The sequence below is a fragment of the Nicotiana tomentosiformis genome, chromosome 7 (assembly GCF_000390325.3).
Source record: "Nicotiana tomentosiformis chromosome 7, ASM39032v3, whole genome shotgun sequence".
Taxonomy (NCBI): Eukaryota; Viridiplantae; Streptophyta; class Magnoliopsida; order Solanales; family Solanaceae; genus Nicotiana; species Nicotiana tomentosiformis.
In genome coordinates, this window is record NC_090818.1 from 115,471,471 (window position 1) to 115,543,559 (window position 72,089).

The 72,089-nt window shown below is 35.5% G+C and overlaps 3 protein-coding genes across 4 annotated transcripts; 2 read left to right on the top strand and 1 right to left on the bottom strand.

Annotated features, from left to right (window-relative positions):
- Positions 1-14,946: 14,946 nt before the first annotated feature.
- Positions 14,947-21,520, bottom strand: LOC104089239 (uncharacterized). Its single transcript, XM_009594086.4, has 2 exons — positions 21,257-21,520; positions 14,947-15,374 (listed from the first exon to the last, which is right to left on the bottom strand). The coding sequence occupies exons 1-2, from the start codon at positions 21,396-21,398 to the stop codon at positions 15,106-15,108; spliced, it is 411 nt and encodes a 136-aa protein (XP_009592381.1). The 5' UTR covers positions 21,399-21,520; the 3' UTR covers positions 14,947-15,105.
- A 1,569-nt stretch (positions 21,521-23,089) lies between these two features.
- Positions 23,090-25,916, top strand: LOC104089237 (large ribosomal subunit protein uL4). The gene is made up of 2 exons (XM_009594085.4): positions 23,090-24,268; positions 25,474-25,916. The coding sequence occupies exons 1-2, from the start codon at positions 23,165-23,167 to the stop codon at positions 25,585-25,587; spliced, it is 1,218 nt and encodes a 405-aa protein (XP_009592380.1). The 5' UTR covers positions 23,090-23,164; the 3' UTR covers positions 25,588-25,916.
- A 36,502-nt stretch (positions 25,917-62,418) lies between these two features.
- LOC104100481 (ethylene-responsive transcription factor RAP2-7-like) lies at positions 62,419-66,049 on the top strand. Of its 2 annotated transcripts, XM_009607719.4 has the most exons (10): positions 62,420-63,164; positions 63,521-63,546; positions 63,673-63,703; positions 63,813-63,900; positions 64,005-64,150; positions 64,298-64,342; positions 64,437-64,537; positions 64,645-64,784; positions 64,895-65,005; positions 65,457-66,049. In XM_009607719.4, the coding sequence occupies exons 1-10, from the start codon at positions 62,668-62,670 to the stop codon at positions 65,694-65,696; spliced, it is 1,425 nt and encodes a 474-aa protein (XP_009606014.1). In that variant the 5' UTR covers positions 62,420-62,667; the 3' UTR covers positions 65,697-66,049. The 2 variants fall into 2 exon arrangements, with proteins under 2 accessions (XP_018627724.1, XP_009606014.1); XM_018772208.3 differs by lacking the exon at positions 64,298-64,342 and having other exon boundaries at positions 62,419-63,164.
- The last annotated feature ends 6,040 nt before the right edge of the window (positions 66,050-72,089 follow it).

Genomic DNA, 72,089 nt, shown 5'->3' on the forward strand with positions numbered 1-72,089 from the left:
ATATATAGTGTCATGCCGTTTTATAAAATTTCATTTTAAACCTTGTTGGCAAAATGACATTCAAGGTAAATGTTATAAGTTTTTATTAAAACTTACGTATTGACAAGAGTATACATATTTGAGTGCTAAAGATAAGTTTTTATGGAAAGTATTTCTTTTGTAAATTGACTAACAGAATAGCACTTGTGGTATCTTTTAAAGATTTATGTTAAATTGCTAAAGGCTTTAGCATGCAAAAGGTTATTTATTTAATTTTTGTTCAAATGATTTAGATTTTCTATAAATGCTATGAGTTGATAAAAATAGATCCTTTGAAGCTACTATGCTATGAATCTATTTTTGAAGTGTCAAATATTTTGGGAGTTACTTGTGTTCACCGATATTGACTTCGGATATATTGTGTCCGTTGTCATGAAACTACACGTGCCGGTGTAGGCATAGATGGCCACTTTGTAGTATGGACTACGACAGAGTGCTCTCCCCTGAGAGAGAACTATTTTGTGCTATTATTAGCATGGCTGAGTCTATTCGTATGGCACTACGATGAGACGACCTGAGCAAGTAGGATATATGATACTTGCCGCTAGGTACATAACCTAGTTGACCTTTAAGGATGATTTCCTTATGTTTAGGCCTAAGGAGCCGAAAGTGATTTTGATGACTTAAAGAAAATGGAATGATTTTGTATGATTTTATCCAAAATCTTGGATTTATGTAAATATTTTAAAATTTTATATTGTGAGTTATATATCACTTGGTTGTTATTTAAAATAATAAGGGTCGTGAATTGATAAAATTTCTTATCGTTTTATATCAAATATTGGTGCATTATTTTTTATAAAGTTTGTCCCAAGAACTAAAGTTCGAGAGAGTCTATGACACTTATTGAGTACCGTTGTGGTGTACTCAGCCCTTAGGGGCCCCCTTCCAGGGCCCTGCTTACTTTACATGTTTCAGGATGATGTATGATATGTGGAATGTGGTCAGGCCAGGATGACTCTCTTTCCGAGTTAGTATGAAGCACCACTTTTATTTTGTGGTAGCTATCAAGTTCTTCCTTATTTTATTTTGTTGGAACTACTCCAACCGTTGGTTCTATTCTTTGGTATATAGGCTCCATAGGTAGTTGTGAAATATTGTAATAATGGGGTTGTACACGACATACATGAAAGTATATTAATTTTACTTAGTCTCATTGTTATGATCATGAAAGACATCATGTATGATTTTGAATTGGAAAATATTTTATCATTTAACTTGAAAATGTATATGATTTTCAAGGAGCTTGCGCAGTTAAATTGCTTTTCATGCATATGATTTGGGTGCATCACATGGTTTGGTTCGCTAGGGTCGGGTAGTGTGCCGGCTACCGATCACGTGGATTTTGGGTCGTGACACTCCAAATCCGTACCATAACTGTTTTCAATCATTGTTTTGAGCCTTACGTCGTACACCTTATATGTGTAACTTTCCAACAACTTTAACTTAGCCCATGAGCTATTTCTATGTTTATTCTTCTTGAATCATAAGGATCCGTTCACTCACAAGTTAACTGCTTTTTCAATATCGGGCACATATAGAGTTTCTTTGAGATCATTCTTGGAAATTCTCAAAAAAAAATTTATCATTTCAACATAACAAAATAAGACATACCTCGACTAGAAAAACTCAAGAGTATCATTCCACGTCACTTTGTTTTTCTTCTCTAACAACCTATATTGTTTCTTATACCTTCCAAGATTATGCCTTTTGCGCGTCTCATGCCTTAATATTTTTACGCTTACCTATTTAAGTTCACATACTTTATCCTCGTATACCTTGGTATGCATAATTAGAGATTGAATTGTATTTGTATCACATTCATCATTTGGTGGAACTCAAGGTTGTCATGCACATCTTTTACAAATGGCATGCTTTATCTATCCTCAACTCGTACTTACACGTGGCACTTTATTTCTTATGTGTCACTTATATTACGCATGACACAATCATGATGATAACCTATCATGCTCAGAGGAAACCCGATGTCTAGTATAATTAAGGTTCATGTCCCTCATCCTGTAACATTCCCTTTTCGAATTATCAAGAAAGTCTTTTTCTTTTTTCTTTTGGAAATGTGTCTTTGGTCATTATTGACATTGTCTTAACTATTCCAAACTTCTTATGAGGCATACATGTTTACCACAAACTTGAATGATTCACATTCACTTATCAATTAGATCCATATCACCTCTCTATATCTTGTCATGATAATTTAAGATGCAATATCTTCATTTGCAATATTCTCTTTTTGTTTTGTACCTTTGCTAAACTCGATAATGATGATTGCCATAGTAAACAGTCCCTCCAACATCTTGACCAACGATCTTGAATTGAATTCTTGGACCTAACATATGTGTCCTTATTCACATCCTTTAGTAAAAAAATTTATAAGTCAGGACATCATCCTGACAATACTAGCTTACATCATCATCATATTTTCTTCCATGATTTCTCAGTATTCAACTGAAAATTCTTATTTACCAAAGTCATGTGTGTTGACTGTATCAGTCCAATCTATTCTCAACTTATCCTTCCATTTTGAACAAACCTGACACTTTCTGGCCATTAGCTCAAACATCTTGTACTATAACTTGAACATTGAGCTTTATTGTCGTCACTTCGATATCTTCCTCAACAGGAAATCAATATGATCGAGAATCCGTACTCTCACTTTAGGAACAAACACACGATATAGAGTATGAAAAAAGTGAAACTCCCTAGATGGCTTTGTAGCCTCCCCGATATAAGTGTAGTCGGCAACACACCCATAAGAGGGACTCTACTTGACACGACTCCATAAACTTCCTAGGACTCGACTTAGAACCTAGTGCTTTGATACCAAGTTTGTCACGACCCAAAAATCACATGAACGGCACCCGACACACTACCCAACCCAAGCGAACCAAACCATGTGATGCACCCAAATCATATGCATGAAAACCAATTTAACCGCGGAAGCTCCTTGAAAATCATATACATTTTCAAGTTAAATGATAAAATATTTTCCAATTCAAAATCACACATGAAGCCTTTCATGATAATAACAATGAGACTAAGTAAAATAAATATATTTTCATGTATGTCGTGTACAACCCCGTTACTACAACCTTTCACAACTATCTATGGAGCCTATATACCAAAGAATGGAACCAACAGTTAGAGTAGTTCCAACAAAATAAAATAAGGAAGAACATTTTAGCTACCACGAAATAAAAGTGGTGCTTTATAATACATTGGAAAGAGAGTCATCCTGTCCTGACCACATGCCACGTATCATACATCATCCTGAAACATGTAAAGTAAGCAGAGCCTTGGAGGGGGCACCCTAAGGGCCGAGTACACCACAATGGCACTTAATAAGTATCATAGACTCTCTCTAACTTAAGTTCTTGGGAAAAACTTTATAAAAAATAATGCACCAATATTTGATATAAAACGATAAGAAATTTTATCAATTTACGACCATCGTTATTTTAAATAACACCCAAGTGAGATATAACCCACAATATAAACTTTTAAAATATTTACATCAATCCAAGATTTTGGATAAAATCATACAAAATTATTCCATTTTCTTTAAGTCATCGAAATCACTTTCGGCTCCTTAGACCTAAACATAAGAAAATCATCCTTACCTTTCACCGGGAGTAATATACCATCACCGATACAAGAAGGTCAACTAGGTTATATACCTAGCGGCAAGTATCATATATCCTACTTGCTCAGGTCGCCTCATCATGGTGCCGTACGAATCGACTCAGCCATGCTAATAATAGCACAAAATAGTACTCTCTCGGGGGAGAGTACTCTGCCGTAGTCTATACCACAAAGTGGCTATCTATGCCTACACCGACACGTGTAGTTTCATGACAACGAACACGATATATCCAAAGTCAATCTCGATGAACACAAGTAACTCCCAAAATATTTGATACTTCAAAATAGATTCATAGCACAGTAGCCTCAAATGATCTATTTTTATCAAATCATAGCATTTATAGAAAATCTAAATCCTTTGAACAAAATTTAAATAAATAACCTTTTACATGTTAAAGCCTTTAGCAATTTAACATCAATCTTTAAAAGATACCACAAGTGCTATTCTGTTCGTCAATTTCCAAAAGAAATACTTTCCATGAAAACTTATCTTTAGCACTCAAATATGTATACTCTTGTTAATACGTAAGTTTTGATAAAAACTTATAACATTTACCTTGAGTGTTACTTTGCCAACGAGATTTAAAATAAAATTTTATAAAACGGCATGACACTACATATGCAACATAATATTCTAGTACATGGAGACATCCGTACTTGTTTGTCCCCACAAGCACGAAAGCACATTTGCAAACAACTTAAGTATTAACTCAAAACATGCTTTTAGAGAAAGTCCCTCAAGAAGAGTAAGTTTTAATCAACTTACCTCGCTTTCACTTTATTAACATTCACATGCTTTCAATCCTCCTCCATCATTCCAATGTTGGTTAAAATGCTCAACATCACCAACAAGTCGATATCTACAATTAGATATCCTAATTACATCAGAATATGACCTAGGATATTGATCAACATCCATATATGGCTCACAAGTTGGCTACAAGCCTCCAACAACTCAAATCGCCAAATAGTTTTACATGCTAGACCATTCAACTTCATTCTTATGTTTTAATACCCATTCGGAGCCATTAATGATACTACATCAATTATCCATTGCCACCAAGTTACTATCCATCGTCTTCCATAATCAACAGTTGCAAAATATACAATTCGGGTGATTACTTAGTTGATCACTTCCATCTTTTGCTAACAAATAATTCCATAGGTTCATTGTATTCATAAATTTCATCGTCAAGATTACCATTCATCTTCTCCCTTATTTTCTCAAAAGTACTATTCATGCCATGAACTAGAGTTTTATAATCCAATCTTTCAACCATTAAAACTTGTAACAAATGCTTCAAATACTTCTAACTACGCATAATAAACGAGTTTGAAGCATTGTAATTACCTCTAGTAGATCAATCTTGAAAAATCACAACTTTGGTGATTTTTGTGTTCTTGAGTATTTGATGAAGAAATCTAGTATTTGGATGTAAGAATGATCTTTCATTTGATAGGTTTTACATCACATAACCATTTATATATATGTAGATATACTCGTCCAAAGTTTGTTCTTGTGCGTACTCATTTGGAACTTTAGTCTATCATGTAATTTCCAATTTGACTTAGACTTAGGGCTCTCCTTAGACCTCACATCACTTATAATATACCTCGTACACTTATTATCATATCCAATTGATATCCATCATATTAATAGTCCTCGACACAAAATGATATAATTAGCGCACATCAACTTTCTTAATAGCGCTTAAGTATTTCGAAATTTTTTGGGGTGCTACAGTCAACCTCAAACGCTGGGGAGGGGGGGCAAGATCCCCGAATACAGAATTTAAAAAAGTCATTTCGACTTCGTGATTAAAGGGACTCGATCAATAAGATTTATTATAAGGGCCAAACGGTCAAATGAACCGGGCCCGCTTGAGTCAGTCGAGCCCTGACACTGAACTATACATGCGCGACTATTGTGCGCAAGAATAAAAGAGCCTTCTTTGCATATAGACATATCGTCCTCAAAAAATGTTTTTGCATTTCTCAAGAAATTCCCTACACTTAAAGATGTCGAGCCTAAGGGCAATCTAAATCCGAGTTCGAACATTCACTCGGGGACTAGGCATCGAGCCTAAAGGTAATCTTAAATCCGAGTTCGAATATTCACTCGGGGACTGCCAATTGAAAAATAATCTCGGACGTTCCAAACTATCATATTACAAGGACAAAAGACCTATTGGCAAACACTCGAACTGAAAAGACTACAACCATATTAACACGACTCGGAAACGTCCGAGGCTCGTAACAAATACAAGGCCTCTTATAACCTATTCTAAAGGCTGCCCTCGGCAAGGCTATAAACCTATGATATTTCGGGGGGAAATTTTAGGTAACACCGAACCCCTATAATGCCTTAACCCAGAAAGGCAGTACATGTAAGGTTTTTTCGGACCTTCAAACATAACCTTATTATTTCATGCTAAGGCATCTCGACCTTTGCGAAGACAAAGAAAAAATTTATTAAAGGCAAGGTTCGAACCTTCGGACACAGCCTTATTATTCCATGCTAAGGCATCTCGACCTTTGCGAATACAAATAAAGCAAAGAAAAAAATTGAAAGCTACGAAAGGGAAAAGCCTTATATATATGTATCAAAATTTTTTACAAAGGCTGAATAGCCCCGTTAAATATTATATACAAAGGCCAAATTGCCTCGACAAAAAAGACAATACAAGAAATTATTTTGAACGACCTAATCTTCACCGGGGGCTGCGTCATCGCCTTTGGAGTCATTCTTGCCACCGGACTCGCCCGACTCTTCAGACGCATCGGAATCCTCCTCGGGAAAATCTAGCCTCAGAGCATTGGCCTCGCATGTCTTGGCGTTCTTAATTTCGTTCAATATGTCGAAATTCTTGGCATGGACTCCCTCAATGGTCTTCCTTCGGGATTCCCACCATGCATGCTTCACCATATTTTTTGCTTGCTCTTGGATAGCCTCGGCATCAACTTTGAGCTGGGCCACCCTTTTATCAGCTTCGTTCCGGGCCGTAATGACTTCTAACTTAGCAGCCGCGAGCTCCTTGGCCAGGTTCTCTTGGCCAAAAACAGCTAAACTCTATTGAGATTTGAGTTCCTCAATCCTTTTGGCATGCGCCAAGTTCTTCTCCTTTGCAGCCCGAAGCTGAACCTCAGTAGAAGCTAATTGTGCCAGGGCAGTTTCTTTTTCTGAGGCTGGACGATCCATATTTTTCTTCCATTCTTCGGCCTCGGCCTCGGCCTTCACCACGTCCACCTCTACCTGAAGCTACCCGACCTGGTCGAGTCTCTTCTGAACCTGTAGTTTTCGTTAGCCAAAGTATCTGAATCATCATCGCTAAGATCGAATATTCGTATTACGTGCTCGAGCAAACCAGCATGCTCCTTCTGAGCGGCTTTTAACTCGGCCTGAAGCTTCTCACAAAGAAGCCTGTAAGTATCCTTCTGCTCGGCAAGCTCTGTCTCGGCCTCGTAATGCTTGAACTCCTCCCGGTATTGGAGAAAGGCCTCATGATGAAGCTCCGAGGCATGCAAGCACAAAGGGAGATGTTAGTATTATTCACTATTGAATCTAAGTATATAATGAAGGGTTATGCGAAATTACCCGATTCGGCACCTGTTGAGCTTCGTTGAAAAGGCATGGCACCTCTACCTTGTTCATTTTGATTTGATCCTCTTCGGTCACCAAGCACCGAAGGTAACTAGCAATTGTCACCGGTGCAGAAAGAACCCCGAGCGTCCTCCGGGATGGACATATAAATTGCCTGCCTCCGAGTAGGATCAACACTCGCAGCAAGGAAATGGTTCACTAATTTCGGGCTCGAAGAGGACCCGCCAACTCCTAGGGAGGGTATTTTCTTTGGTACCGGTAATTCACCCAAACCGGTAACATCCTCCGGAGCAGTGGAATCTAGGTCGTCGAAAAAGTTATGGAAAGAATCGGCTACTCCTTGGGCCCCTTCGCCGAGGTTACCTCTCAACGCCTGAGCCTCGTTTATCATGGAATTTGTAAACGAAGGCAACCCAGAAAGATCAATCACCCCAAGTGCCTCTTTGGGTACATTATCTTCTGACCGGGATGTACCGGTCACATTTTCTTTTTCGACCTCACTGGCTCAGGAAAAATTGGTCTCGACCCTCTCGGAGACTTCATCCACCGCTTCTTCTACGGCCTCCATGGCTCGAGACATTTCGGAGCCGCTTCTCACGAGGGCCACCAACTCAGAATTTTCTTCTTCCTCGGACTCAACCCTCAAACGATTGAGTGAGTCTGATGAGAGTTCTTGGGCTCCAACTTTCTTAGGCTTATGCGTCGGCCGCTTCCTCTGTCTTTTCTTTTCAAGGTCCGAGGGACTCTGGGCTTTCCTTTTATTCTTCTCTTTGACCTGTTTTGAAGCAGGGGGATCAGTGTGTATATCATCATCAGTTGATGGAGGCCTCATCTCGACGTCCTTTCCTAAACCTGCAAAATGAGAATATAACGGATCAGAGGCTGATGATGAAAATATCAGATCGGATATATTGTTAGGGAAAAACCCTCACCATGATTACGGGCCTCCCATTGGCCCTTCGAAAGCTCACGCCATAAACGCTCGGAGTAAGGTCTCTGTGTCGCAATGTCCTCGACCCACTCTTTAAGTTTGGGAATTAGGTTCGGCATATAGGCAACAACTGCATCACATAACCTTAATGAGAAATCAAATAGAATGAAAAGCAATAACAAGAATACCGAAGGCAAAGCTAAACTTACGTTTCATGTTCCATTTCTCGGGAAATGGCATGTCCGCAAACGGGATTAAGTCTGAGGTCCTCACTCGAACAAATCTACCAAACCAGCCCCGATCTCGATCCTCGTCGATACTCGAGAACAAGGTCTTGGTGGCTCGGCGTGCAAGCTTTATTAACCCTCCTCGGTAAAGTCGAGGGTTGTACGGGCGCATGAGATGGTCGATGGTGAATGGACATCCCTTGACCTTGATCGCGAAAAATCAAAGCAGAATAACGATCCTCCAAAATGAAGGATGTATCTGTCCGAGCGTCATATCATACCTTTTGCAAAAGGCTATGATAACCGAGTCTAGAGGACCCAACGTGAAAGGGTAAGTGTAAACACATAAGAAACCATCCACGTAGGTGGTAATTGATTCTTCAGGGGTAGGAACCACTACGTGTTTTCCTACCTGGTTGCAATCCTCTTTAACCTTATCGAGGATGCTGTATGTAATCATACATATGTACCTCGAGACCATTTCACATCGACCTTGTACCATGGGTGTATTCTCAACCTTGAAGTTAGCCACAGTTGGGCACCCAGAAGGGATGTATGATCTCAGAGAGGGTTCCTCAGTAGCAACTTAGAAGGTTTTGAAGAAAAAGGTGCTTCATTTTGAGGAAGAGACTTTGAAGTCTTAGCCATTTTTATAAAAGACGAAGGAAAAAGATTGTTGGTAAGAAGGAAGCTTTGAGGTTGGCAATGAGAAAACCAGAAGATGAAGAAGATGAAGTTCTTAGAACACAAGAAGGATTTGACCGTAAAGGTTATAACAAACGGATTAAAGGGTATTTATAGGTTCCTCAAGAGGCAGTTCATCTCCCGAGGTAGCCAACCATCAACTGACACATATTTATTGCCTCGAAGAGCGGACTGGCGGGACATTTCCACTATTCTTATCACCTACGTCATGTACCCATCGTCATGATTTATCGAAGTAAGGACCGAGGGTTCATATCGTTTTTTATCGCTTACTCTCCTAAAAACGAGGGGACTATTTGTATACGAGTAGAACCGAGTTTTATGCTTGATCGAGCATCTGGAATAATGGCTCGGCACCTACGTAAGAGATCGAAGTTACAAATGTAACTGAGCTCGATATCGAGGATCGGAGTTCGAACAAGACTATCAGATTTGCCCTCGAGTTTATCGAGGGCACGACCGACCCCGCTTCTAACAACCTCGAAGAAAAGATTTTCCAACTCATACGATAAGGATCCGTGATTCTTGCCATTAACCAATCATTATGGCAAAAATCACGGGATTACGTCAAAAAAGGTGCCAACGGTCTACATAATTTCTTATAAAATAATGTCTTAAAGGTTTCATCTCCCTGTATATATAAAGGGAATTGAGTAATTCATGGGACACAGTGTAGCATACTTCAAAGAACAACATACTATCTTTTTCAGCTTTGTTCATATTATTTTGGCTTCAAGAATATTCAGGTCCCAATAATATCATTCCTAAATTCGAAGAAAGTTAATTTCGCAAGGTTTAAGTTGTTCAATCTGGTGGTTTGCATTTATGTTTCTATTTATTTTTTCATATTAAATTTGATTTCTCACTTTGTATTAAATTATATCACGTATTCTTAAAACAACGTATAAATTCAATTATTATCCGATTTTGAGGGTAAACAGAGTTAGACTTCTTTATAACAACGTTCATATATAACAATCATTCACTATAAAAGCCAAGTTTTTATCGGAATTAATTTTTATATTATGTTATAATATATGTCTTTTATAACATCACTTCACTATAATAGTCAAAAAATATAAGAACAAATAAGATTGTTATAGAAAGATGTGACTGTATTTGATAAGCTGGAAACAAAGGTATGTTTAATTAGATCTAAGGCCAAATACATATACATCCCATTCAACTTGGTCCCATTTTTTTATTTTGGCACTATATCTCAACCTTGTTCCATTTTGGTCATCCAACTCTATTTCTTATGTTTCATTTTAACATAAAAGCTGAAACCAGTGCAAAAAAATATAGCGCGTTTGTATACACAAATCTGAAGTGTAATAAATATCTAATTAAATGTTGCTCATCCTTGTCAAACGGGTCAATACTAAAATACCTGACCCGAATTTCTTAGTGTCCATGATACTTTCAGTTCAACTTGAAATCCACAAGAACAAATATCCATTCCATTATGAAAAAATAATTTTCTTTGAGACATGGATTCACTTCAAACTTCAAGCTTATATGAAATAAAGGATGAAAAAATCAGGTGGTAACATTTAATTGAATATTTATTACACCTCATATTTGTGTATACACACACGCTATAATTTTTTGCACTAGTTTCAGCTTTTGTGTTAAAATAAAATATAAAAAATAGAGTTGGAGGGCCAAAATGAAATAAGGTTGAGATTGAGTGCCAAAATGAAAAACGGAGTCAAGTTGATTGGGGTGTATATGTATTTGTCTAACAATAGAACCATTAAAGATTCAAAGAAATGTTTGTTCTTTGAGGAATTTTGCCACTACTATTTATACCATCGAAGAATATTAATAGTAACATTTATATCAGACACAAGTTTAATCAATGAAATTTTAAAATGAAATATCTTACTATTATGTTTTTATTGGTTGTTATGATTTACAAGTGGCATATTATAAGCTTTTGAAATAGTGGTCCCAGCATAGTGGAGACATAACATACACTATTCTTGTTTTCTCTTTCTCATAATTTTGTCGTCAAATGGAAAGCTGAAATTCCCTAAAAGCTATCTCGAATTGGTCATTTCACTCGACTTAAAAAAGGTCCTTACTTGCTCTTATACATGAGTTGCTCTTATATGAGTTGGTTATATTATTTAATATGGTATTAGAGCATATACATGTTCTGATTTCTATTATACTTTTTTTTCGTTTCAATTTATATGAATTTATTTGATTAGATATAAAATTTAAAAAAAAAAAAGAGAAGACTTTTGAACTTGTGATGTAAAATTTGGCACATATATTTTGTGTGGCTATAAATCATTGCATAAAGGTAAATTATTTTCAAATAAAGAAAGTGGTCATTCTTTTTGGTACGGATTAAAAATGAAATAAATTGAAACGAAGGGAGTATATATATTTGACTTATAAAAGAAATCAAACCCGCACGTAAACTGATGTTAAATAAGAGGTTATAAGTAGGAGTGACAAACGGGCGGGTCGAGTCGGATATAGATCGGGTCGAAAACGGATAATGCAAAATCGGATAAATTATCCGAACCAACTTATATTTAATACGGATAAACGGGTTAACCGGCGGATAACATGAATATTCATATTATGAAACTAATGTGCTAAACTTAAATTAAAGTAAAAAGAAAAAGTTTTATGATAAGCTAAATGTTCGCTTTAAAATAGAAAATGGATTTGATACAATTATGACAGAATCTAAGAAATGATCAAAATAGAAATGATTTTAGAATTTGATTCTATAAAAATTCAAGTTTAATTTTTGAATGAAGTTCCATGACTTTTTGAATATGATCACTTTTGGGAGAACCCCCAATTTGAAGTTTTACAAATGTAAAAGTTAAACTCATTAGTTATCTATTTTTCTAAATGGATAATATGGTTCTTATTCATATGTGACATGTTTTTAAAAAGTTCATCATCCAACCCATTTTTTAGTGAATAATATGAGTAAATAATTATTTTCTTTTAACCATTTTGCCAGCACTAATTATAAGTAATAGGGGAAGGAGTATATTTTTGTGAAGAGCTAACATGTTTTTTTTTGGTCATATGAATGGGCATGTTCATTCTTTAACATGGAGGGATGTGATGAAGCACAACCTCCCTTTTGTTTTAACATTCTGTTTCTTACTGCTACCACACGAGCATAATTAATTATAAAAAAGATAATTTAAACTTTCAAATGAAATGATCACACTTCAACAATACTAAACTCAGACATATAACCAACAATGTACTATTGAGATGATTTAAGGGACGAGCGAATAACTACCTGTAATAAAACACAGACTAATATAAGCCTACCAGAAGAAACAAGATTTAAATTATCTTAGCGACGACGTATTCTCCGTATAAACTTCACCAGACACTTAGCTATTTGAACTTTAATTTGCCCTCTCTTTGGAGGAAGTTGTACTTCCTTTTTCTTTTCTTGTTCAGCAGCTGATCCAATGGGCACTCTTACCAAACTGTCCTTCATCTCGTAAAATTAATGTTGATAACTAATGTGCAAGCAAATGAGAAGATCTCAGGCCACAATATAGGCTAACACAAAAAGTTCAGTACTTTCTTGTGTAACAAGGTTTTGATAGGACTAGTGATTGCTCGGATCGGTGTGTGATCACCAAAGATGAAGTAACCCTTCAGATGCTTTCTCTGCCCATGTTGAATATTCCTGGCCGGTTCCGCCGGGTAAGGCTAGCTGGAGCTGGTTTGGGGAGTCACGGGGCCTTACTTATTCGGGAGACTTGATTCTGAAATGGAATGATTAATAGAATCGATATTTCATAGAAAAATGCCCGAGACCATAAAATCCTAAATGAGCGGTTTGAGATGAACTTGGGCTGGTTAAAATGGGCTGAATCAACAAATGTCGTAAAAGTTTTACACCAGGTTACAACTGAAGAATGTTGGTTGAAAACATGGAAAATAATGATTTCTATGATGTTTTTTCAGGTTTAGTATGAATGATTGGTTGAACAAGGAAAAGATATATTTTAAAGCTATATCTTGTTCTCTAAATTTGAGGTCTGCTTATTTTCACAGCTTTAGAACCAGAAGATATATATAGAAATAAACCATAGCATAAAATTAACTTAATTTATAACGAAAGAAACGATGATTTTTTTTTTCAGATCAATAATTGACACGACATATGCACACGGGGAGGACTTTGAACTTGACCCTCTTGACTTCAATAATTTCAAGATGCTGGGAAATTAAATGCAACTGTTAAACAGACAAATAAAGATAGAAAGTACAATGATAAATACTTTTATTAAACCTAGAGTAGAAAAACCATAAGCTCACTTATCAGACCTAATTGTAATTACATTATAAGTGATTTATAGGTTACGAGTTCGAGTCGTGGAATCAATTATTGATGTTTGCATCAGGGTAGACTGCCTACATCACACCTCTTGGGATGCGGCACTTCCCTGAACCATACATGAATGCGGGATACTTCGTGCACCGCACTGACATTTTTTACCTTATAAGTGAACTAATTGGATAAATTTAATCTACGTCAACTAGTGTATAGAACTAAAACAAGTCAATTAGTCCAAAGAGGAAAATATGATTTTCCAAATTCCTTGTCTTCCATTAAAAAACTATATGTTTCCCTTTGTGAGAACAATGAAAGCTCTGCTTGAGGTGAGAAGCAGACATGCCAAATTACTGTCTTCTATTCTTCTATGGGATATGAAAAAAGTAGTACAAGATTGTAAAGGACATCTTAAAGTACCTAATAAGGCAAGGCTGACAAAGAGGTACATTTCATGCATCTAATTTTATGTAATTATGGGAAGTTTCTCTTTTAGATTAATGACAGATTAAAATCTCTACAGTGCTACCACTATTGCCTTATTGCACCAACCAAAGGGCCAGGGTTGATATTGTTTTAGTGGTGGAGTAGCTTGAATCAAATCATTTGTTAAAAGAGGGTGTTACGATAGTCAAATAGCTCAAGATTAGACTCGAAACTAGTCGGATGGAGTAGATAAGTTCCTTGTTAAAATAAAATAAATGTTTGCGTATAACTCAAAGTATCCTTTGATTTTTCTTTCCCAGTTCTCGAATGAAAGATGATGTGGACCTCCTTGTGACGTAAATGATCTTAAACATCTCAACCTATTTATTTATTTTATTATCACGAGGATCAACTAATCCTGCTGTTTTGGGATTCCCGCGTTTGAAAAAGGACCTGAAACACAATTTCCAAAATTTAGAGGTAGAGAAGGGTGGAAAGTTCTTTTCAGCAAACAACATCAAGGAAGCAAGAGAGGAAGACCAGAATCTATGATAATGAGTAACAATTTAATAATACCAATCAAATAAATCAGAAACACTAATGTTAATATGTTTACATATATGACATTCTGTCTAAGAGTGAGATTTTGAATGCTTAGAAGGCCTCGGGAGTATAATCCATGTATAATATGCATATAATCGTATATAATCAAAGTTTAATCTATGTATACTAGCTAGGAAAAGTAAACAAAGAATTTGGCGGCAGGTATTCCTATATATTTTTCTCTTTTAGCAACCAGCATGTGTTCCTGTTAAACCAGATATTATTCACAGCCTTGAGGCAAGGGTAAAGTTATCTCCGTGTGATCTATAGATCACTTGAGCAAATCAACCACTAATGTTTGTATCAGGATAGACTGCCTACATCACATCCCTTATTGTGCAGCCCTTCCCCGGACCCTGAGTGAAAGCGGGATGTGTCATGCGTCGGGCTGCCCTTTGGTATAACAGGCAGACTAACATTTTCTTCATGATACAACTTTACATACTTTATACAATTAGAAAGGATTAGACTAAAATACATTTCAATCTTTTCATCTACAGATGTAGATCTGCATTGGTCTAAACTTTAACAATGAGCAATCTTTACAAGAGGGCATGAACAGACACATTCTGAAAGCTCATTTTGTTATAGCAAGAATGGAATAGACCAAAAGAAATGTAACTATAATAATTGCTCCAACAAGAGTGAACTGTGGACTTGTCCATAGCATAAGGTTTGACTTCTCTGCTCTTTTAATAGGGTCAACTTCTTCGGACAGAGGATATTCGGAACGCTTAGGATTCCATGTTACGTACTTGTTTGGAGAGAATTGCGAGAAGAAGTTCTTTTTGCTTTGCTTCCTGAAGCTTGACCAGGCCTTGTCCCAATCAGTTGAGAACTTATCACCTACAAAAGAAAATTAATTTCCTGTCATAACTTTCTGCTAAAAGAATTACCAAATGTGTCCAAGTAACCATTTACTAAGATCTAAGTTCACAAATGGAAAGAATAATTTCCTACGAGATTGCTCTGGTAAGGTTTGCAAAACAACGATGAACATCACTAAAAGAAAAGTAAAAACAAAGAGCAAGAGTTTTCTATGTTGGCTGACCAGTTGAGTATTCATTGCTAGTGATCCGAGTACATATCGGAAAAGAAAAAGGTAAGATTCATGACCTAAATTCTTAAGAACACAAGGTATCCTAAGTTCAACTGTGTAACATTACTTAACAAACAGTTTTTATAACTTATGGAGTACAGGAGCTGCTATTATGATTAAAAAAAACTAATAGATGCAGAAGGCCATATTTGAAGTACACTGGACCTTGCAAATGAATATCCGAAAGATATTATTCTCTTTATCTTGTTCTGGCATTCTGCTCACTCATATCGTGTTATGAAGCAAGTACTTAATGCCCAACCAAAGGTGCAGATGGATGTCGGGAAAATACCTCCACCCTATATAATTCTGAATAATTCTGAAGTGCATAAACCTAACTATAGTATACTTTTGCCAAAATATAAAAGATAGTCAGAATCAGGGGCAACTAAATGGGGAGAGAGCTCTCTCCCTCCCTCTCTCCCTCCTTCCCTCTCTATGCAGTCAGATTTAAATGATTTTGAGCATCATTTATTGGATAAATTGCACACAAAAAAATAACATTCAAGGTAAACAGAAGGAATAACGACGGACACCAAGATACGGAAATTAACACGAATAAAAAAGGGAAACAAGGATACCAGAACTTTTAACATGCAAAAGCCTTCTCAATAAAGGAAGAACCGTGGCTTGGAATGAGCAACACAATATCACTATAGTTACGAATATTAAACTTGGTAGTCTTGAGTAAACTACTCAAAAGACCACTATACGCTCAAAGAAAGAACCCGCTTCTCTTTACCACGAATATTATTTATGTGTGCTGTTTTCTCCCGATAACACACTCTAATTGCAATTTTGGTTCTTTTTTCCATCACACGAGCTCTTTCGATCCAGCTCTCGTGCTACTGCTGCTTAGTGTCTTCTTATCTGGACCAGCTAATCAGTTGAACCAACTCATTCAAAAATCGGCGGAGCTCCAGCCAGATTTGGCACAAAAGCCAAACTGCAGTGAGAACTGTTCAAAACAAGTAAAACTGGGAATCATACGTCTCGCTATGAGAAGGAAAGACTGGTATCTCAATCTACTGCTTTGGGCTGATGTGTGTGTATGTGTGCATCTCTACAGGCTTTTGCTAGAGTCTCCTCACCCAGAATCTCTTCAGCAGTAAGAGAACCTCTCAAACTCTTTCAAGTTTACGTGCCTCCGACATTTAGGGCTAATGTTTCATGAGCTAATACTGAGTTTTACTACGGCTAATCGACATATAAGTGCCTTGTCTTACTAACATCTTTATATAGAAAATATATGATAGGCAGCAACATAGTAGATGACTGTGTCAACGGGTTAGTCAGTATGCATGTTTAGCTAATATTAAGCCACCAAGAAGTTATTAAATATGCCTACTAAAGAAAGATTCTGAGGTACCCTGAACTCATGTCTACGATTGATCAGGACATCCTTAAATCGTTACTAGTAATCAGATTAAAATAGGCAATGAGGATACCCAAAACAGAGGATGCATCAACAGAATAGTGAAGACATAATATATATTTTTCCAATTTGGAACTTTTAGAGTAGTTTTGAAACTATGGACAGATACGAACTTAATAGACCAAAGTTCTAGAAATATCTAGCCAGCAGTATAATGGTGCCAGGCTGATAAGAACCACATAAGTTATGGTGGAAAAAAGCAGATATTGCTTAAAATATGGATGCTTAGACTCGCTTAAATCATGGTATTTTATGAAAGATGTATATGATTTTGATTGTATTCTGGAGCTGCTGGATTCTATGCAAATATAACAGGCAGTATTCAGAGCTTTGTACAGTTGTTTGAGCACCCACTTGGTGCTTTAACATTAGGGAGGTTACTTACCTTATAAAAAAACGGTGCCAAAGTTGATATTGTCACAGACATTGATGCATGACATGTATACATGTTACTGGAAAAAAAACTATGCAAATGGATCGTGTTTATAGGAATTATTAGGAAAGAAACACTCTTTTTAGTCCATTGCCACCTTACCTATCCCTGATAATGTTATCCCTTTAGCAAACACCAAATTGTTAATCAGTGTTTCTTACTACAGATTTAGAGGCAATTATTGTAATGGGTAATTCTAAAATCTAGAGGCTAGCTCTATGCCGAGGTCATACCTATTTACGTTGAATACTCCAGCCCTTTGAAAACCATTGTCAGAGAAATTTCACGATTATAGAAGGCATTTTTGTGAGAACATAGGAGGTTTACTTCATTCATCAATCTGACGAAAGATAAGCAGTGACTTCAATGGAGTATTATCAATCTGAACAAACTCAAGCAGTTACTCCCATGGTGTCTTAAAAGCAATTCACACTTTTGGGAATGTGTTAAAAAACGATCCATTGGAAAAGAGATTTGTCCCCTGATAATCAATAATACTGATATGATTCATCAGAATAAATGCTAATTGAGGTGATAGACTGGACAGGACCACCATGCATCAAGAGCTTTGGATCCGATGGAGAACACGTTATACGAACTTATCATAACTGTAAGAGTTCGGGTGTTTTGGTTTCCTGTCTCCATAAGTGGACTTGAAGCTCAATATCTAAGTTGGCAGTATTGCTGAGAATTGTGCTGGCATGCCATAGACATAAATTAGTGCCTTTTTCAGATGATAATTTTTCTTTAGGAGAGAGGGCAATAACTAGCAAACTGTGGGCTTGCTGCAAAGTATTCATCTGAATCAACATGATATAAAGTATGATCTTGAATCTGATAACGTTGAATAGTTTATCAAAGGGGTTGAATTATTCAATTGAAAAGACTTGCTGTCTTCACATTTTCTTTTATGAGCCAACATTCAGACTCAAGCAAAATAAGGAAGTCGACCTCCTTTTTTGGCATTTTGAGGTTACTGGTCTCAAAACATTATACCACAGAAGCCTTTAATCCAACCCCTTAGAATGTACTTGAGCACTTGTACAATTTCAGCTTGCAGCTGTTCTTACACAGGGAGTGAAGCTGTTAATTGAGGTGCTCAAGTAGTCTATTCAACTGATCCATAATTTGTGAGTATGCAACGGTGAAGTTTGTTAGTAATAGTTATCTCACCAAATGATAGTAGGTAGAAAACATGTCAAGCAATGTCACTTCTATATATTTGAGGAGGTGGATAGGAACTCACCACCACCTTGCTTGGAGGACGTGGAACGGAAGAGCTATAATAAGTGGAAATTACAACTTGGACTGCCGCTCGTGTAAAGACACATTGCAAGAATATAAGACAGTTAGTTATGTAAGGTTGGTATTTCTAAGCTTCAGTATACATGAAGCAGTTGCTTGAGCTTCCAATAATTTCTTGATGAAGTTCGTGGAGATATTTCTTCTTCTTTCTTATTCCCTTAATCCTCCTGTTTCTCTAATTGCTACCTCCTAAATCAAGTTTCAGGTCTAATTTCTTTATCATTCTCAACATAGGAGAACTTGCTTTGAAGCCTAAGCATACTACTTCTAACTATAATGCCTTAGCATCCCTAAAACCACCAAACTTCCATCATACGCAGCTCTATCGCAGAGCTGTCTATTTCTTCTTTCCTTTCTCGATCCTCAAACAGTCATCCTCAAGGAATGAGGGATGCTAGAAAAGCAAAAGCAATAATGGATTAAGAAGCTGACTCTTCCTAGGTGACGTGGCTATCCCATGTACATGTTGCTTGATAATGGTAACATGACTTCAACAGTTCAACCTGTCGCAAAAAATGGTGTCTGCTCCTCTTCCCCGTCTAATTTACAGGTGTAAAAAGTTGAGGTAGATTCAACAGAATGCCAAGTAGTTTTTCAGGAAGTACCTAATACTTGTTTCTTCTTATTTTTTCTTCCCCCCTCCCCCCCCCCCCTTTTTGGGGGTCTCTAAAACCAGTAAAGCGCTCCCTAAACAAAATTGTTGCTATCTCTCCCATATATATGTTGCCTGATAATGGGAACATGACTTCAATCCCGTCTTAGAAGATGGGGTCTGAAACTCTTTCAAAGCTAATTCACAAGAGTAGAAGTCAGAAATAGATTTATTCAACACAATGCCAAGTAGTTTTCGAAGAAGTACCTAAACAAAATTGGCACCTACTCCTTTTTCTTTCTTGTTCTTTTTTGGGTCCCTAAACCAGTAAAGATCTCCCTAAATAAATTTACACCTAGTGCTTGTAAAAAGCAAATATTTCTCTTTTAAAATTAGCCAGTGGTTAAATCGTTACGACCACAACAGCCTTATCCTGCATTCTAATTATGTAGCAGATAGTAATTCTAGTATTACACACTTCCCCTATAGCACAAAATTACAAACTCTCCTTCCTAATCAGAGGCGGATCCAGCATATCATGAACCTATTGTCTGTGAGATAACGCGGTGCACCCACTAAATAACTTTAAATATTGGATTTACCTCTATATATATGACCTGCAAGACTTGCACTATAATAACATGTAATTAATGGTAATTCTTGCATATTTTAATGCATCCTAAGCACTAGATAAGCTAACTTGCAGTTCATCACCACCATTCGTTGCTTAGACTAAAGGCTCAATTTAGCTTTTCAATTCTTTACTACAGCAATTACAAGACAATGATCTCGCAACAGTTTCCGTCACAGCAAGAAAAGGGTCGAGCCGCTTATCCTACATTCCAATTATGCAAAAGATAGTAATTCTAATATTACACACTTCCCCTATATACAAATTGGCAAATACTCCTTCCTGCATAATCAGAGGCGGATCCAGCATATGATGAGCCCATTTCGGATTCGCCTCTATTAATCATGCCCTGCAAAACTTGCACTATAATCCATGCAGGGGCGGAGGCACAAGCCGAACTACGGGTTCGGTCGAACCCTACTTTTGCTTAATCAATGTCTTTGGTGTTTAGAATGCATTAAATATGTACAAATATTAAATTTAGAACCCAGTTACTAACACTAGAAGTGGTCGTTCTAAAATTAAGAACCCATAAGGTTGAAATCTTGGCTCCGCCTCTGAATCCATGTAGTGGATGGTTAAGCTTTCATCTTTTAAGTGTATCTTAAACCATAGATAAGCTAACTAGCAGTGCATCGCCACCATTAGTTGCTTATAAATTTAGTTTTTCAGTTCATTACTACAACAACTAAAGGAAAATGATTTGGCAACACTTTCAACCATAGCAAGAAAAGGATCGAAAGCTACTGAAGAAAACAAAAAGGGCAGCCCGCTGCACAAGGTGGTCGGGGAAAGGGCTGCAACACAAGGGGTATGATGTAGACAGCATACCCTACATTAGTGGTTGCTTCCACGGCTCGAAACCATGACCTATAGGTCACACCGAGACAACTTTACTGTTGCTCCAAAGCTCCCCTTCTACTGAATTGCAACTAAAAAACTATAATTGTGCAACAATTTTAACTGTAATAAGAAAAGGGTCGGGCCAGATATAAGTGAATGGTCGAAAGGTAATGATATGCAACTAAGGTACCATAGTTTGGTGACAATTTCAACATCATCAAGAAAAAGGGTCAAGCCATATATCAATAAATTGAAGGGTACTCATGGCGTAACTGGTAAAGTTGGTGCCATGTGACAAGGTGTTCACGTCCCGCCCTTTCCCGGACCCGCGACCATATATCAATAAATGGTCAAATTAAAGATACATAACTCAAAAGCGCAATTCCAAACCTGGGTTTTTATTGTTGTTGGAATCACCATTTTGCTGAGAGTCTTTTCCTGAACAGCAAGGTTTGAGACCCTTTTGGGTTCTTGGACGACAAGACCATAAACCGTGAGAAGAAATGTTTCTGTACGATAGTCGAATATCCATTGGTATATTTGCTGCTTTGATCAAGAATTTGTCTATAACCACAACCACTACCACAAGTTTTTTCTCTTATTACTGGGACTGTAAGCAAGAAAATATACGTGGTGCATATAGAGAGAGGGTCAAATCTCAAATATTTGGACTTCTCACCTGCTCAGCTAACAACATGAACTCGTTTGATTCCGAAATTAAATTTATGATGGGTTTATTACAAGTTTAGTTAGAGTTGAGATGAAATGACCTCATGTTAACTAATTTCATGTTATTTTTATTTTTATGAAATGATAAAATAACTAATTTCGGAATAATTAATATAACTTGATTTCCGACACGATCCGTATAATGAAAATAATATTTCATACCATCATTAAATTTGACTGTGTATAGTAAGTTCTCATTTTACTTTTTGAATTATCATATCATAAGAAGAGTTATATGTTGAGTTATATGTTGTTGTACGTTAATTAATTTTTAATAATACTTTTAAAATAAGATTTAAATAATTAGGAACTAAGTGTATAAAAGTTACAAGAAATTATAAATTTTATAATTTAATATATTTACTAAAAAAAAGTTATTTCAAATAGTAATAATGTCGTGTAAAGTAAAGCAAGTAAAATAATCTATAGTAGAGAAATTAGCGATTTCGGTCATGTAATCATTGTTATATTAAGGTTTTAGTCCTTGTGTTATTTAACTAAGCATATTTGATATTTTAATTAAACTAATCATGTTATTTTAGATGTTATCCTATAGGCAATGCGAATTAGTTGTACTAAATATTAGTCATGTTAGTATATATAGTAGAGAATATAAAAAAACTTTTAGTACTAAAGAAACTAAAATTTTACTATAATATTGGTATTACACTAGGCTTAAATGGAGCAACATGGACAATAATAATTTATCTAGCAAACTCTAATTGCTTGGAACCAAGTATAATTATTGTCATATCGCCCATAAAACTAATTGTCTAATTAATTTTGTTCTGGTATGATGGATTAGGAATACCATAAAACTATGGTTTATGGGAAAATCTTAGGCCAAGAGCTTAAACAATTATTTTTAGGGTGTTATTTAGGGATTAGTCAATATTTATTTTGTCCTAAAATTTGAACTAAAAAAATTAACTTCAACATAATTCAGGATATTTGTATCCCAAAAAATTGAATTGAAAAACTAAAATTGAGGACATTGGCTAATTCCTAAAGAGTATCTTTTGGTGTCATTTCTACTAAAATTTTATGCTGGTGAATAAAGACATAAGAAGTTCTGGACCAGTTCCCTTATTCCGTAAACTATTTGACGAGGTTACATTTTTACAATCTGGTAATTTATACCCAATGAGTGAAAAGTACCTCTCTACTATAAGCTAAAAGCAAAATCTCATTGCCTTTTCCTTTATAATAAATTTTATTTCTCTAACGACATTTTCTAGACTTGAAGGTCGTTGAAAATTTAAGGGATTATGGCACAATATAGCCGTCCCTCAAAATAATAGCCATTATAAGTATATATTTTTGTATATTAATATATAATCAATGTGATATTTTTTATATTTGGCTAGCGACTGTAATTACTTTTTGGCCGACTGGACAAATGTGTTAAGTTTTAAAGGGAATTATGTGCTTAAGCCCAACAAATCTTTAGGCTTAGAATACACATCATTCAGGCTCGACCCATGCTATATATTCACATTTCAGAACGAAACCCTAGTTTTCACTCTACTCTTCTACCCAAAAACCCTAGCAGTAGCAGCTTCTCCTCCAATGGCTACCGCTGCAGCCATCCCCACCACCACCGTGCAAGCCCTAGAAAATGACATGGCTACTGACGGCGCCGTCCCTCTCCCCGCCGTCATGAAAGCACCGATCCGTCCCGACGTTGTCACCTATGTCCACTCGAACATTTCCAAAAACGCCCGTCAACCTTATGCCGTATCAAAAAAAGCCGGCCACCAGACCTCAGCCGAGTCATGGGGTACCGGACGTGCTGTGTCACGTATTCCCCGTGTTCCCGGTGGTGGTACCCACCGCGCCGGTCAAGCTGCTTTCGGTAACATGTGTCGTGGTGGTCGAATGTTTGCTCCGACGAAGATCTGGCGCCGATGGCACCGTAAGATCCCCGTGAACCAAAAACGATATGCCGTTGCTTCAGCTATCGCCGCTTCTTCAGTTCCATCCCTTGTCCTTGCACGTGGTCATCGTATCGAGACCGTCCCCGAGCTTCCTCTCGTTGTTTCTGATTCGATCGAAGGGATTGAAAAGACTAACAACGCTATCAAGGCGTTGAAGCAAGTCGGCGCTTATCCAGATGCTGAAAAGGCTAAGGACAGTCACGCTATTCGTCCAGGAAAGGGAAAAATGCGTAACCGTCGCTACATTTCCCGCAAGGGCCCGCTTATTGTGTACGGAACCGAAGGTGCTAAGCTCGTGAAGGCGTTTAGGAACATTCCCGGTATCGAAATTTGCCATGTGGATCGGTTGAACTTACTCAAGCTCGCTCCAGGTGGTCACTTAGGAAGGTTTGTTATCTGGACTAAATCGGCTTATGAGAAATTAGATTCGATTTATGGATCGTTCGATAAGCCTTCAGAGAAAAAGAAGGGGTATTTATTGCCAAGGCCCAAAATGGTGAATGCTGATTTGGCTAGGATTATTAACTCGGATGAGGTCCAGTCTGTTGTGAGACCCATTAAGAAGGATGCTAATAAGAGGGCTACCTTGAAGAAGAACCCACTGAAGAACCTGAATGTGTTACTGAAACTCAATCCTTATGCTAAGACTGCCAGGAGGATGTCACTTTTGGCTGAGGTCCAACGGGTTAAGGCCAAGAAGGAGAAGCTCGAGAAGAAGAGGCATCAAATTACAAAGGTATAATCTTTTGAATTTTGGGGTAGTCTTATATCTTGCAAATGCTTATATTTCAGTGGTGATTGACGATTTTTTTGGGAATATTTGCTCATAGAAGAATCATGGTACCAAGTTTAGTGTAGTTTCTTTTTGAAGGTTAAGTATAGTTTCAGTAATGGTAAAAGAAAGTCAATTCAAATATTTGCTCATAGAGTCATGTTAAACAAAATGGCGGTTGAATAATTTGGTGAATTGATGGAGTAATAGTTTAGTGGTGTATGATGAATTGATGATTAAAGATTTTGATGACAGATATTTGCTCATTGAATCTTGATTGAAGTAAATTCTAGATGAGTTCCCTAAATAATATGAAAAATTAGGTGAACTTGGTTTCTGCTTTGGTATAACTCTAATTCTGCTGTTTTGCTGTTTACTACTTGTGATTACATTTTCTGAATCTACTAGTACTGCACGAGTCTTTTTGGTGCATACCTTTTGTTACCAATGCACAGTTGTAGCAAATAAACCTTTAATATTGCACCCGCTATACCTTATTACAGATTTGATTGTTCGATTGATGTTTATATTCTTGGTCTTGTTGAGTTTACTCTGAAGCAACTACTTTTAGCACTGCTGTTGAAAATAAAGCAGATGTTTACTCACTGCTGTAGAAGTGATAAGTGTACTCTTTTGGCTAAAGATCAACTGGTAAGTGTAGGAAAAGTTTGAGGTCTGAAGTGTTAGGGAACTAGATCTTTGTAATATTTCTTTTTGAGCTTGGTTCAGTGTGTAGATGGTTGTTTGCTGTTTGTGATAAGAAAGGGATATTTTGGTAGGAAGGACGTGGGTTTAAGACTATATGTCTACCATTTTATTTTGAAGTTGTAGATGAAAGGGTCCTGTATTTCATTTTAAAAGTTCCTGATATCTTATTTACATTTCCGTAAAATAAGCAGAGTGATAAGATCAAGGACATGGCTTTAAGACTATCTACTTGTTTATTTTGCGATCATAGATGAAAGTCTCCTATTTCATTGGAAAAGTCTTTATCTTGTTAGTTTAATATAAGAGAGGAGGTGCCCCTTACTTTAATTGACAAATTCATTTGAATATAGTCCATTTTATTTCGTCTCAACAGAACATTTGTTAAGCTGTTCATAAAATTTGTGAGCTGCGTCATGCATGTGTCTTGCACTGTTTTTCAAAATTCCATTTTTCCATTGCAGGAGGAGGCATCCTCTATCAGGTCTGCAAGCCATTCATGGTACAAGACAATGATCTCAGATTCGGACTATGCAGAGTTCGACAACTTCTCAAAGTGGCTTGGAGTATCTCAGTGAAGAGACTTTCCTTTTATGAATTCATGTTAGAAAGTATTTTGTTTACTTCTTGGTTTAGTCTGCTCTTTTGTTCTACTTTGGAGGTCCAAGACACGAAAGGGATGAAGTGGGTGGAAAATTACAGGCTACATTCCTGGATTTTCCCTGCCCACATTTTGAGTTTACTTTTTAGCTGGAGTATAAATTTAAAAGGTACGAAGTTAAGGATTTTTATGGAGTAGTTTGTTTTTGTTGGATGGTTTTCGAATATTGCATGTGTGAGTTTGACTTGAAACTTCTATTCCTTTTGCTGCATAGATGCATATAAAATTGATAGTTTCATTTTACGATGGCTAATGTGTCCATAAGCTCTATTTATAAGAATTTCAATTAGTATTGACGATTTTTAGTTGCTTCAAGCTAAATAAAGAGTATTTAGAAACAAATATAGCATTATCCCTATGCTCTGCAATAATGTTAAAAGACAAAATATTGTTATAAAATAAAGACTAAAATAAATAAACTGAAGACAAGAACAGAGATTGGTATATTATTCAATTGAAATCTTCTCTCTCTATATATATATATATATATAAATAAGAGAGCAATAAAAAAGTGAGGTGTTATCTTTTTTGGGGCTTTTCCTCTAATTTTTTATTAAGTTTAAATGTCTTATTTTCTTTGTTCCAACAATTAAACTAACGGTTAGAACGATTGAATTGATATTAAAATGGGTCATTAAAGTTGCACAAGTGCCTCTCTATCTATATTCCAAGCTTAAGTTTTAACTTTCACAATTTATTTTTTATCCGATAGTTTGTTCATTATTATGTTGAGTTGATTGCATCTAAAAGTCAAAAGCACTTACTACACTTCTTGAGAAAAATCTACATCTGAAGAATTGAGAGAAGATAAGGCAACAGCTGAAGAAGAGAAGGCGCTTGCTTAGCAGAAAAAAAGAAAACTAACGAGGCTACTACATCTATTTTGAGTCCTTTTTCTTTATAAATCAAAATGTAAGACTCTCTTATGAGTCATTCTATATTTCACATGTTTTTCTTCCCTATTCTTATCAGTACTTCCTAATGAGCAGTTTATGGCACTGTAATAACGTCAGAGGTAATAATACATCGACAAATTGTATCATTTTATTAATTTAATGTTTTTTGACAAATAAATATATCTTTAATTTGATGATTTTTGGTTACTTAACTTTTTGATATCCTACTTTATGGCAAATATTGAAAATATGCGACATTGTCATCCAACATCAATAAACGACGCAAACCCGATAATTAGTAAATATGATATTGTGAGAGGTGGAGTAGAAAGGAACTTTACCAAGCCAATAGAGTGACTTATTCTTGCAACAACTTTATTCTGCCTACAATGTTTGGGTTATCTTTTTGTCAAGGGCTACTTGAAGTGTTTGCCTTTGTCATTGAAGAGGTTTTTATTGCTTTGATTATGACTGATGGTGAAGAAAAAGAAGAAAGAAAGGAAAAGAAACTTCATGTATTAAAGTTTTAAAAAGGAAGAAGGGATGGATGAATAAGTACTCAAGTAAGAGAAATACATTTAGTTGATTCTTTTTTTTCTTCAATTTTTTTTTTTAATTATTTCTTTTTTCTATCCTTCTCTTTTTTACTTCTTTGATTAATTTTTATTTGAGAGAATTGAAAAATTGTCTACTTTATGAAACATATATATGAACAATTACTACTTCGTAAAAAATAAAAAAAATTAAGGAAAAGAAGTCTTAGAGAAAGAAAAGAATGCAAACGATATCATAGATTCATATTCCCAGATTTTTGTCTTATCATTTTTTCTCTTTTTTCATTAGTTCTTTCTTTAAAAAATTGTGTTTTCCTAATTCAAGTAACATGTATTTATCTAAATGAATTGTTTCAAAACCAAGGGTATTCACAATTTGTCCCGTTAATCGTTTTATATATATAATATCTAAACAAAATCATGAAAATATTTTACTGTAAAAATTTTTATATAGTATTTTAAGAGAATCATATCATGAAAAGAGAAAAGATGATAAAATCATGTAAAAATGGTTGATTAGTAAACATTATTTGCTTATAAAAAAATTATAACATTACTCTTTTATGATTTTTTTTATTTTTTGATAACCGGGCAAATACACTAGTTTATAGAATAAAGGAAGTTGTTGTGTAAGCTGCTTGTAAGCTGTTACTGCAAGCTGTTGTGTAAACTATTATTGTACTAGATATAGATAAACTTCTATTGTACTAGATATAGATAATCTTTTATCGGGGGTAATATTTATTCATAACGGAGTACCGAAAGGATAAGCTTATGCTTATTTCCAATAGAGTACTAAATAGATAAACATATTTAAGGCGGAGTCTCATATGGATAAACTTCATGAGGAAGCTTATTTATAAGGGAATACTAAATGAACATCCATAATATAATATATTTATAACACTCCCCCTTGGATGTTCATTAAAAGATAATGTGTGTCTAATTAAAACCTTAATAGGAAAAACCCCGTGGGAAAAAAATTCTAATGAACGAAAAAGAGTACACATATCTAGTAATACACATTTCTAGATGCCTCATTAAAAACCTTATAAGAAAAACCCTGTGGAAAAAAATTTAGTAAGGAAAAAAGAGTACAACGCATATTTTACTCCCCCTGATGAAAACTTTGTTTCAAATATTTGAGTCTTTGCATTCCAATCTTGTATACTATCATCTCAAAAGTTGAAGGTTGAAAAGATTTAATGAATAAATCTGTTAGATTGTCTTGAACGGATTTGCTGTACATCGATATTACCATTCTTCTAGAGATCATATGTGAAGAATAACTTTGTTAAAAAGTGTTTCATTATATCTCCTTTTATGAATCCTTCATTTAATTGGCTTCGTATAATATTATGATTTTTTTATCACATTCTAACCCATATTTTTCTCGAATAAAACGAATCACTGATCTCAACCATACGCATTCCCTACTTGCTTCATGAATAACTATTATCTCAGCATGATTTGAAGAAGTAGCAACAATAGATTACTTTGTGGAGCACCATGATATGACAATACATCTACATGTAAATACATACCTGGTTTGAGATCAAGCTTTATGGGGATCAGATAAATAACTTACATCTGTATAACCAATACGATCTGCACCATCTTTGTTAGCATTAACAAGATACATAAGTACACTAATTGCACTGAGATAGAGTATTTCAGGACCAAGGAGTTTCTCATCCTCTTCTGGAGGTCGGAACGGATCCTTATTTACTTCAAGTGATAGAACACCCATTGGTGTATTAATCAGTGCGCTTTGTCCATGTAAAAGAGTTTAAAGACCCTTTCTATCTAGGCAGATTGATGAATAAAAATCTCGTCTGCTAAATATTCAATTTGCAGAGCAAGACAAAATTTTATTTTTTCAAGATCTTTCATCTCAAATTCTTTCTTAAGATATTCAATTGCCTTTTGGAGCTGTTCTACAGGTCCAACAAGATTTATGTCGTCAACATAAACAGCAAGTATAACAAATTCTGATGTCACTTTCTTTATAAAAATACATGGACAAATAATATCATTTATGTAACCTTCTTTCAGCAAATATGCACTAAGGCGATTATATCACATGCGCCCAGATTTATTTAAACCGTACAAAAATTTTTGTAATCTGATTGAGTACATTTCACGATACTTTGAACTATATGCTTCAGGTATTTTAACCTTCAGAGATCTTCATATAGACTTAATCAAGTGAGTCAAATAGGTTATGATTTGCTTTTAGACGGCATGACATCTTCAGGTGTCTGGACTACAGGTCCGATCTTCATAATCTTTTACAATATTATGAACAATTGTATCAAATATATCGTCGACGATCATTTTGTATCGGTTCTTAAACGACATAACTTGTTGATATCTCATCACTTTCTTTATTTTCAGGTACCTGAACTTTTTTTGGAGTTTCATGAAATTTTATGTCGTGGGCTCTTCTAGAGCTCATTTTCCCCTCATTATGATCATTTTGATCATTTGCTCCTATCATTTTTCAAGGATTGTTACCTTTGGAACCGATCGGTTTACTACGCTTCATGCGTGTAGTAAACTTTATCTTTCAGGGACTTTAATTTTAATAGGTGCATTTGCAGCTGAAATATGATATTTAATTTTGGATCAACAAATGCTTCTGGCATTTGACTTGAATTATCTTCTAAGTGAGGATCATATTAATGATAATTCGATTCATATAGCATATTTTCCAGCTGTTTATTCCATCCCCCAAATGTTAGAAAAACTAACACATATCCCCAATCTTTTTTGGAAAACCTATCTTTGTGCATTGTGGTAGAGAAATTAATCATATACCACACATCAAAAGTTATTATATAGTAAAAATATTTGGTTTCTGATCCTAAACCAATTGTGAGGAAAAGACTTATCATATTTTATTGGTTTGATGCATACAAGTGCTACTATATGCAATTTAGAAAATTTTAGACCAACACATGAGACTTTATTTTCATAATCAACAGTTTAGCCATTAATAGGATGTATTCAATGCTAAACTAGCTTGTATATAAACCAGCATCATCAAGATGAACTATCTTGATTTCATAATCTGAAAATTATGCTCTTAATTGAGAAAAATAATTTTAAATGCCAAACTGCGGGTTGATAATAAACACACATGTAACCATCTCATATATGCATGTATAAGTGGTTCACACGATAGGTGAATGTGCTCATATTCACCTTTTATATATTCCAGAATTCAGGGGTTTTAGTCCAAACTTTAGCTGGTATAATCAATTTATTATGAGAACAAGCAACACAAGAGAATTCTTGAAGAATCTTCTAGTTCATCAGTATATGCTTATCTGAATTCTCAAATAGCTCATTTAAAAATGACAAATAAAAAGTTCAAGTTTATCATAGCATGTGCTATCTCTAAGTAAACTTCTGATTTACTATGGCATAAACTTTTGCATCAGTAAACTTCTGATTTACTGTGGCTACTTTTGTATCAGTAAATTTCTGATTTACAGTAGCTACTTTTCCTCAGTAAAACTTCTGGTTTACTGTGACTGCTTTTGTATTAGTAAACTTTTGATTTACTGTGATACATGATGTAGTACAAACTGAAGAATAAGGCGGGTAACTTCTCACATTCATATTATTTTACCCCATATGATTGTGGAAACATGAAGATTTTCAATCTTCCAATTATTTGTAGTCTCAATATGATAGCTATTTGTATCAGTAAACTTCGGGTTTACTACAACATATATTTTGACCATAATCATATAATATGAATGACATATTTGTATATAAGCTCTTCGAGAGCCTTCATTTATTGTCCACAATCTAATATTATTCAGACACTACTGGTATCACATGTCTTCTAGACAAACAGTTAGTTCTTCAGGAGTTTTTGATATATTTTGTACTATCAAATATTGCTCAGACACTTCTAATATTATGAGAGAAAATCATAACCAAATAAACAATATAAAGACACTTCTAAATTTATAAATGTGAGAAATCAAGAATTTCAATATTTGTACCACCAACTTTGTGACAAATATCTCCTTCAAGTAGAAATGCTATTGACATCAGAATATTTTATATCAAAACGGCAACCACATAGTCATTACATCCTTCGGGGAAATATACATGAGTTGTTATTTTCTTCGGGGTAGTTAATAACAACTAACCATAATATATCAATGTGGTTGTAGTAGAAAGTATTCTATAAGAATGCTTTTACCTTAGAATGATACTTAATAGAATTATCCAAGATGTTTTACGTACAACAGGTACGTTTGGCAATGAACTTTATGCTATAAAAATAATATTTATATACTCTATATCCTCTAATAATATTTAAAATATGCTTGAAAAATAACTTTGAATAGCTCATTATTTTGTTTAAGCACAAAAAGACACTGCTTCAAAATATTTTCCTACTTCACGAGGAAATTTCAATTGTGCTACTACTCCAGGAGCAAATTTAAAATACGAAATATTGAGTATATATTCTCTCAATCGTATTAACTCTTCTGGAGATGAATTGTAATATATTTACATCAAGAGCGCGTTCATATTTACGGCTTTATTAATATTATTACATTCACTTCAGGGAATGGATTAATATTTATCAATAATTCTCATCCTTCAAAAAATGGAATATAATTATCTGAACGTGCATTAACCATATCAAATTGTGATGGATTCGAACCTCTTCTAATATACTTTCTACTTCAGGAGCAAATCGAGGTATGCATGTAATATAGAGAATTTTTTTTCCCTCTAAATTATCTTTATTGTAACCATAGCCAACCTAAATTATCACTTCTGGTGGTTATAGGCATCGACTACTTCTGGTGGTTAACAAAATTTAGTTATAATGAGATATATAAAACATAGCCGCTTCTGGTGGCCGTACTCTGCTGGAGTTCAAGTGAACCATGAAGTTAAGTCATAACGAGACTTAGAAAATATTACCACTGTTGGTAATTATATATTTCTCATAAACTATGCTGGAGTTTAGATGGACCTGGCATTATTATTCACCTTTTAATCCTTCACTAAATGATCAAGGAAGAAAATAAGTACAAAAATAGCAATTGTATAAGTATACATAGTCCCCAACTGTTTGCCACATAAACTACTGGTGTAGTCTCGCGACCATATAATAGCTTAAGTAAAATGACATATGCATCATTAGTTGGCTAGAAAGACGCAATGAACATGCGTGATAAACTTATATTTAGAAAAAGTAACTTCGTACCTGGAGTATTTGCTCGAGATGGCAGGGTCTCGTGCTGATAACGTGTTATAAAATAAAGACTATAAATAAACAAACTGAAGAAAATTATAGAGAGAGATTGATTTATTATTCAACTTCAAACTCATGTACATAATGAACTGAAATCTCCTCTATTTTTAGAAGAAAGGAAGTTGTTGTGTAAGCTGCTACTGCAAGCTGCTGTGTAAGCTGCTACTACAAGCTGCCACTGCAAGTTGTTGTATAAGTTGCTTGTAAGCTGCTACTGCAAGCTGCTGTGTAAGCTGCTATTGTACCAGATATAGATAATCTTCTACCGGGGGTAATATTTATCCTTAACGGAGTACTGAAAGGATAAGCTTCTTCAGGATACTTATTTTCAATAGAGTACTAAATAGATAAACATATTTACGGTGAAGTCCCATATGGATAAGCTTGTTCAGGAAGCTTATTACAAGGGAGTACTAAATGAACATCCATAATATAATATATTTATAACAAATATAACATTATCAAGGAATTCATTCCATAACCTGCTAAATTCTCTTTGAGTTATTTGCTTAGATTATCAACTAGGATATATTATGGTAATCTATTATGGAGATGGAATACTTGAATGATCTCTTCTTATTGAGCGAGGGAACATTATGATGTTAGCTTATGGTGAAACTGCTACCGCCTATTTCTTGTTAAATTTAATAATCCTCCCCTAGTGTTTAAGGTCATATATTTGTGCGAAGAAAAAATTTCAATCACATACCCCTCCCCTCCCCCCCTCCCTTCATTTTTCTTACATAATCAATATCAATCTATCAAAATTTCTCTCTAATTTTCTTCCATACTTGCTACAGTTGTTTATTTTATAAAAAAATTGTGAAAAAATTGTGAGGTTGCTATAATTTCTTACTTAACAAAAATAAATAGTGAAAAAAAATTGTGAGTTTGCTACTATTGCTTACTTTATTCAAAAAAATAGTCAGAAAATATTGAGATTGTTAAAATTTGTGAAAAAAATGTGAAATTGGTGAATTGGAGTCTTCAAGTCTTGAACGATAATCAATTTTCAACAAGTTGTTCATCAATTCGGTAAACTCGCTCAAACTCATAAGTCTTAATATTATAGTTTTGTTTGTTTTATTTAGTTGCTATTACTTGATTAATTAAGATGTCTTCTTTAAGAATTTTTTTTGGCACGGTAAAAGTAATGATAAGGCAAAATCTAAGACTGGCAAAATCAGTGGTGCTGCTCTTCCTCATCCCCTGCCCTGGCTCCCCGATCCAAACCCCGTAGCCATTCTGCACCTGCTATTCTTGATACCCATAATAGTTTATTATAATTTACCAACACTAAATTTTATCATACTATTGCACCCGGCAATTTTGTAGACCATGAACTAATGAATGATCGCTACACTAATGATTATACTACTATTAATGAAAATGATGATGAGGAAATTAATTTTGATGAAACTTAACCGGACGATGATACACCCACTAGTCATGCTCCTAATATTACTGTCCCTACTTTTTCCAGAGAACCTACCAAACGGACGGAAACATCTCTTGTTTGGCATTTTTTTACTCAACTAGTTGAAAAATGTAGGGCTAAGTGTAAAACTTGTGGTCAAAAGTTAGCTTTTAAATTTGCACCAACGCGGTCGGGGACGGAAACTTTGGCTAGACACATAGCTAAACACCCTAATGATAACGCCAAATATCTTTGTATGAAAGCTCTGGTCGAGGGAAAAAGTGAACCTAGTCCTAGTCAGACTGACCCTAGTGGTACTGGTTCAAATCAATTTCAATCGGAAATTAACACTGTTACCCTAGAATAATTGCTTCACGGCACACAAGGCAGTTTATTGCTAGCACAATTATGGATATTTTCAGATATTTTTGCATTAGCGATAAAATATTATCGGTTTCAATGGATAATGACTAATAACACAAATTCTATATACTTGCTTACCACTACGCTAAATCTTGTATGTAGTAACATTTTTCATGTTAGATGTATTTATCATATTTACCATTTAATTGTGGGTGATGGTATGAGAATTGTAAATATTCAAATTAAAACGGTTAAAATGGCTCTTAACTGGCTTTTTCATTCTAACCATAGAAGTAAACTTAGAGAATATTTTAAAAGGTATGATGATTGTGGTCTAAGAGAAATAAAGGTTCATCCAACTAGATAGAATTACATATATGAAAGTTTGGTTATTGCATATGACTATAGAAAACCCATAAATATTTAATGCACATGTAAGTGATGATGACGATTACCTTACGAATGAGGATTGTGCTAATGTTAAAATGCTTGTTGATTTTTTAGAAAACTTTTATATTGCTACAAAAGAATTTTCGGGGCAATACTATCATACTATTTCTAATTATTTGGTTTATATTGCAGAACTTACAAATTTGTTTGCTCATTTTTCAAAGGGTGGACAAATTTATCAACTTGCCATTGATTCTATGAGAAGAAAGTTTAAAAAATATTTTTTTTCTATTCCTGCTATTTATGGTATTGTTAATTTGGTAAATCCGTGTATGAAATTAGGAGGTCCTCAATTTTAGTATGAAACTGTTTATAAGGGTTTACCACTTGAAGATGATGGGGATCCTAAACATCCGGAAGCAATAGCCTCAATTAGAACAAACGCTGAAACTATTTATAATGCTTATCAAGTTGCATTAAATCAGGCTAGACCAAATGTTCCAACTCCTTCTTTTTCTGATTCTCAACCATCTAAAAGAACTGCAAGAGTAAGAAGACTTAGTATTTGGGCGAGGTTTAGGGGTTCTTTTAGTTCTAATAGTAATAATTTTTCACAACTAAATGAGCTTGAAGTTTATTTGTCGCAAAGGCTCGAGGAAGTGAATCCCGACGTCACCTTTGATATTTTGCAATGGTGGAAGGACATAGAAAAATATTTTCCGATTCTTTCAAGGATGGCCCGAGATATTTTAACTATTCAAGCTTCAACAGTGGAATTGGAGAGCGCTTTTAGTCAAGCAAGACTTCAAATCAGTGATCATAGACAGTCTATGAGGGATAACTTGGAAAAATCAGTACTTTTCAGAGATTGAATCCGTTCAGAAAGAAGAAATTTTGGACATGCTGAATCACAACCAGAGATAGACGAAACTTATGAAGAAATTCTAGCTGAACTTTGGTAAGGATGCTGCTTCGTCCGATAATGGAAGCTGCGATGAACATGCTACTCTTCCATCACCGCCAACAGAACTTCCTCCGAACCTTGAATGATTTATGAAATTTGTAAGAGATAGCTATGAAAATTAATTGCAAGTTTTTAGAATATATTAAATATTATATTTTGTAAGTTTATTTTCCATCACAATAACTTGCAAATTAGGAGTTTAAATTTGAATTCAAAAATTAATATGTAACTTATATTTTTGGCACTTCTTAATTAATTATTTTTTCTTCTCAATGGTGGTATTAGCACCTTGTTGTTCTCATTCCATAGGGGGGAGGGGTAAGACAAAGAAAGATGTTGCCATATTTTTTATTACTATAATAAAATTACAAGGTATTGCTTTGAATATTTATTTTACAATATTTTTGTCACTAAGTTGTATTTAATTCAAAAAAAATTCAATTCAAATTAGAAGTTTAAATTTCAATTCAAAAATTAGTATGTAACTTGTATAGAATTTTCCAGTCAAACGGTCCCAACAACTATTTTTGAAAATTATTTAAAAAAATAGCCAATTTTGTTTTATAGTCGTTGGGCCCATATAGCCCGTTTGGACCGTGTCCCGGCCCGTTTAGCCCGGGACCATGAGCTAGTGGGCCTGGTTACGGGCCGGTTCCTATAAAAAGCACGTTTAGCTCAGGACCGTTTGAACTGTTTGTTTAGGGGTCGGGACCATGGCCCGTGAGACCGACTCATTTGGCCTGTTTGCAGCTCGGCCCGCGAGATTGACTCGTTTGTCCTGTTTGCGTTCCGACCCGACCCACTTGCCGGCCTTAGTATAGACACACTAACTTTTCCCCCCTATTTTATATATAAGTTTAAATTTTGGAAAATTGAACGTAACATGTTGTAAACGTATGGACGGGGGGACTCAAAAAGTATGCCGCCATAGTTCTAACTTTCATCTATATCTATACTATATTAAAACTACGAAGGCACTTAGCGAAATATCGTTTGCCTTTTTTACCCTTTAAAAATAAATTTCACATTGGACATAATTATAATTTAAGTTGCTTTCCTAATATTTAGGGTATTTAAATCACCTAAAATTTTGGTTATTAAATATTTCCTTATTAAACTAAGTAAGAGTCCTATTTTTTAGCATTTGGCCATCATAACTGTAACGACCCGGCCGGTTATTTTGAATATTATAACCCTGTTCCCCTATTTAATTCCCAATTTATGCTTTACAGTTGATTTATGACTTACCGGATTAGTTGGTTTGGGTCCGGAAGGAATTCGAAGTAAAATGAGACACTTAATCTCATAATTAAAATTTTAAGTTAGAAAAGTCGACCAGATGGGGAATTATGGATAAACGACCTCGGATTCGAATTCTAATAATTCCAGGAGCGTGTCCGAAAAATTATTTGGAGGTCCATAGTGGAATTAGGCTTGAAATGGCGAAAGTCAAATTTTTGTGAAGTTTGACCGGGGGGTTGAGTTTTTGATATCGGGGTCGAAATCCGATTCTGAAAATTTGAATAGGTCCGTTATATCATTTATGACTTGTGTACAAAATTTGAGGTCCATCGGAAGTGATTTGATAGGTTTCGGAGTCGTTTGTAGAAATTGGAAATTTCAAAGTACATTAGGCTTGAATTGGGGGTGTAATTCATGATTTTAGCGTTGTTTGAGGTGATTTGAGGGTTCGACTAGGTTCGTATGATATTTTAGGACTTGTTGGTATATTTGGTTAAGGTCCCGAGGGGTTCGGGTGAGTTTAGGATGGTTAACGGATCAAACATTTGGACTAAAAGAGCTCCTAGAGATTTCTGATATCTATACCTGATTTCCTTATACGCGATCGCGTGAATGCGTATGCGATCGCGTAGGCTTAGTTGGTCAGTAGAGGGTTTGTGCTTTGCGATCGCTTAAGGTTAATTGAGGGCTGCTGAGTTTTGTGCTTCGCGATCGCGTGAAACCGGATGCGATCGTGTAGCTTTGAGATTTTGTGACTCTCGAACGCGTGAAGAAGTCACGTGTTTTGTTCTTCACGATCGTGTGGACGTGGACTCGTGGTTAAATGGGCGTTTATATTTTATAACTTTTGTCGGGTTCCGAGACGTGAGCCCCACGAGTGATTTTCGAGCTAATTTTTGAATTTTTATGGAAAATTAGTATTTTCTTATGGAATTAATTCCAATAAATTTTATTGACTGAATCGAATTATTTGTGGCTAGATTCGAGGCGTTTGGAGGCCAATTCATGAGGAAAAGACATTGCAGAATAAAGAATTTTACGGGTTGAGGTAAGTAATAGTTTTAAATTTGGTTCTGAGGGTATGAAATCCCGGATTATGTGTTATGTGATTGGTTTTGAGGTGACGCACATGCTAGGTGATGGGCGTGTGGGCGTGCACCGTAGGAATTGTGACTTGGTCAAATTCCATGGGACTGTATAGTTGAATAATATGTTGATATCTGTACATTCTCTACGTGTCAGAGAAAATTGAGCTGAGACTCGTATTAAAATCATGCTTAGGCATATGTTGTTATTGTTGGTACCAACTGGGGTCATTTTTGTGGTTGAATAATATGTTCAAATTATAATTTTTCACTCAGTCATGTTTATTCATTTTATATCATACCTTAGTCTCTCTTATTTATTATTGATGCATCATATCACTATTTTTGGGCTGCTTATCATGATTTCTGAGAGCCCGAGAGACTGGAGAGGTTGATGACTGAGTGAGGCCGAGGGCCTAATTGTGAGGATATTTATGGATTGGGCTTCACGCCGCAGCATGTTTATTGATTTATGCCATGATTGGCTTGATATAGCGCTTGGGCTGAAGGAGCCCCTTCGGAGTCTGTATACACCCCAGTGAGCGCAGGCACCTACTGAGTGAGAGTGCCAAGTGATGAGTGACTGTGAGGAAAGAGTAACTGTGAGGTTGGAGTGAATGGGAGGACTGAGTGACTGTTACTCTGAGAGGATGCATTGATTTCATTATTTGCTGTATTTCAGCTGTCATATATCACTATTTTGAAGATTTTGAAAAAAAAATATTATTTTTTATTTCGGTCAAACTTGATATGAAATTTCAGTGAAATCTTAAATGTTGAACTTGAGAGCATGCCTACTCTTTTATATTGAAAAGTATTGTATTTGGACTTAGCTGAGAAGCTCGTCACTACTTTTAGTTCTTTACTTATTATTATTACTTACTGAGTTGGTTGTACTCATACTATACCCTGCACTTCGTGTGCAGATCCAGGTAATCTCGGATACAGTGGGTGTTGATTCTTTCGCATAGTCAATTTTTTCGGAGATTCAGAGGTAGCTGCCATGTTTCGCAGACCTTGTCTCTCCTTCCCTATCCTTTTGTTATTGTATTTGCTCTCAGATTATTATTAAAGACCAGATCTTTCCCAAACTTGTAATATATAGATACTCATGTACTCAGTGATACCAGGTTTTAGGGAGTGTTCGTATGAGTATTTGTGGGATTTTGTATTATATTTAAACATTATGTTTTCAAACTTAAAGGAAATCGTGGGTTATTGATGTTGTCGGCTTGTACTGAAATAGGTGCCATCACGACAGGTTAGGAGTTTTGGGTCGTGACAATAACATATTAATTAACTAGTAAACATGAGTTTCTTAAACCCAAAAGAATACTATTTAGGAAATAATAATTACCTACAATAAAGGACTAAAATTTAAAATTAATGCCTTTTCTTTTCATTTAAAACTTGATCTTAATCACACAAATATATATATATATATATATATATATATATATATATATATATATATATATATATATATATATTTATATTCCGAAGTCCCTCAATTTATGTTAAATATTATAAGAAACACTTCATTTAATAGTTATTTAAATATTATTTTTAAAATTTTAGAGCTTAAAATTAATTAAAATTTACTTATTAATTTGTTTCTTATTTGAACCATGAAGAAAGTTAAAATTTATTTTTTTACTTTTCATTTCAAACTTTGTATAAGTCTTACACGTAAATTATATATAAATGATAAAACAAATAAAATGAAAGAAAAATTAAAATATTTAAGAAAGAAGAGGTACGAGTTCTTGAACAATAGCATAGATAATTCACTTTTTAAAAATATATAAGGCTATTGCACTAATAATATTATTCAATATTATACTTTTAACTTTCAAAAGTTTTAAATGCACTATTATAATTATCAGAAATGTTGAGCAGAAATCAATAAAGGGCACAAAATTAACAAGATAATTTATGAGATTCTTTGATTTTTAATCCATGATATATTTAGCTTATGAGTGGGTTTATTAGCGAGCTTTCAATTGTAGAATATCTTACTAGCTTACTTACTTTATTTATTTATTTTTAATATATTTTTTGTTTATTATTGCACTTTGATTTTGTATTTATTTAAAGTTCGTAGATTATTAGTTACATATTTATATGTTGTAAGTTGTATACTTCAAGATTATTTAGAATTCAAAGGTTCTTGCCCGCGAAACTGAAATTCTGAAATTATAACGTGGAACAAATTTTAAGTTGAATTATTGATGTTGAGGACTTCTGTAACGACCCGATCGGTTATTTTAAGTATTACAACCCCGTTCTCCTATTTACTACTCAATTTATGCCTTGCAGTTAATTTATAACTTATCGGGTTAGTTGGTTCGGGTCCGGAAGGATTTCGGAGTGAAATGAGACACTTAGTCTCATAATTGAAAACATAAGTTGAAAAAGTTGATCGGATATTCACTTATGAGTAAACGACCTCGGAATTGAATTCTGATGATTCCAATAGCTCCGTATGGTTATTTCGGACTTAGGAGCATGTCCGAAAAATTATTTAGAGGTCCGTAGTAGAATTAGGATTGAAAGGGCGAAAGTTGAATTTTTGGAAAATTTGACCGGGGGGTTGACTTTTGATATCAGGGTCGGAATCCGATTCCAGAAATTGGAATAGGTTCATTATGTCATTTATGACTTGTGTGCAAAGTTTGAGGTCGATCGGACTTGATTCGATAGGTTTCGGCATCGAATGTAAAAGTTGGAAATTTAATAATAGACTAAAGTTTCAAGTGAGTTCGCACAAAATCCAACTTCAAATTAGCATAAATCTCATGATACGAAGTGTTATATGGTGTATTACCTATCCAATGAAAGATCTTTGAGTCTAGTTTCTAAATCTTCAAATCGTTCATCGTTTGGAAATTTCTATAAAAGGTTATGACCAAATTACCAAAGGCTGGAAAAATATAATTTTGCGACCAGAAGAGCTCAGTTCTGGGTACCATTTTTGCGATCAATTTTGCAGCCCGCATACCCATTCTGCGGTCCATTATGCGACCGCAGACCTGCTTTCGGAGGGTTAATCTTTCTATTTTTATAACCCGATCCTATTTTGATAAATAGGCTTTGGAACTCATTTTGGAGCAGAAAATATGAAATTTTTAGAGAGAAGGGAGAGTGTTCTAGAGAGAGGAAGAATCTCAAGTGCTTTGTTCATCAAGATCTTGTTCAAGCTTTGAAATCCAACAAAGAAATATCACAAGATCTTCACCCAAAAGGTAAGGTTCTAACCCCTAGTCTTCAATTTCGAGTTTGGGTAAAGATGGGTGATTAAGAGTATGATTCTTGGGTGTAATAATATATTTATACATATCAATAAGGTTTATGAAAAGATTGTTGAGTTCAAATAGGTAAAGATTGGGTTGAAAATGGTAGAAATCTTCAAAGACTTTAATTGAAGATTTGAGGGTCGAGTTGATGTCAAAATTTGGTGAAATTTCTTTGGTTGGACTAGTGGTTGGATGGGCGTTCATATTTTACATCTTTTGTTGGGTTCCGAAATGTGGGCCCCACGGGCGATTTTTGAGTTAATTTTGGATTTTATTAGAAAATTAGTATTTTCTTATGGAATTAATTATAGTAATTAGTATTGACTGAATCGAATTAATTGTGGCTAGATACGAGGCTTTCGAAGAAAAATGCTCGTGGCAAGGGCATAGCGGAATAAAGAATTACACGGTTTGAGATAAGTAACAGTTCTAAATTTGGTCCTGAGGGTATGAAACCCCGAATTATATGCTATGTGATTGGATTTGAGGTGACGCACATGCTAGGTGACGGGCGTGTGGGCGTGCACCGTAGGAATTGTGACTTGGTCAAATTCTATGGGACTGTATAGTTGAATAATCTGTTGATATCAGTACATTCTCTACGTGTCAGAGAAAATTGAGCTGAGATTCGTATTAAAAACCATGCTTAGACATATGTTGTTATTATTGGTACCCACTGGGGTCATTTTTGTGGTTGAATAATATGTTCAAAATGTAATTTTTCACTCTGTCATGTTTATTCATTTTATATCATACCTCAGTCTCTCTTATTTATTATTGATGCATCATATCACTATTTTTGTACTGCTTATCATGATTTCTAAGATCCCGAGAGACTGGAGAGGTTGATAACTGAGTGAGGTCGAGGGCCTAATTGTGAGGATATTTATGGATCAGGCTGCACGCCCAGTGAGCGCAGGTACCTACTAAGTGCGAGTGCCGAGTGCGATTGCTGAGTACGAGTGCCGAATGATGAGTGACTGTGAGGAATGAGTGACTGTGTGGAAAGAGTGACTGTGAGGAAAGTGTGACTGTGAGGTTGGAGTGAATGGAAGGACTGCATGACTGTTACTCTGATAGGATGCATTGATTTCATTATTTGCTGCATTTCAACTGTCATATATCACTATTTTGGAAATTTCAGAAAATATTATTTTCTGTTCCGGTCAACCTTGATATGAAAAGTTCAGTGAAATCTTAAATGTTGAACTGAGAGCATGCCTACTCTTTTATATTGGAAAGTATTGTATTTGGACTTAGCTGAGAAGCTTGTCACTACTTTCAGTTCTTTATTTATTATTGTTACTTACTGAGTTAGTTGTACTCATACTACACCCTGCACTTCGTGTGCAGATCCAGGTGATCCCGGATACAATGGGTGTTGATTCTTTCGCACAGTCAATTTTTTGGAGATTCAGAGGTAGCTGCCATGGTTCTCAAACCTTGTCTCTCCTTCCTTATCATTTTTTTATTATATTTGGTCTCGGATTATTATTATAGACCAGATTATTTCCATACTTGTAATGTATAGATGCTCATGTACTTAGTGACACCAGGTTTTAGGTGTGTGTTTATTTCTAATATTTGTGGAATTTACTCTTAAACCTAATTATTATGTTTTCAATATTTAAAAGAATCTATGGGTTATTGATGTTGTCGGCTTGCCTAGTATCGAGATAGGTGCTATCACGACGGGTGAGATTTTGGGTCGTGACAAGTTGGTATTAGAGCCTAGGTTACCTAGGTATCACGAGTCATGAGCAGGTTTAGTAGAGTCTTGCGGATCGGTACGGAGACGTCTGTACTTATCTTTGAGAGGCTGCCAAACCCTTAGGAAAATTTACTTTCTTGTATTCTATCATGCAAAATTGATTCAGCTTGAAATATAACTCTTTAGATTCCTTCCACGCATTCGGAAGCGCACATGAGCGCTTGGTATCAGCTGTGCATCGCCGGCTTGTGATTCCATGAGCGATGTTTGAGATGTGTATTCAGTGTTCTGGTGATGGGCCAGCCTGGAGGACTTGAGGCCAGGTTTAGACCACAGCTTAGGCTCGGTAGCTTCAGTTGTAACCTGTACATTTGGACTCATATGTCCGGTAATGTCCCTACAAGTGGAATTTGTGGCTCGATGAGCGGTGGAATGTCTTTGTAATGAGTATGATGTAACTGCGGGAGGTGTTAAGACGATTTGAATGTGACGAGAAGTGTTTTCTTAAAATGTAAAGGAAGGCCATTAGGTGCTTTATTTTCATTTTGATGTGACGTACAATCTCGAGTGTGAATATTTTAAAAGAGATTTCACGTTGTTAAAATTTGGGGCAAATTGAATTCTCGTGTCTGGTTAATGAGTTTGGACTCAGAAAGATTAAGTGATTTCAAAGTAATTGTGGCTGGGAAAGGGTATAACAAGATGCCAATTTGAGACTAAGCAGGTGGGTTATCTCTTGTGTAGTAATCTATGTAGGTGTGTTCCTTATGATGTGAATAGAGAATTTTTTTCTGCCAGCAGGGCGTATGTGTTGAGACTTAAATTTGAATATGGTTGAGAAAGTTAACTTGAGTGTTAAGAGAATGAATACGAGATTAGCGGATGATTGAGGTATTTTATGGTTGGTGTGTCTTGAGCTTGAGAAGAATTTCTGTTGAACTGACAGCGGTATTAAGGCAGTAATAAAGTATGGGTATTGTGAGTTATCAAGTATTTTAATTTATGGCTTTGAGCCAAGTGGGGGAGCCTGCTATTGACAATTCAATTCATGGTTATGTGTCAATTATTTTGTTTTGGTCTGAAGTATACTTGGGAATCAGTGATGACTTGCAGAGGTGGAGTTCGAGAATGACTCGAGTAAGGAGATTTCTGGATATGGGTTATATTACGCTTTATGAGTATATGAAAATCGTGGAATGAGTGAGTTGTTATTTGTGAATGATGTAGTACGCACGGAGTATGAATTTAACAGGTGGTATTAAGACAGGGTTACTTATTTGATTGAGTGTTGATTGTGCTAAAGGAGCACATGTCTTTCGGCCCGTTTGGGATGGAGTAAATTAAATTTGAGCAGAGTGGATGACTATCGAGAGGGTTCTAATGGATTCAAAATGTATATGTGAAAATTAAAATTATTTTTTGAATTTGTATATCACTAGAATCAGTTACTTACATTGGATGGTATCAGGACATGCAATAATTCTATTTGACTATGGATTCTACATTTTAGTATAAGAAAGGAAAGAGGAATAATTTTAAATTCGCATAAGGTATTTTCAGGAGTGAGTGTTACGGTTGGGGTATCTATGAAGGTGCTTAAGATAGAATACAATAGCTTATGGGCCTTAGGGCGGTGTAGTTTTATGTTAGGATATCTTGTAGCGAGCTTTGGATAAAGTAGTAGAGTTCTGACAAGGAGAAATGGCAACTTGAGGATAATCCAGAAGAAACTCGGAGAAAATAGGACAAATGGGTAACATGCTGGATCAATATGATAATGGTATGCTCGATTCTTTTGGTTCTTATGATGAGGTGAGGCTTTACGGGTGTTTTGTGGCAATACTCTCGGATTTGGCAACCTGTGTGGCTTGGCCGAGTTAGAGGAATTAAGTTCTAATAGCTTGGTTATGTGCAGATGAATTTCAAAGTGTTCTTGATGGTTTCTACCATGGTTTGAACCGGATATTTCTACTGGTGTAAGAAATGTGTTGTGTATTGTGATTCCCTCCTGGAAGGAAGCAAGAGGAAGGTTTTTAACTAACCGGGTATGTAATTTACTGGTGACTCAGAGTTGATAGTGGGATTCTTGTGCTTGTCACATGATGGCATAATAGATGTGGTGTGTTGTGTGGGATTAGGATTTACATGTGCAAGGTGACAGCTCAGTCTTGAAGAGAAGGTAATGAATGCTGGACAGCATGGTCAGTTTCAGATATTTCGATGAATGTTATAACTGCTCGGTAATTCCTGAGAAGGGTGCGCATTTCAGAAGGCGCATTGTGTTTTGAGTTACAAATATTTTGTTAGTATTGCGGCACTCACCCGGTTGATAGACTGATGACATTCAAATTAATGTTATGTGGCACGTAAGAATTATGAAAGTATTCCTCGTGGAATAATCGTGCATGAAAAATATGTTAGTCATTCGAGTGCTGGAGTTGGGATCAGTTACGGTGATTCATGTGTTCGATGAATTTGGAGACTGGGAGTTCTCAGAAGTATATTGTTTCGGTGTTGCGACCTATTTGAGGTGACTATTTTATTTAAAACTCGGTGGAGGCACTAGTTACGTTGATTATTTGTGATAACTATGCGCTATGAGTGCGCATATATGTAAGGTTTGAGCCCATGTGTGGGCATTAGATCAAGTATTCATACTCGGAAGAATGCTTAGGCTATTATATGCCTAGAGTTGACTGTTAAGCGTAAATTTATAACGTTTTCCGTATTCGTACCTTTGTTGAGAACTATCTGGGTTATACTTGAGGTTACAAAGAAGACGATTCCCTAAATAAATGGGGTAGTTACTAATTCTACATTAAAATTGCCGATTTGAAGTGTGATATCATACTTTGCACATAATTACACTATGGCGTGTTGTTTATACCAGTCCAGGAGCATGAGAATCTTATTTCATTATCATATACAAGTGTACTTGTTTAATTGCTCCTGTATGATATGCTGGGACTGGAGGCCTGTGACCATGCCATGCGATTCATATTATTGGCACATGAGTTGTCCGTGCCGTGTGTGGGAATTTTATTTCTATGATAATTTATCTGATTCATTAATTTCCTTCCTCTATAATTATGCACACGCACCTACGGATATCCTTTTCACGAAATTTGAGGAGTTGGTTATAACATTGTGATTGTGGTTGTACTTGTTGAAATTGCAATATGGTTCTCTTCCTTGAGACATCTCCCATATTTGGGTACACGGATTGCGCAGTGGTGGTTGGAGTTATATTGATGCGGTGTGTCTGTGGGATAGTTGTGTTTAATAAAATAAGGTCATTGGACCTAGAATGAGTAATATCAGGTTTCAAATGGTATATTCGGGAGGATAATATTGAAATTCGGCTTAGAAAGTGATTATGGTTCTGGTTGGGGCGAGAGAGCTCCGTTACTTGTTTATCTGATAAGGGGTCTTGAGATTTCTGCATGTTTCTTTCATTATCAGCATTGTGCGAAAGTTTTAGAACGAGGTTTTGTTTGATATGGGATTTAATACTATTACCGGGTTACTTTAGAGTAGTTAATGTGATAGAAAATGGTGTTGCGAGCATGCGAGTTGTATAGTATGTTAAGTGATTATATCTGGGATTATGGTTATGGCTCAATACAGCTTTTTCAGACTCATACAGCGTGTTGATGTGAGATTCAGGTCTTGAAAAGAAATTTTGAATGTTGGAAAATAAATTCCAAGGTTTATGGGCTAAGGTTGAAGTAATGATTTTTAATTATGTTGTGTTGTCAGGCCTATACAATTTACACGGAATAGGGTGGCGTGGGATCACCCCAGGTATGTGCACGGTAAGGTGGAATAGAGATTTGAAGGTTAAGAACAACTCTTGACACATTCGAAGACGAACGCATGTTTAAGTGGGGGAGAATGTAACGACCCGAATGGCTATTTTGAGTATTACAACTCTGTTCCCTCATTTACTGCTCAATTTATACCTTGCAGTTGATTTATGACTTATTGGGTTAGTTGGTTTGGGTCCGGAAGAATTTCAGAATGAAATGAGACACTTAGTCTCATAATAAAAATATAAGTGGGAAAAGTTGACCGGATATTCACTTATGAATAAATGACCTCGAAATTGAATTATGATAATTCCAATAGCTCCGTATGATTATTTCGGACTTAGGAACGTGTTCGAAAAATTATTTGGAGGTCCGTAGTAGAATTAGGCTTGAAATGGCGAAAGTTAAATTTTTGAAAAATTTAACTGGGGGTTGACTTTTTGATATCGTGGTCGGAATCCGATTCCGAAAATTGAAAAAGGTTTGTTATGTCATTTATGACTTGTGTGCAAAATTTGAGGTCGATCGGAGTTGATTCGATAGGTTTCGACATCGAATGCAGAAGTTGGAAATTTCATAATAAACTAAAGTTTCAAGTGAGTTCGCACAAGACCCAACTTCAAATGAGCATAACTCTCATGATACGAAGCTTTATATGGTGTATTAGCTATCAAATGAAAGTTCTTTAAGTTTAGTTTCTAAAGCTTCAAACCGTTCTACATTTGGATATTCCTACAAGAAGTTATGACAAAATTACCAAAGTCTGAAAAAATGCAATTCTGCGACCAATTATGCGATCGCAAAATAGTTATGCGATCGCAAAACTGCTTCTCCGACCGCAAACTGGTCGCAAAATAGACTAGAAGAGCCCAATTCTGGGCACCATTTTTGCGATCAATTTTGCGGCCCGCATACCCATTCTGCGGTCCATTATGCGACCGCATACCTGCTTTCGGAGGGTTAATTTTTTTATTTTTATAACCCGATCCCATTTTGATAAATAGGCTTTGGGACTCATTTTGGAGCAAAAAATATGAAATTTTTAGAGAGAAGGGAGAGTGTTCTAGAGAGAGGAAGAATCTCAAGTTCTTTGTTCATCAAGATCTTGTTCAAGCTTTGAAATCTAACAAGGAAATATCATAAGATCTTCACCCAAGAGGTAAGGTTCTAACCCCTAGTCTTCAATTTCGAGTTTGGGTAAAGATGGGTGATTAAGTGTATGATTCTTGGGTGTAATAGTATTATTTATACATATCAATAAGGTTTATGGAAAGATTGTTGAGTTCAAATGGGTAAAGATTGGGTTGAAAATGGTAGAAATCTTCAAAGACTTTAATTGAAGATTTGAGGGTCGAGTTGATGTCGGAATTTGGTGAAATTTGTATGGTTGGACTCGTGGTTGGATGGGTGTTCATATTTTATATCTTTTGTCGGGTTCCGAGACGTGGGCCCCACGGGCGATTTTTGAGTTAATTTCGAATTTTATTAGAAAATTAGTATTTCCTTATAGAATTAATTATAATAATTGGTATTGATTGAATCGAATTAATTGTGGCTAGATACGAGGCTTTCGGAGAAAAATTCTCGTGGCAAGGGCATAGCGGAATAAAGAACTACACGGTTTGAGGTAAGTAACAGTTCTAAATTTGGTCCTGAGGGTATAAAACCCCTGATTATGTGTTATGTGATTGTATTTGAGGTGACGTACATGCTTGGTGACGGGCGTGTGGGTGTGCACCGTAGGAATTGTGACTTGGTCAAATTTCATGGGACTGTATAGTTGAATAATCTGTTGATATCCGTACATTCTCTACGTGTCAGAAAAAATTGAGCTGAGACTCGTATTAAAAATCATGCTTAGGCATATTTTGTTATTGTTGGTACCCACTGGGGTCATTTTTGTGGTTGAATAATATGTTCAAATTATAATTTTTCACTCAGTCATGTTTATTCATTTTATATCATACCTCAGTCTCTCTTATTTATTATTGATGCATCATATCACTATTTTTGGGCTGCTTATCATGATTTCTGAGAGCCCGAGAGACTGGAGAGGTTGATCACTAAGTGAGGCCGAGGGCCTAATTATGAGGATATTTATGGATCGGGCTGCACGCCGCAACATGTGTATTGATTTATGTCGTGATTGGCTTGATATAGCGCTTGGGCTGAAGGAGCCCCTCCGGAGTGTGTACACACCCCAGTGAGCGCAGGTACCTACTGAGTGCGAGTTTCGAGTGCGAGTGTGAGTGCTGAGTGCGAGTGCCGAGTGATGAGTGATATTGAGGAATGAGTGACTGTGAGGAAAGAGTGACTGTGAGGTTGGAGTGAATGGGAGGACTGAGTGACTGTTACTCTTAGAGGATGCATTGATTTCATTATTTGCTGCATTTCAACTGTCATATATCACTATTTTGGAAATTTCAGAAAATATTATTTTCTGTTCCGGTCAACCTTGATATGAAAATTTCAGTGAAATCTTAAATGTTAAACTGAGAGCATGCCTACTCTTTTATATTGGAAAGTATTGTATTTGGACTTAGCTGAGAAGCTCGTCACTACTTTCAGTTCTTTATTTATTATTGTTACTTACTAAGTTGGTTATAATCATACTACACCCTGCACTTCGTGTGCAAATTCAGGTAATCCCGGATACAGTGAGTGTTGATTCTTTCGCACAGTCGATTTTCCGGAGATTCAGAGGTAGCTGCCATGTTTTGCAGACCTTATCTCTCCTTCCCTATCCTTTTGTTATTGTATTTGGTCTCGGATTATTATTATAGACCAAATTTTTCCTAGACTTGTAATGTATAGATACTCATGTACTCAGTGACATCAGGTTTTGGGTGTGTGTTAATTTCTAATATTTGTGAAATTTACTCTTAAACCTAATTATTATGTTTTCAGTATTTAAAAGAATTTGTGGGTTATTGATGTTGTCGGCTTGCCTTGTATCGAGATAGGCACCATCACGACGGGTGAGATTTTGGGCAGTGGCAACTTCTAACATAGTTTCTTTAATTATTGAGTTAGTTATACACATCGATATTCACAGTCATCTTTAGGAACTTACACTTTTATTTTATAATTTAATATTATTTTTTTAAAAACAATTATACTCATTGAGACAGAATATTGGAGTTTCGATTAGCATTTTCTATCTGGATGTTTTTCATATCGAAGGTTTGAACTTAAGGCTTTTAATTAAAGATGAGGATTTAGCTATCCCATTACAACCCCTAATTATTACCTTCTCGTGATGATGCAGGTTAAATATCTCTTTTAAATTATGAACAGTGATGCAACTTTTGAGGCTATCGGTCCTCAAGGCCCATTTTTAAATGTAATGAGGTTAGCGAAGATCCAAAAGACAAATTTTCGAAAAATGATAATTTATAGCTGTTTTTAAAATAATAATTAAAAATATATAAAATTTTTGTATATATATACATATATGTGTGTTATATACAAAAAAGATATAAATGTTATATACTTTTGAGCCTACTAGATATAAATAGTTTTGCTAAAAGTGATTTTTGTCCATTTTCTAATTAAGGTTCATTGGTCCAATAAGTTGGCGATCCATGAAATTTATAATTAAAATAAATTGTTCAAACAAAAGAAATTTCTCCAATATTAGAGAGAAATGTTTTAATTTTTGGAAAATCTGAAAAACATCTTTCTCGGTGTTTTCCAATTTTTCAAGAAAATGAAATACCCCTCTCTAGAAAGTTTGCTTTGAAATTCTTTTGTGAACTTTTTACACACTTCCAATTCGAAAGCCACTACCCACTAAATGAGGGTCAGATTAAAATAGTCTTTTACAGAAATTCCTTAACTATGTCGTATTTTTACATAATTTCCAAAATATCTACTACCGTTATTCCACTTTATGCGACATAATTACTTTTAAGGAATTAAAAGAAACTTTACTTTGATTGCAATTTTTTCATATGTCTTTTATATTTTTTTAATATTTAATTATTGTGAGTTTATAGTATTTTTTATGTAGTTTCTAAATATTCAAATTTTATTTGAGATTTCTGGAAATTCTATGTCTTAATTCACACCAAAAAAATAAATAATTTGACCTTCATATTTCGAATCCTCTCACATAAAATAGGACAGAGGGAGTCGCTTATATTTTTACTAAGTAAATTAGTTCAGTACCTTTATTAGTTGTTAAATTTAATTAAACAAATAGTAAAGGAAGTTCTATTCTATTATTGAGTTGTCAACTTTTACTTATGCTTGTCTTGTTTCTTCTTTTTCATCTCTTTTCATGTCAAAAAAAGACAAGAAATGATGAGACACAATTATGAACAATATTCGAATCAGACAATAGTAAATTTCAAGGGAAGAATAGAACTTGATGAGAGGACATTCAGTATCATTTCCTACAAATTAAAATTGAAAATATTCCTACGTTACAAGAATGTTCAGACGATTTTATTCATAATAGCCTTTAGAGGAATCACTTCTTTTTTTTTTCTTCCCATTTTTGGTTCAAAGAGTGACCTCTGAATATATAGGATTAATTACACAGAACGAATTTGGCTTAGTCAACTTTGTTAAATTTCTTTGGTTTGATATGGCGAGCTGTGTGATTAGTCTGTTAAACACATTTAAATGTGATAAAAAATTCGTACCTTTACCCATGTGTAGGGCGTATAGCTGCTTCTTCATGTACAATTTATTTGTTAGCGTTTTGGACATGTATAGGCTTTCCAAACTTGCCCAAAGGCCATGCGCGGTGTCTTCATTAATGACGTTATTTACCACATCATCTGATAAGTGCAACCTGATTGCACTAGCGGCCTTTCATCCAAGTCAGCCCAATCCTCAGTTTTCATGGTATCAGACATTTTGGCATCAGCATCTAGTACCTTGTGTAATCCTTGTTGGATGAGCAGATCTCTCATCCTTCTTTGCTATGTTGAGAAACTGTTATCTCCATTAAATTTTGCTACCTCGTACTTTACTCCGGATATTTTTGCTTTTCACCAAGTATAGTACTACCGACAGTGAATAGTATTCTTGTGAACGAGCAGAACATGTGCTCTGATACCAGTTGTTGGGAATAAACCTCCTACAGAAATAATATTTACGGTAATAAAAGAGGAATAATAACGTAGCACCGAGATACGGTAATTAACAAGAAAAAGGAGTGACAGCGACACCAAGATTTTTATGTGAAAAACCCTTTGAATAAGGGAAAAAATCACAGCCCCGAGACGAGCAACTGATATCACTATAGCAAGGAATTTTACACTTTGTAGGTCCGAGTAAAATACTCCAAAGACTACTACAACACTCAAAAGAAATAACCCTCTTTTGATATTCTCACCTCACTACAATATCGTTCACTCTTAATTTTTCTCACAGACTATTTTCTTGTACCTTGTCTGTGAAACCTTACTCTTTCTTTCTCTCTTTGTTGGTGTGTGAAAATGAGAGTTGAAGCTCTCCTTTTATAGCTGAAGCCTCACTCTCTAAAGCCTACTATATTTGACATTTTGCACACACTTTTCTTTCTTTTTCTTCAATGTTGACAATTCAACAAAGTTGGCTACCAACCCAAAGAAATTCAACAAAGTTGGCTAATCTCGGAGTGAAAATCGAGGAAGAAGATAAAGCCATCTTGTTGTTGAACTCGTTGCCATCTTCGTACGATAATCTGGCAACAACCATCCTGCACGGTAAGATTACCGTTGAGTTGAAAGATGTCACATCGGCTCTTTTACTCAATGAGAAGATGAGAAAGAAGCCTAAAAATCAAGGACATACTCTCATTACAGAAGGTAGAGGCAGGAGTTATCAAAGGAGTCCGAGCAACTATGGTAGATCCGGACCTCGTGGGAAATCTAAGAACCGATCCAAATCAAGAGCTATAAATTGCTACAATTGTGATCAACTAGGTCACTTCAAAAGAGATTGCCCAAATTCAAGGAAGGGCAAAGGTGAAACTAGTGGCCAGAAGAATGGCGACAACACAACTGCCATGGTGCAAAACAATGATAATGTTGTCCTCTGTATAAACGAGGAAGAGGAATGCATTCACTTATCAGGTCCAGAGTCGGAATGGGTGGTTGATACAGCAGCATCTTACCATGCCACACCGGTAAGAGATTTTTTTTGCAGATATGTAGCAGGTGATTTCGGCCTTGTGAGAATGGGTAACACAAGTTACTCAAAGATTACGGGGATTGGTGACATTTGTATCAAGATAAATGTCGGATGCACATTGGTTCTATAGGATGTGCGACATGTACCTGATTTGCGGATGAACTTGATCTCAGAAATTGCTTTAGACCGAGATGGATACAAGAACTATTTGGCAAATCAAAAGTGGATACTCACCAAGGGATCATTGGTGATTGCAAAGGGAGTTGCTCGTGGCACATTATACAGAACAAATGCAGAAATATGCCAAGGTGAATTGAACGCGGCACAAGATGAGATTTCTGCAGCTTTGTGGCACAAAAGAATGGGTCATATGAGCGAGAAGGGATTGCAGATTCTTGCCAAGAAATCACTCATTTCTTATGCCAAAGATACAACGGTAAAACCCTATGACTACTATTTATTTGGTAAGAAACATAGAGTCTCATTAAAGAAACTTGAATATACTTGATTTGGTATATTCTGATGTTTGTGGTCCAATGGAAATTAAATCGATGGGAGGTAACAAATATTTTGTTACTTTTATTGATAATGCTTCACGAAAATTATGGATTTATATTTTGAAAATCAAAGATCATGTGCTTCAAGTTTTCCAGAAGTTTCATGCTCTGGTGGAAAGGGAGACATGCCAAAATTTAAAGCGTCTCTGAAGTGACAATGGAGGTGAGTACACTTCAATGGAATTTGAAGAGTACTATTCGAGCCATGTGATCAGACATGAAAAGACAGTTCCTGGAACCCCACAATACAATGGCATAGCCGAAAGGATGAACTGCACCATAGTGGAGAAGGTGAGAAGCATGCTCATAATGGCTAAACTGCCTAAGTCATTTTGGGGGTGAAACAGTTTAGACAGCCTGTTACCTGATCAATATGAGTCCATCAGTTCCGTTGGCGTTTGACATCCCAGAGAAATTTTGGACCAACAAGGAGGTGTCCTACTCGCATCTGAAGGTGTTCGGTTGCAAAGCTTTTGCACATGTACCAAAGGAGCAGAGCACAAAGCTGGATGATAAATCTGTTCCTTACATATTCATCGGATATGGAGATGAAGAATTCAGATACAGATTGTGAGATCCCGTAAAGAAAAAGGTCATCAGAAGCAGAGATGTAGTCTTCCGAGAAAGTGAAGTTGGAACTGCTGATGATATGCTAGAGAAGGCCAAGAATGGTATTATTCCTAACCTTGTTACTATTCCTTCTACTTCTAACAATCCCACAAGTGCAGAAAGTACGACCGACGAGGTTGCCGAGCAGGAGGAGCAACCTAGTGAGGTTATTGAGCAGGGGGAGCAACTTGATGATGATGTCGAGCAAGTGGATCACCCCACTCAGGGAGAAGAACAACCTCAACCTCTGAGGAGATCAGAAAGGCCAAGGGTAGAGTCATACATGTACCCTTCCACGGAGTATGTCCTCATCAGTGATGAGTGGGAGCCAGAAATTCTTAAGGAGGTGATGTCCCATCCAGAAAAGAACCGGTGGATGAAAGCCATGCAAGAGGAGATGGAATCTTTGCAGAAAAATAGCACGTACAAGCTGGTTAAACTTTCAAAGGGTAAAAGACCACTCAAATGTAAGCGGGTATTTAAACTCAAGAAAGATGAAAATGGCAAGCTGGTCAGATACAAAGCTCTATTGGTGGTAAAAGGCTTCGAGCAGAAGAAAGGTATTGATTTTGACAAAATTTTCTCACATATTGTCAAAATAACTTCTATTCGAACATTCTTGAGCTTAGCAGCTAGCCTAGATCTTGAAGTGGAGCAGTTGGACGTGAAAACTGCATTTCTTCACGGAGATTTGGAAGAGGAGATCTATATGGAGCAGCCATAAGGATTTGAAGTAGCTGAAAGGAAACACATGTTGTGCAAACTGAATAAGAGTCTTTACGGGTTGAAGCAGGCACCAAGGTAGTGGTACAAGAAATTTGACTCATTCATGAAAAGTCAAACTTATACAAATACATATTCTGATCCATGTGTATACTTCAAAAGCTTTTCTGAAAATAACTTTATTATATTGTTGTTGTATATGGATGACATGTTAATTATAGGAAAAGACAAGGGATTGATCGCAAAGTTGAAGGGAGATTTGTCCAAGTCATTTGATATGAAGGACTTGGGCCCAACACAACAAATTCTGGGTATGAAGATAGTTCGAGAGCGAACAAGCAGAAAGTTGTGTTGTCTCAGGAGAAGTACATTGAACGTGTACTGGAACGCTTCAACATGAAGAATGCTAAGCCAGTCAGCATACCTCTTGCTAGTCATCTAAAGTTGAGTAAGAAGATGTGTCCTACAAATATGGAGGAGAAAGGGAAATGGCTAGAGTTCCTTATTCTTCAGCAGTCGGAAGCTTGATGTATGCAATAGTATGTACCAGACCTGATATTTCCCATGCAGTTGGTGTTGTTAGCAGATTCCTAAAAGAACATTAGGAATCAGTCAAGTGGATACTCAGGTACCTGAGAGGTACCACGGGAGATTGTTTGTGCTTTGGAGGATCTCATCCAATCTTGAAGGGCTATACAGATGCTGATATGTCAGGTGACATTGATAACAGAAAATTCACTACTCGATATTTATTTACATTTTCAGGGGGAGCTATATCATGACAGTCTAAATTGGAGAAATGTGTTGCACTTTCAACAACTGAAGCAGAGTACATTGCCGCTACAGAAGCTGGCAAGGAAATGGTATGGCTCAAGCGGTTTCTTCAAGAACTGGAATTGCATCAAAAGTAGTATGTCGTCTATTGTGACAGTCAAAGTGCAATAAACTTGAGCAAGAACTCCATGTACCGTGCAAGAACAAAGCATATAGATGTGAGATATCATTGGATTCGTGAGCAGGCGGAGAATGAATCTTTACAGGTCAAAAAGATTCACACGAGTGAAAATCCTGCTGATATGCTGACCAAGATGGTACCAAGAGACAAGTTCGAGCTATGCAAAGAACTTGTCGGCATGCACTCAAACTAGAAGACAATGCTACCTCCTCTAGATGAATGAGACTGGAGGGGGAAATTGATAGGTTCCATCTCATTCAATAGCCAAAATAATAGGCATGTGCCTAAGGAAAATTTCTTTGGTTTGGTAGTCAACTTTGTTGAATTTCTTTGGTTTGGTAGCCAACTTTGTTAAATTTCTTTGGGTTGGTAGCCAACTTTGTTGAATTGTCAACATTGAAGAAAAAGAAAGAAAAGTGTGTGCAAAATGTCAAATATAGTAGGCTTTAGAGAGTGAGGCTTCAGCTATAAAAGGAGAGCTTCAACTCTCATTTCCACACACCAACAAAGAGAGAAAGAAAGAGTAAGGTTTCACAGACAAGGTACAAGAAAATAGTCTGTGAGAAAAATTAAGAGTGAACGATATTGTAGTGAGGTGAGAATATCAAAAGAGGGTTATTTCTTTTGAGTGTTGTAGTAGTCTTTGGAGTATTTTACTCGGACCTACAAAGTGTAAAATTCCTTGCTATAGTGATATCAGTTGCTCGTCTCGGGGCCGTATTTTTTTTTCTTATTCAAAGGGTTTTCCACGTAAAAATCTTGGTGTCGCTGCCACTCTTTCTTCTTGTTAATTACCGTATCTCGATGCTACGTTATTATTCCTCTTTTATTACCGTAAATATTATTTCTGTAGGGGGTTTATTCCCAACAAAAACAATATAGATCCTTATTTCAAGCCTTCATAAAGCTGCTAATGATGAATGAAATCTGTAAATACTCATAGCCACCCATCGCATCAAAAAGTTATAGATTTCTCTCGTCCGATAAGAACCATTGCATATTATGAGCTACCTAATAGCATTCTTCTTCCAAACATACCATATCCAAACTCGATCGCTAATTCCAAGTCCGTCAACTTTGTCTCATCCGGTACAAGCTACTCAAACCGGCAAGTGACACCAAATTCCCCGTGAAATCTCAAACGACATGATTTGGTGCACCATACAAGAAATCACCTAAGTTATGACAAATATGTAGAAAAGCATAGGTTTAATGAGGAATAAATAATCTTATGAGTATCCAATGAAATTGTCAATTGGAAGAGAAAAACCAAAAGGTTAGAAAAGAATCTCATTCCACTTTTGGGGCTAGTGTTGTTCTATCTAGCTTCATACGGCAATTATTATTATTTTTATTACAAAAAAGGCTTAATTAACAAACTTTAAGAAATAGAGTTTTGAAACAACTTTTTTCTATTCTGGAATCATTTCGTATGATTTCTCGCTTTGAACTCCAAAACCTGCAAATAATTAATACAGTGCTCATATTCTTAAAACAAGACACGAAATGTATCACCAATTATCATGTTTAAGAGCTCAATGTCATTTTCACTCGTAAAAATATTCAGCCAAAAATTTTAAGGACTGCTAAATGCACTTCAACATTAATATTTTAATTCATGTATAATGGCCATAAGACTATTGATCTCACATTGCCGATATTGTGAAATCAAAATATCTACCCATGTTTTTTTAATTAAAACCTGTGTCATAATCTATAATTAAATATCTCATGGCTAACCTAATTTGGAAGGTGCATAGAATATAGACGATGCAAACAACCTTAACTAGGTATCCCATGAAATAGTCAATTTGAAGAAAAGACCTAAGATTAGACCATAATCTCATTTCTCTTTTAGATCTAGTAAAATTCTATATCTGGCTTCATACGGAAATTAATTTTTTTTTTTATTACAACAAAGTTCATTCTTATTTGGTATTTAATTGCCCTAAGTTAAGATAACATAGCACTAATAAAAAAACATTTTTCTTCGTATACAAGAGCCGCCAAATCGGTAGAGAAAAATTCTTTTCCACATCGTAAATATATCATTAAGAGGAAAAAGGAAAAAGGAACACACTGATTAAATTATTATTTACGCCAGTTAAGCATTACTAATACACCATATTCAGTATTATTCGTATACACTTTATTAAACGATCCTTAAAAGATTATTTGACAATAATATTAGTAATAACAAGTATTTGACTAAACTATTCTTATTTCTTCCTTAGATGAATAATTAGTAATAACGTCTTAGTTTTCTAAAGCGTATATATATATATATATATATATATATATATATATATATATATATATATATATATATATATATATATATATATATATATATATATATATATATATATATATATATATATATATTTTGGGATTAAATTATTTTGGCTAAAAACGAGTAAAACTAAGGTTAGACGACAATCTTATTCTTCTTTTGGATCTAGTAAAATTCCATATCTAGCTTCATACGGCCAATATTATTTTATTACAACTAAAGTTCATTCTTGTTTGACATTAAATTAAGTAACTATCAAATGTAAGCAAACATAGGATTTTCTTGTACTAATTTGATAGGCAGTTACAAAAGCCGACAAATCAAAAGAGTAAATAATAGTATCTCGTAATATTCATTTGTTTGCTTTTTTAAGAGGGAACTTTTTTTATTACATCATTGTTTACACTAATTTAGAATTAATTATTTCTTAAGCAATCTTATAGTTAAACTTGGCATCCTTGGCTTGATATCCTTGTAACATAGAATTGGTTCGATTTTTGTAAAGTAAATCAATGATGTGAAGTTACATTTGGCCTTTTACTTTTAAAAAATATTCATATCTAATCCCCATTTGAGTATTCGAATGTATATATCGTTACCATTGTATTTTCGAACAAAATACAACAGACACATGGTTTGTTGTCAACACAAGAATTTAACTCCTGTAAATGATAGAGTTTTGATTAATATTGATGTGGTAAAAAACTATTTCTTTTTACAACTTAAAAAAATTTAAGCTAAAGAATATGGATTTAATTAACAGCTTGTTTGGAGGATTATAACATATTGTATTGTATCGTATTGTTACTTTAAATATAATGTTTGTTTTGATTATTGTTACTTAAATTTTATTGTATCGTGACGTTAAATTCGTCGTTACATAACGACGAAAAGTGTCACTTTATGGAACAATCGATTTAGTGTGATCGTATCGTTACCTTATTTTTTTCCTCTCATCTTGCCCTTTTTTATTATTAAATAATCCTAATTTATCATTTACTCTACCTTTTTATATAATAATATTACCTCGTTCCTTATTTTTTCTTTATAATATTGTAAGTTTATTTTTCATATAATTGATGTATGACATCATGAAACGAGGGCAAAACAATACATTTTCACTTTATACCTTAAATTTTTAAGTTGTCAAAATTTACAATTAACAATTTAATAATTTTTCCAAAAAGAGGGGGAAAAAGCAAAAAAAATAAATTTAAAAAAAAGTCGGACGAGGAAACAAGAATATAACCACCGGTTAGTTAAATTTGTTACACAAGGCACCGCGTTTCATCCATGGGAACCTTTCAGTGAATTGCAGGTCAATATCTGGTAACTAACGCGCTAGAATTCGGCGCGTGTGCACGTTCTTGTATTTGGCTACCTGTTAACCTTTCTCTGTCCAAAGGGCATATTAGATTATTAGTGGTTTTTTGTTGTCTAGTCATTTTTTTCTTTTTCTAATTTAGTATAATATCACTATTGTCTTGTCACTTCACCTATGTCGTACTACCCCATCATCTACAAGACAATTATTATTGAATAAAAATATGCACCATTTGGTAACAAGGTGAGAGTTGTTTGATTTGCCATAATTTTGCTAGAAACCAAAATTACAATGGTACTGGCCTTATGTTATACCAAAGACAAAGTTAGAACTGTTTATTTTTTATGAAACTTTTAAGGTGAGACCATATTTTAGTTTTAAAAATTACACCAGGGTTTGAATTTCAATATAAATTAAAATGTGTAGGTGATTTATATTCGTATGTTTTAAACTTGACAAATAAAATTATCTATTACACATGCTAGTACGAAGTGACAAATACTTAAGGATCGTTTGGTAGGATGTATAAAAATAGATACGGTGTGTTAGTAATGCTGATTAATAATGGTAGGATTAGTTATAAAGAAATTATTTCTTATCGATAGTTTGATTTGGTGTATTAAAGATTTTGAAAGGATATTTTTGTCTCTATACATATTTATCCATGTATTGAAAATTATGATATTACTAGTGTCATGGTTTAGTATGTATAAAAATAGTACTCAATATGGTATAATTAGTTAAACATAGATTGAAAAATAATACCAAACAAACCTTTATAGAAAAGTCGAGGTACATATTAGCTGATCCTATCACCACATAAACCCATGTTATAGTTAGGAATATAATTATAATTTCACATTCACCTAATCCTGACATTGTTAAAAAAAACATCACAAATAAAGAGACTGAAGTCGTTTGGTTGGATGCATTAGACAAAACAATGCATGCATTAGCTTTGTATATTAATAATACTTTATTTGATACACCTTTTAAACCTATCCATTAGTTATGCAAGCATTAGTTATACATTCTATTTGGTATTATCATATGCATAACTAATGCATAGAAAACCATGGCATTAACAATACAATAGATTTTAATGCATGCATTAGCTTAGTTAAAGATAAAATTATCCTTCAAAATCTATGCTTGATTAAAATATGTTATTATATTAATGCAAGTTTGAAATAATCTAAGAAAGTGAAAAATAAAATTATATCCCTAGTTAATAAATAAATACTTAGCATATTTTCTTTTTTTATAAATAAATATTCAATTCTATACTATAATATAGGTAGACAAATCAAATAATTTTTTTAAAATCCTTTTCATATAAAAATATTTATCAACATACGTTTCTTTTAAAAGGATAAAGTGATGGACCGGTTATGAGGGTATTTTTGTAAACAAATAATTCTTTTAGAAATTGTTCAATTTTTTAATATATCAAACCAAATAATGGATAGAAAATATGTCAATATAACTAATACCAACATAACTACTGCAAGCATAATTAATAACAACATTACTAATACACCATATTTAATATTATTGTTATGCATCCTACCAAACGACCTATGATACAGTGAAATGTGAAAGATAGAAAAAGAGAAAGGAAAGGAAAAGAGAGAAATATAATCAACTTGTCTTTAGCTAAATTTAATCTGCGAGTAAAGAGCACGCGCCGCCGATAAGTAGATTTGAAGGCAAAACGAATCAGTAACAGCCCCCCTTCTTTTGGAAGTCACAGCTCACACATAACTTCCTCCGACACCCAACAAATTTTACATTTCTACCCACCCACCCCTCTCCCCCTACCCCTATCCCTACCCCCACCCCCCAATCACCCACACACCCGCTTCCGCAGAGGAAATAGAAATGAAAAAAGTCTGTTGTTGTTTTTTTCTGGCAGCGGTAATATGAAAAAGCACCAGCATCAACTAATCTAATTTTCAAAAAGAATATAAGTATTCAGAATAAAGGATAATAATTCTTGAAAATTTTGTCCCTATTTATTATATTTTATGTGACATTATTACTATTTTAAAAATTAAAAAAACTTTCTTCGAATACAATTATGTTACATACTTTTAAATATTATTAACTATATAAAATAACTCAAATATGTATACATATTATAAAACTTAACATATACATGTAATCTACACAATTATAGGCTGGTTTGGTAGAAATGTATTAGGCTAAATAATAAAATGTGTTAACTTTGGTACTATTAATTCCTTGTTTGGTAGTAGTATTTTTCTACCTATATATAACTATTACTTATTAGTTATACACCATATTGAGTACCATTCTTATACATAGCAAACCATGATATTAGCAGTATCACGATTTTTAAATACATGAATAAGTATGTATAAAGACATAATTGTCATTTCAAAACTTTTAATACATCAAACTGAATAGTCGATAAGAGATAATCACAACATAACTAATCTCAATACTATTATTATACACCCTAAACAACCCATAATAATGTTGATTTAATACTCCAAACTCTTTGTATTCATTTATAGCTTGTTTGGATGGTTGTTATGTATCTTTTCATAATGTATCGTATAATATTGTATTGTATCGTTTTGATGTATACAACATTTGGATAGATTATATCGTTTGCCGATGTTTCATGATATCGGACACCAACAATATGAAGAATAAACTTGTAACATTACTAAGAAAAAATAGGATACATAGTAGAATTATTATATAATAAAAGTAAGGTAAATAATAAAATATGATTATTTAAGTAATAAAGAAGGTCAAGACGAGAGAAAAAGTAAGGTAACGACGCCACCACACTAAATCCGTCATTTCACAAAAAAAGTACTTTTTGTTGTTATATAATAGCGGATTTAACGATACAATACAATAAAATTTAGGCAATAATCGAAACAAACATTGTATTTAAAGTAACAATATGATACGAGTTAATAACCTCCAAGCTGTTGGAAAAAGAAGTACTAGTAACAAAAACTCTAATGTGACTACTTAAATATATATAGTACACCTACTATTACTTTTAATTCTATTATATTATTTACTACTATTATATTACTACTAAGGAGTGTATATTTTTGGACGGAGGCAGTATAATACTCACACTCCCACGCACATAACGTTTCGCCATTGCCACTCTCTCCTAAAACTCTCTCTCTCTCTCTCTATACCCAATCGCCGGCCTCTGCCTCCATTTGATTCCCCCCCCCCCCCTACTTCTTCGCCGTCCCTCTCACTATAAATATCAATGTGTGTACACTGTTAACTAACTATTCACGTAATTGTATCACACATTCCTTCCTTCCCCATTGTTTTGATTCTTCTTCTTTTTTCTGTACTTTCTGCTAAACAAACTGTGGTACTTTCGAGATGTTTGACCTCAATCTCGGTTTCGAAGAATTTGCCATGGATGATGACACTGTTCATCTTTCATACGAAACGACGACGTCGGAGAAGCTGCAAGAACTTCAAATGGAGAATTCTGGAACATCGAATTCATCCATTGTGAATATTGAAACTTCCAGTACTGCCGGCGATGATGAGTTTTTTTCGTGTTCCGATGATCGTCGCCGTAATGATGGTTACGCATTTGATATTCTGAAAGGGAATGATTACGAGGAGAGTGAGTTTGTTACCAAGGAGTTGTTCCCGTTGACTGGCGGAGAGGCGGCGACGGAGTTGTTGTCGCGGCAGCAGTGGTTGGATCTCTCGGCTAATTACGGTGGTCCGGCGGAGCAGAGGATAGTTGTTATTCCGCAGCAGAGGCAACAAGTGAAGAAGAGTAGAAGAGGACCCAGGTCGAAGAGTTCTCAATACCGTGGTGTCACTTTCTATCGCCGCACTGGTCGATGGGAATCTCACATCTGGTCTGTTCTTCTTTCATTTTTTTTTGTGAATTTTTACTTTAACTTATAAGATACTTACAGATAAATATTTCCATTACATTAATTATTAATCTGATAATAATGGTAATTAACGGTTAAATTACACTGATATTTTGTAAAAAAAAAGATAACAAAGTTAAACTATCAATGTATATAACTCAAATCCTTTTGTTTCCAATTGCGTGTATGCAAAATTGCAAATAGGGTGCGTATAATGATAAGTTTACAGAGGGACTCATAATTATTCTATTGCGGTGTGCTGATGTAATGCGGATAAAATATGGAGTATGTAGTTAAAGCTAGAAATTTAACAAAGTTTCTATGATGGTATTATGCAGGGATTGCGGGAAACAGGTTTACTTGGGTAAGCAAATGTGTTTGTTATACAATACTGTTGTTGATTTATAGTTTTTTGTTACTCTGTTCTTGAGTTGTTTTAAACTGCAAGCTTCATTTGGACATTTTTGAACTTTTTAAATAAATGTTACAGGCGGCTTTGACACTGCACATGCTGCTGCTAGGTAAGTTAATGTTAGAATGAATTTTATTAGTGAAGTAATTTTTTGATTGTGTTTAAATGGAGAAATCGGATTGTTATTGTATTAAATTTAATTTCCCTGCTAATTTCAGGGCATATGATCGTGCTGCCATTAAATTTAGAGGACTTGATGCAGATATCAATTTCAATGTCGCTGATTATCACGATGATCTAAAGCAGGTCAGTTGGATAGCTAATTGTTGAACCACCTAAGTTTGAAATCCTTTTTCTCAATTAGGAAACTGATTTTGGTTCGTTTTAATTGTCTTGTGACTGGTATACAGATGTCGAATTTTACAAAGGAAGAGTTTGTGCACATACTTAGACGTCAGAGCACTGGTTTCTCTAGAGGAAGTTCGAAATACAGGGGGGTCACACTGCACAAATGTGGACGATGGGAAGCTCGGATGGGACAGTTTCTTGGAAAGAAGTGAGTTACCACTTATCTCACCATAGCTTAGGCATATCATATTATTAGTGATATAAATGTTTAAAAGCTTTCTTGGTCCCTTATCATATCAATATAGTGATTTTATAAACTAGAGGGAATATTGTCTCATTGTATATATGCCTGCAGGTATATCTATCTTGGACTGTTTGACAGTGAGATAGAAGCGGCAAGGTCCAATGATCATAACTTGACTCTCCCCTCCCTTTTACATTATGTTGCTTTCCCTTTCAACATTGAATAGACTTGGTCTTTTGCTCTTGCTCAGGGCGTATGACAAGGCTGCTATAAAATGCAGCGGAAGGGAGGCAGTCACCAATTTTGAGCTGAGCACGTATGAAGGGGAATTAAGTGCTGAGGATAATGGAGGTACTATTGTTTTAGGCGTTTCCACATATTTGAACTCCATTATGATAGTTGCGTCTTTACTCTTGTACCTAGCATGTTAAACGACCTATTTTTCCATCCTTATGTAGGTGCAAGCCATAATCTAGATCTGAACCTGGGAATAGCCTCCTCTTCACAAGCTGATGAACAGCATGGCAACACATGCCAAATGGGAAACACTGAATTCCTTCTTGCCTCAAATGGTTTGACTGAATATAGAGGAGCCATGGTAATTTTGACTCCATGATCTTCATTCTGATTCTTTTGAGTCATCTACTTATGAGATGTCTCACGAAGGAAGATTGGTAGTTACATTCATAGTTGAGCATCTTTTTGCAGCGCTCTCCTTCTACCACAATGGGAAGTAAACTGCCTCATGGCCGTCAACCGCTGACTGATCGCCCTCTGCTCTGGAATGGAGTGAACACCAGTGTCTTTCCCACATTTAAGGTACTCTTTGTCAAAATTGATTGAACCATTTCGAGTTATTCCACTTATTCGAGTGGTAACTGTAGCATTCACTGCCAGGTAGAAGTCCCAGTTACTTGATGCTTATTTTAGTATAATGTTCCTTAGATAACTAGATAGGAAGCTACTGGTATTTCTATGTAACCTCGTTTCTTTATCGGCTTGAACCGCATCATCTTCGTATAGTATTCATGACATTTAAAGAGTTTCACTAGCATATATGTAGCATATAATCAAAAGGGATAGATCAACTTCTGTCTTAGGTCTTAATATCCAGTTTTCTTATCTGATATTGATAGGAGTAGCTTTAAGAAAACACAAATTTGTTGTTGTCTTATGTAATTACTGTTCTTACTGGCTGAAAAATTTATACATTTTGTCAATTTGATTTTTGATTTAAGCATTGAACAAAATACTATTATGCTCCTTACAGGGAACAGCAATAGGGAAAGGTATGGAAGTTGATTCTTCACCAAATTGGACTCGGCAAGACCAACATCCTTATGGTGGGAGTCCTTCAATGCCACTCTTCTCTACTGCAGCATCATCAGGATTCGCTAATTCAACCTCAGCTGCTGCTCATCAGCACCACTTTTCTACTGGGCCATTACCTTATCATCATTCGCCATCACTTGCCAATATGAACTTTGCTCATTATTACTGCAGGAGTTGAAGTAGTTTGCTATTTGATTAAAAAAAACAACCACCCCATATCTTTTCTTCCTCTGCTCTGGGAAAGATGCTCGAAGGACAAAAAAAATGTGACGTAGAACTAATTGAATTCTAGTTTTCTTAGGAATGAGGCAGTGTGAAACTTGTTAAATTTGCTGTATAAAGTTTCAAAAAGCTACACATCTTTTAGCAGGACAGCATTTTTACATTGCTTTGACAATTCTTGACTATTATTGAGTATATTCCATTTGAGCTCCATGGTCAATCATGTTCTTTCATATTTTGCTAGCAAAACTTGTAACGGAGGCATTGATTCGGTACATAGTATTTGGAAAGATTAAAGAATTTGAATCCCCATTGTTTTGCTGAACCATTTGAGTGCGCACTCCCTACTGTTACAAAATGAGTCGAGTCTTTGGTGTATATTCCACCAAGCTACAAATTTGTTTGTGTTCAATTTGATGCTAAGTAGACTTGTGAATTTACCTTTACAATAATCCGTTGTCTTATGTTTGTCACAATCTTTATCTAAGTAGAAAAGAGTAGAGGGATAAATTCCTGCCCGTCAAAGATATCTTCGGTTTAAAAAGGAATATATTTTATGTTTGAAGCGGAGCCTTGGGACAACGATTTGGTTGTCTGTATGTGACTTATAAGTAATAGGTTGAGCCGTGAAATTCGTTACTGGCATTAGGATAGTATATTTATATCATACTTCATTGGTGGTACGACTCTTTTTCAAACCCTTTTAGAATGCATGATGTCTCACACACCGGATTACCATTCGCTTGTAGGCTTGCAAAGGCCAAACAATCAAAAATGAGTGGGGCATCAAAGATTGGATTGACTTTTTGGTATGCCACGTTGAATAGTGAAAGTTAGGTCCTGTTACTTAGGTTCTGACCAACAAGTACTAAAATAGCGCAATCCTTGGCTTTGCTTTTAAGAATCAGAGTACTAAACATATTAAAAATAGGTTTGTACGGATTTGTATACGTAAGGAACCAGGAAACCAACTTCAAAAGAAAATGCCAACCCCTACTTTTTGTACTCCCTTCCTGTTGGACTAATTATTTGCCTTACTTAAGTGTGACTCTTTGTCAACCTCAGGAGCCAGGATTAGGTGTTCAAGAATCAAGATCCTGACCTTTTTTATTGGTAAGATATTTTAGTATTTTCTATTCTACCTCATATTCAATATGATTTGTGAATAAAATAATAACAACAACAAAAAAAAAAAAAAAATTAAATATAATCCCATAAATAGAATTTGGGGAGGGTAGTGTGTAAGGAGGTTTTACCCCTATCTTATAGAAATAGAGGGATTGTTTCCGATAGAAGCTCGGTTCAAGGAGAATTTGAGAATAACTCATTTAATTTTTCGATGTGAATTTAGTTTTTATTAATTAAGTAAATATTTTAAAATAAATAATGGAAAAAGTATTAGATAGTAATAGCATCACTTATGCGGAACAAAAGCCAATAAGATATAAGTACTCAAACTTATCATATACTTCAACTTTGATTTATATGGCCCGCACCAAATACTATGCTTTGTCGTGCTTAAAATATTTGGAGGATTACTAGTTAGCTCTGGGCTTAAGTGATGTTCTGGTTAAGCTGCTAAAACCTAAAATTAAGCAACATAATTTTGAAAACTTAAACAAATCAATTCTTACTTAATTCGAACAGTCTTGCATCATTTGATACTGAAAGTAATCCATTTTACTTCTAGGTTTAAAACCCTTCTTTTTTATCACGATCCAAAATCCACTATTGGTTGTGATAACGCCTAACGCCGTCAAGCCAACGGCGATTGATCAATTTGATTACCCATTTTATTACTTTCGAAATCATGAATCTTAATAAGGAAAGAAATTTATACTTTAAATCCATGGGAACATGCAAAATTTGCAGTTTATAAGAGAAATGAATGGCGATAAAAATATACGGAACCATAAGCATCAACTAGTATATCTCAAAATCTGGTGTCACAAGTGCATAAACATTTTCTAAGGAGTACAAAAATAATACAATATTTGTCTAGAATATAAATGAGACAGGATAAAATAAATAGTACGATGGAGACTCTGTGGACTGCGATGCGTAGCCTGGTATGCAGCTCACATAAAGTTTCCTCAACAGCTGCGCCTATGCACCAAGATGATCACCAAATGAACCTGTCAGATCCTGCACATTTAGTGCAGAAGTGCAATATTAGTACGTAAATCAACGGGTACGCAGTAAGTATCTAGCCTAACCCCGGATAAGTAGTGATGAGGGGTCGACATCGACACTTACTAGTGGTCCAAAAAAATAATATAGTAAATCATAAGCAGATGTGAAGCACACAACAATAATGGGGTAATTTTGTAAGTTACCTAATCTTCCAAATATTCCTTTTAAAGTATGAATTCCTCATTCTTGTATTCTACCTCAACAACTCAGATGTATCAAGTACGAGTAACAAATGGATAAGAAGTACCATATAAAACACGGGGCATCAGTGGAAAGATAATCTCGTGAATGTTCGGACTGCCAGCTATATAACGCACGATTATGCCGAAGTCGTTCGGCCCGATCCAGAATAATATGTACACTGCCGAGGGTCGAGCGACACGAACCATAGATGCATCTATTATACTGCCGAGGCGTTCGGCCCGCTCCACAAGAAATGAAGGAAGTTACCGAATTACGAGACACGTGCTTACAATACTGTACATGAGCACAAAGTGAATATAATCTTTACCGTTTCTTAAATAGCTAGCCAACAACTCAAGGTGATAAGGCTCGGCCTAATATATATGCATGTATTTCTAAATCAAGTTCAATTATATTTTCAATTAATTAAGCCAGCAGAATGAATTCAAATATTTCAAGTAATGCATGGTAAAGTCCTAAGTCTACCCGGACATAAATATGCTTTAGCTATGTACGGACTCTCGTCACCTCGTGTATACGTATCACCCAAAACTATTAGCACATAACAATTACATCATCCAGGGGTAGTTTTTCCCTCACAAAGTTAGACAGGAGACTTACCTCGCTCCGAAGTTTCATAACCGGTTCCAAAGCCTCTCTAACATCTCAAACCGATGCCCGTCGATCCAAAACTAGTCAAATAATGTGCAAACCAATAAATATACACTCCAACATTATAATTACTTACTTCATAACACTTCCCAACTCAGCTCGAAAAGTCAATAAAGTCAACCCTCGGACCCACATGTCCGGATTCCGAAAATTTACAAAGATAAATATTATCCATCACATTACGAACTAGAATATATAATTTATTCCCCAATTCCATGTTCAATTTCGTGGATAAAAATCCAAAATACTAAATTTTAGGTTTCTTTCAAAATCCCCCAATTTCTACTAATTTTCATGTTAAAATTCCATATGTGTTCATGAAATATTAATCAAAAGTGATTTAGAAACACTTACCTCCAAGAGGTGGATGAAATAGCTCTCCAAAATCGCCCTAAAGTCTGCACCAAGAGAGAAAAATGAGATGAAATGAGCAAATCCCGCATTGGCTAGCATATATATTCTGCCCAGTCGATTTTTCGCATATGCGGAACTCCTTGCTCTTCTGCGGCTCCGCTTATGCGGAAGCTATCTTGCAGATGCATGCAAGCTTTCCGCTTCTGCAGACACTCAATCGCAGATGTGCATCCGCTTATGCGGAAACCACTCGCAACTGCGGACCCCCCAGCTCGAGCAGCCCCCGTACCTGCGCGCCCATGATCGTATCTGCGGCTCCGCAGGTGTTCTACAACACTCGCACTTGCGATCTTCCAGCCCCATACCACTTCCACTTCTGCGCTCCTCCGCCCGCATCTGCGAGCCCGCAGGTGCGGTAAATTTCTCGCACCTGCGAATCCAACCAACCTCAAACCCAACCGCTTATGAGACTCTTGGGCCGCTTCTGCGGTCTCGCACCTGCGGCCATAACCTCGCAGGTGCGATCACACCAGAAGCCTTAAGCTTCAGCCATTCCTTAAGTCCAAATCTCAATCCGATTCCAATCCGATTCGCACCCGAGGCCCCCGGGACCCTATCCAGCCATACCAACAAGTTCTAAAACACAACACATACTTAGTCTAAACCTCAAATCAAGCTAAACAACATCAAAGCTATGAATCGATGATCAAAACCTTTCTATAAACTTCAAACTTTTAAACTTCGACGAACGCGTCTGAGTCATACTTAAACATTCCGAAATAACACCAAACTTTACGCACAAGTCATAAATCACAATACGAACCTATTCCAAGACTCGGAACCTCAAATGAACATCGATATTACCCAAGTCCACTTCAAACTAAACTTAACAAAATTTTAAATATTCAAAATGCAGACTTTCCATAATAAGTGCTGAAGTGCTCTCAGACCACCCGATATTCAACCTGAACATTCGTTCAAGTCCAAAATTATCATACGAACCTATTGGAACCTTTAAATCCCGATTCCGAGGTCGTTTACCTCTTCCAACTTAAAGCTTCCGAATTTAGAATTTTCTTTCCAAATCAACTCTGCATTTACCGAAATTCAATTCCGACCACACGTACGAGTCATAATACCTTAAGTGAAGCTACTCGAGGCCTCAAACCGCCGAACGACATGCTAAAGTTTAAAATGACTGGTCGGATCGTTACATTCTCCCCCACTTAAACATACGTTCGTTTATCCTCGAACATATTGAGAAATGCTCCGGAGTTGCCCCATAATCTCTGTTCAACACCTTGTGCACCTACCCGTGCCACCACAACCCAATTGATGACATTAGCTCGAGCGAGACTGAAGATCCTGCCTTTTATTTAGTCAATAAGCCTTAGAACCAAATTCCAACCTCTGAATTTCTCTACAAGACCTAATTCTAACATATGAACACCATATCAATCACTACACATTGTACCAAAACACGATCATACACCTATGCTGAAGTCACACCATGCACCACATAAGTCGGTTGCCCATAACAACATCCTCCGACCACAATAGCTGGAATTTCATGAATCGGATGCCCGCAATACACCTCATGACGCATATAAGTCTTGTTCCAACTCTCGCACTACTGCCACGACGGAAGATTTGTGTAGAAACTAATAACCACTTACCGAATCAACAAATCATGGAGTCTCTCCTCCTGACAAGGACCATTACCTCATTCTGAACTGAATAACGATATTTGCTCTTTAATATACCCTACATAAGTCCGATTGCACTGATCTCAGGTCCAATAACCTCGTCTCACCCAGTACAAGTTGCTCAGGCAATAAGTAATTTCAAACACTGCCAAAAATCTTATATGACACCAATAATGCACCAACAAGCTACAAACTCGAATGTGATACATAAGAAAAAACGAACTCTGGAAAAGAATTACCCAGCCCGCGTAACGAATAAAACGGTCACATATGCTATGAACCCTTCTCAGAGAATGAGAAACAAAACGCACAAGAATAGATATAGGGAATCGTACTCAACATGTCATTGTTGCGGAGTGCAACCCGATCCAAAATGATACCGTTGGGCGTGCAACCCGATCCAAACAACATACCCATGGTTGCGTGCCACCCGATCCGAATAATGTACCCGTGGCAGCGTACCACTCGATCCACACATAACAATAATTAAGGAAATACCCATCAAGACAAAATGCTTATACCTACAAAATACCCGAATAACGACCACAAGCACGCCAAGTGCGAAAATACAACCCTAGGGAGCTCTGATACCAACTTGTCACGACCCAAATTTCCCCTCCATATGACGTCGTGACGGCACCTAGTCTCTACGACTAGGTAAGACTAACATTGCGGAATAATGAAATGAAAAAACATAAATTTAACAACTAGTTGTTCAAAAATACACAGTAATCCCAAAATCCGGAACATCATGAATCACAAACTACAGAAGGAAAGTCTAGTGTCTATATACACCAGAGTCTAACAAAAGAAAAATACAGAAGATAATGGACATGGGAAGGAGTAGAAGGGGGCTCTGAGGTCTGCGGACGCGGCAGATATACCTTGAAGTCTCCAAATCTGTCCCGGCTCACTGATAGTGTGGCTGATAAGGAGCACCTGGATCTGCACATGAAAAACATGTGCAGAGAGTAGCATGAGTATACCACAATCGGTACCCCGTAAGTGCCAAGCCTAACCTCGGTCGCGTAGTGACGAGGTCAGGTCAGGGCCCTACTAGTATATATATAATAAAAATAAGGTAAAATGAAATACCACATTAAAATAAAGACTGAAATTTAACAGGAATGAAATCATAGAAGACAACAGCTCAGTACACAGAGATAACAACAGGGGATCTCCCGAGATACCGTCTCGTAGTCCCAAACGTAAATGTGCAGGGGGATCTCCCGGAATACCGT

What these genes read in the sequence shown, in the direction of transcription:
- LOC104100481 (XM_009607719.4), top strand. Translation starts at nt 62,668, where the DNA reads ATGTTTGACCTCAATCTCGGTTTCGAAGAATTTGCCATGGATGATGAC. An exon ending in ATCACGATGATCTAAAGCAG is followed by an intron (nt 63,901 to 64,004) that starts GTCAGTTGGATA and finishes ACTGGTATACAG; the next exon opens with ATGTCGAATTTTACAAAGGA. An exon ending in AGTGAGATAGAAGCGGCAAG is followed by an intron (nt 64,343 to 64,436) that starts GTCCAATGATCA and finishes GCTCTTGCTCAG; the next exon opens with GGCGTATGACAAGGCTGCTA.
- LOC104089237 (XM_009594085.4), top strand. Translation starts at nt 23,165, where the DNA reads ATGGCTACCGCTGCAGCCATCCCCACCACCACCGTGCAAGCCCTAGAA. An exon ending in AGAGGCATCAAATTACAAAG is followed by an intron (nt 24,269 to 25,473) that starts GTATAATCTTTT and finishes TTTCCATTGCAG; the next exon opens with GAGGAGGCATCCTCTATCAG.
- LOC104089239 (XM_009594086.4), bottom strand. Translation starts at nt 21,398, where the DNA reads ATGGATATTCGACTATCGTACAGAAACATTTCTTCTCACGGTTTATGG. An exon ending in CAACAACAATAAAAACCCAG is followed by an intron (nt 15,375 to 21,256) that starts GTTTGGAATTGC and finishes TTTCTTTTGTAG; the next exon opens with GTGATAAGTTCTCAACTGAT.